This window comes from Schistocerca piceifrons, chromosome 2 (genome assembly GCF_021461385.2).
Source record: "Schistocerca piceifrons isolate TAMUIC-IGC-003096 chromosome 2, iqSchPice1.1, whole genome shotgun sequence".
Lineage (NCBI taxonomy): Eukaryota > Metazoa > Arthropoda > Insecta > Orthoptera > Acrididae > Schistocerca > Schistocerca piceifrons.
Window position 1 is genome coordinate 880,509,134 of NC_060139.1, and position 72,089 is coordinate 880,581,222.

At 41.3% G+C, this 72,089-nt stretch overlaps 1 protein-coding gene across 2 annotated transcripts; it reads left to right on the forward strand.

The window, feature by feature from the left end:
* Positions 1–1,641: 1,641 nt before the first annotated feature.
* LOC124777076 (glutathione S-transferase D5-like) lies at positions 1,642–49,724 on the forward strand. 2 transcript variants are annotated; one of them, XM_047252352.1, is made up of 6 exons: positions 1,642–1,715; positions 26,042–26,193; positions 38,373–38,431; positions 39,285–39,423; positions 47,978–48,139; positions 49,497–49,724. In XM_047252352.1, the coding sequence occupies exons 2-6, from the start codon at positions 26,050–26,052 to the stop codon at positions 49,635–49,637; spliced, it is 645 nt and encodes a 214-aa protein (XP_047108308.1). In that variant the 5' UTR covers positions 1,642–1,715; positions 26,042–26,049; the 3' UTR covers positions 49,638–49,724. The 2 variants fall into 2 exon arrangements, with proteins under 2 accessions (XP_047108308.1, XP_047108307.1); XM_047252351.1 differs by lacking the exon at positions 1,642–1,715 and adding an exon at positions 14,394–14,448.
* Positions 49,725–72,089: the final 22,365 nt, after the last annotated feature.

Sequence of the window (72,089 nt, forward strand, 5' to 3'; positions counted from 1 at the left end):
AGTTTCTGATCCTTTCTGGCGGATATTCGTGGATCATGTTAAGAACCGTTCGTCTTGCGATAGTGTATCTTCTTTCGTTCCTGTAGTTCGTCAGTTACGGCTTGGGTAAGATATCCCTGAGATAATAAATATATCTGGATCACAGCACTGTGTATAACTGTGACGTGACTCAGAAAACTGATGAAGTATGAAATGGATCATCTGAATTATGCTGCTGCAGATATATGGTAACGTTGGATAAAGGTAAGTAAAAGGTGAAATGGAGAAGTACAAGGAGCTTGTGAAGGTCCACAGTAATGGCGGTGGTAAGGAATGAAAACATTAAATGAACGTTGGAAATACATTTCCTACAGGCATATTCATACATGTGGATGGTGAAAGAATACCTCCAAAAATCGTAGTGCGTGATGTGGTGCTGTGGTTAACACACTGGACTCGCATTCGGGATGACGACGCTTCAAATCCGCCTCCGGCCAACTGAATTCAGACATTCCGTGATTTCCTTAAATCGTTTTCGGAAAATTCTGACATACATCCTCCGACAGGGCATGACCGAGCTTCTTCTCCGTCTCTAATGACCTCGTTGTCAACGGGACGTTTAACTCAAATATCTTTCCCTTTTTTTTTTTTTTTTTTTTTTTTTTTTTTGAAAACGTTGGGATGTGGGTACTTCCAGGAAGGGGAAGAGAGATGGATGCAGGAAGGACTGAACTGAAGGAATTTCAGAGGCTGCGCAGGAAAGACAGCTGGCGAATCTGCATACGACGACATCTAGGAGCAAATTGTGTGTTTCTTTACAGTAACGAAACAGTCTCTTGTGTGCTGCAACAAAGTTATTTGTAATTAGAAACATTTAGCCCTTTATTATTCAGTTGATGAGTTGATAGAGTACAGTTTTACTTTTACAAAACATTAATAACAGATTTAAAGCAGATCACATCTTAATTTGTATGTAAAGTGCTATGGTACTTTTCAAAATTTACATTCACATATCCTGACGAAGTTCGCTGGTTTTTCTCCATGTGACCACACGTCTATACTATGCAGGAAGGTCGTAAGAATGAACACAGAATATTTTAAAAGGTATAATTAGTTTAATGTGATGAAAAAGGCGCATTGCTTAAAAGAACGCTGAAAATCTATTTAGAAAAAAGCTGAAACGCGTCTGCATTAAAATTATCTGCTTTGCAGGTAGAAAAGTCAGTTCTACTAATTGTAAACCGACATCTAGTATATAAATCAGCTGCAGATAATGGCTACGCCAGTACATAGTAATCTGCAGGAATAGTGAAACTGGTAGTGAAAGTAAGTATAGAAGCAAAGTTATATAGCGCCAGGCATTACAAAATCTAAAACAATGATCAGTGTTGCATGGTGTGAGTGTCGTAGTTGAATAGATGAAATCAGCATCAAAAAAGTTGAAAGCCTGATGAGTGATAAACGGCAGACTAAATGATCCACTGTCTCACATCCTTCTTTGCAGTTAAAATGATCCAGTTAGTGGGGAGACAATGTAGGAACTAAAGTGAAGCGAATCGGTACGATTCGCCAGTATCTGTCTTCTTATCGCGTCAGTGTGCTGGCAACTGCAGTCACCGTGACGCAGCACTTTCAGCGCTATTAAGGCAGGAGGTTGCCTCCCATCCCGATATAGACGCCGAGGCATCCGGCAAACAGCTCTACGCCCAGCTCATCGCAGCCAGACGCCAAGCCTGGTATGTACTGCACCGACACTAACTCTCCTAACTGTATCACATAAATAATTACGTGTTTCTAGAGCAGTAACTAGTCACAAAGTCAATTAAATCTTTTATATAAGAAACTTCCAGCACCCGTAATTGCCCGGTTACGTAGACTGTCGCAACACGAAAAACTAATTAACACGTCGGCACTCCACAGATCATTTTGGGTTATAATAGCTATACGTGGGAGAGCGTTATCCTGTTGGAGAACACCCCCTGGAATGTTGTTCATGAACAGCAGCACAACAAGGCCAATGACCATATGGACGTAAAAACTTCCAGTCAGAGTGCGTGGGATAACCGCGAGAGTGCTCCTGCCGCATACGATATCGCTACCCAGAACGTAACACCATGTGCAAGTGCAGTGTGTGTAGCACGCATGCAGATTGGTTGCAGGCCCTCTACTGTCATTTTTCTGGCCAACCCACAGCCATCACTGGCACCGAGGCAGAACCATCTTTCACCGGAAAACGCAACATACCTCCACCCTGCCAGCCAACGAGCTCTCGCTTGACGCAAGTCGCAAATGGCGGTGATTTGGGTTCAAGTGGAATGCACACTACAGAGCTGTCACTGAAGTACCCGTTTGCAACTGTCCGTTGTGTCACTATGATGCGAACTGCTGCTGAAATTGGTGCTGCAGATGCCCCGTGGCCGTCTGGAGCCCTGTCTTCTTGCGAGCATAGTTTTGTATCAACGGCTGCCGGCAATCATGTACATTGACTACATTCCTGTCAAGCCTTTCTGCAGTATCGCAGAAGAAACATTCATCTTCTCGTAGCCCTATTGTGAGACCTCGTTTAAACTCAGTGAGGTGTTGATAACTGCTTCTTTGTCGCGCTAAAGGCATTCTCGACTAATATCAACTCACCACGTACAACAGCATGTATTTAAAACATCCCTGATTTGCATCCTTACCTGATCTGCACTACTAGCGCCATTCTTATACCACCAGCGCGAAATTTTAATAGATACAACCTTTCAAATGTAGAAACACGCCTACCGACTTTTGAATATGTCCCACAACTCCTTGATGTTGTGATTTTTTGTCGTCAGTGTATTTATTCCAAACATCTATTTATTAGTCTATTTTCCTTCCCACTCCCCCGCCCTATAATCTCCTCCTGCTCTCTCTCTGTCCATCTGCTCTTCCCGTCACCAATAATCTGCTCCTTCCCCCTCTGTCCATCTCCTCATCCAACACTCTTAGTCAATCTCATTCACACCTCTATCCTCTCCTCATCTCATATAAATCTTTCTCCTCTTTTTCACTCTCTCTATCCATCTCCCCCTCTCTCTGCTTATCTCTTCCAGCTCCCTCAGTGTCAGTCCATCTTCTCCCACTCCTTCTCTCTCCACCTTAACCCCCCCCCCCCTCCAGTGAAATTATTAAATAATATTACACTGAAAATTGAAATAAAGATAAATGTTACTCTATTAAATGATTTTGCTCGTAATAAGGATTTAAATTCACTGTATGGAGTTAAATTTAATTTATTTCAAATAATATTAATATTACAAGGTTGCTGATTCTTTCGCGCACTGTATTTCTTTCTAGATAGTAAATGCTAAGTAGTATATGTACCAAGTTTGTCTGAAATAGATCCAGGGGTTCAGCCAGAACTTTATGACCACCAACCTTACAGCTGCTATGTCCACGTTTGGCGAGGAAAATAGCGGCAACGCGTCGTGTCATCAAGTAATGACGCCTCGGTAGGTCGCTGGAGCGGGTTGGCACCACATCTAGGCATGCAATCACCTTATTCCCGTAAATACCGCGGAGGGGTCGAGGAGCTCTGACGTCACTTTCAGTCACTTCCCAGAAGTGTTCGATTGGATTCAGACCCAGAGATTTGGGGGGTGGGGGTGGGGGGGGGAGGAGGGGAGCACGTCAATTGGAACTCTCCACTGTGTTCCTCGAACCACTCCATCACACTCCTGGCCTTGTGACACGACGCATTATCTTCTTGAAAAAAGCCACTTCTGACGGGAAACATGATCTTCATGAAGGGGTGCATGTGGTCTGCAATCAGTTCCTTGCATGAGCTCCACTGGATGTTCACTCGGATGTTTCCCAGAGCATAAGGGAGCCGTCAGCTCAAATGCTTCGATTCTCTTTTGTTCCTATTTTCTCACAGTCCAAGTGTTACTGCCACAAAATGCTGTGTTCCTAACGTACATCCTGAGAACTTACTTCCTGAAATTAAGACCTATGTTAGATACTACTAGACTTCTGTTGGCCAGGATTGACCTTTCTGCCAGTGCTAGTTTGATTTTTATGTCCTCCTTGCTCTGTCCGCCATGGGTTTTTCTGCTGCCTAGGTAGCAGAATTCCTTAACTTCGTCTACTTCCTCATCGCCAGTTATGATGTTAGGTTTCTCGCTGTTCTCATTTCTGCTGCTCCTCTTTACTTTCGTCGTTTCTGATTTCCTTACTATTCATATTCCGCAATCATTAGACTGTTCATTCCATTCAGCAGAACCTGTAATTCTTCTTCAATTTCGCTGAGGATAGCAGTGTCATCAGCGGGTCTCACCACTGATGTCTTTTCACCTTTAACATTAATTCCATTCTTGAACCTTTCTTTTATGTCTGTCATTGCTTCTTCGATGTATAGACTGAAGAGCCGACGCGAAGACTACAATCCTGTAGTACGTCCCCATTCTTATTGTTCTCTCTCGGTGCTCGTATATATCATACTTGTATATTACCCATCTTTTCCTGCATCGTACCCCTATTTTTCTCAGAATTTCGAATATCTTACACAATTTTACATTATTGAATGCTTTTCCAGATCGACAAGTCCTATGAACATATCTTGATTTTTCTTCAGTCTTGCTTCCGTTACCTGACGCAACGTCAGAACCGTCCCTCTGCTGCCTTCACTTTTCCTGAAGCCAAAGTGATCGTCATCTAACAGAGCCTCAGTTTTCATTTCCAGTCTTCTGTATATTTTTCTTGTCAGCAACTGGGATGTATGTGCTAATAAGCCGCAAATTCTTGCAGGTTACGGCTTTTTCTATCTTCGGGATTTTCGCGGTAATGTTTTTTTGAATGTCTGTTATATCGCCCGTCTCATACATTCTATACACGAGCATGAACAGTTGTTTCGTTGCCACTTCTCCGAATGATTTTAGAAATTCCGATGCAATGTTATCTATCCCTTCTGTTTCAGTCTTATTTGATCTTAAATCTTCCAAATCTCTTTTAAATTCTCGTTGATCCTATTATTGGATCCTTTATCTCTTCCCTGTCGACTCCTGTTTCTTCCTCACCTTTGATATTTGTTGTCTAGTGACTTTGGTCTGGAGTCCACAACCACAGAAACTAACGTAGACTCGGCTTATTCACGTATAGGTCTTCGTCTCTATAGTGTGTGGCAGTGGTTACATTTAAAGCATGTAAAGAGTCTTAACACGAGGATTTACTTTCATGTTATCAACCATGTCGTATGTATCGTGGACGGTAATGGTCCTATAACACTCCATAGGGATGCTCCCTAAGCCGCTTCATCACTGAAGACGTCACCTTCCTCTTAACGGACAAATTTTGCTGTTTTTATTAAATACGCAACATTCTCAGCGTAATAAATTTTAAGAAAAACTTGATAATTGAAAAGTGATCCAATAGTCTGACTTAAAAAAACTTTTCAGTCGTCGCTGGTGTTGATTAGAATTCAAAGACGGCGGTATCAGCAACCTACTTCTGCAAACGGTCTTTGTACTTCTTCACAGTACTTGCCGCTATACTGCGAAAAAATGTGCCTTTCACAAGCACTCGGGTCTGTGAGGTTCAAGGAACGTTATTAGTTTTCCTCTTTAGATACGCGGTTAAATACTTTCCTTGATCTACTAACTTCTTTAAACGTGAGTGGCTGAGCTCTCCGTTCCTCCACTGCAGCCTGTACTGAAATAATACAGCTTCCAGCTGAAAAACTGTAATTAATGCTCAGTGAAATGAGTTTTATCATTGTGGAATTGATACGAGTACTTATGTTGTCTATGGAATGCACAATGGGTAAACTACACAGGAAAAATTAAGTAAATTTATTGCTGAATTTTCCATGTCTACGTATGGAGGATTACAAAGATAGAACTGGACCGAAAGGTATTTAGTCAATGTACAGGTCGACTGATGGATGTAAAGATGTTTTCAGGAAGATGTTGGTTGGTTGGTTGGTTTTGGGGAAGGATACCAGACAGCGTGGTCATCGGTCTCATCGGATTAGGGAAGGATGGGGAAGGAAGTCGGCCGTGCCCTTCCAGAGGAACCACCCCGGCATTTGCCTGGAGTGATTTAGGGAAATCACGGAAAACCTAAATCAGGATGGCCGGACGCGGGATTGAACCTTCGTCCTCCCGAATGGAAGATGTTGAAACAGTATGTTCTTCACATGCATTCTTGGCACTAGTTCACGAGGTATTCGCCGAGGCAGGGAGACTCAAGAAAGGCAGTGAAATCTCCTGGCCTGCAAAATCACCTAATGTTTCTTCCTATGATTTCTTCTTTTGTGGCAAGATGGAAGTATCAGCTGTTCTTAGATAATCCCAACAAACTATAGGAGCTACAGACAAACATTGAAAAAATTATTGTTGCCATTCCTCAGGCAAAGGTTCGACGTGTCTGTCACAGTTCGGTAAATCGAGCACAACACCTCATCGAAGTGAAAAGTGAACATTTCCAACGTCTTTTGTAAAAAGACAGTTCTCGAGTTCACTAAATGTGTTAGCTTACTTCTTGTCAGGCTTACTGAACTGTCAGGCGAATAAACATTTCACGAGGGTTTTTCATTTTGGTTGCCTTGCATCTTATACACTAGAAACCAACCTGAGTTATGTTGTAGTGAATGCTACGCGCCATACATCTACATCCATACCGTAGAGTTGAACTGCATTTGTTTTCCATTCGCTGACAGAAAATGGAAAGAACGGATTGCTCATACATGCGTCAGATATTGTCAGCGTAGGCTTGCCGGATGAACGTCAGGACATTTTGATTATTAAGTCGCATCTGCTTCACACAGGAAAATACCGAGAGCTTCGCCGCTGTTAGGAGATGAGCATAGCTGTCTGCTTCTACAGTGCCGTCGTTTTCGTAATCCCCTCCTCCACTCCCCTCCCGGATAAATTTCTGTGGACACCGCTGTTGACGAGGAATGCAAGGCAACCGTCTAGTAGGCAATGTCACACGGCAACAAATACGTTATTGTCTCTTCAGTGATGTTTGTTGCTAGTTTCTAACTGTAGGCGTTATTACTGAGATAATGCTGATCTCTTTCCCATATTTTTCTAATAATCCAACATTTCTGAGCATTCTCCGTCCTCTTATTCCCAAACAATGTGAAGGCGGCACTTGATTCCAGACCGCAGTGTTCAGTTGCTGTCCTAGTGTGCTCTTGTTCCATGCTAGTACATTGCTGTCTGTCCTCTTGCCATCGTGGAATGCACAGGCGAAATATGTCTGAAAAAAAAAAAGAAACTTTCGGACATGTCTTCTCGAATCAGAAAAGCATAAGGAAGGAAAATTAATTGCAGGATAATGGTGAGACAGCTCAAAGAATTTGGAAGTTTTGTTGCGTCGCCTTTTACTAGCAGCGATAAATCTTTTGAAGACGTTATTACTGCAAACAGAATTACTGTGAACGTAGGTAGTAACCTCCCCACATGTACAATTGTCTCTTCAATAAATGAACCATTCATGGTTCAGATAATAACTTGCTTTTATTTATTTGTTTCTACGAATCAGAATTACAATAAACCATATTATTGCGATATTCTTCAACAAAACCTCCGTTCAATGCAACAGCCTTACGACACCTTCCTGACAGGGCATGTATGACTGCATGGTACTAGTCTACTGATCGACGTCGGACCCAACGTCCTGGTGCATCAGCACTCCATCATCCATGTACTGCGTCCCGCAGAGTGCATCCTTCATTGGGCCAAACAGTGGAAGTCGGAAGGTGCAAGATCCTGGCTATAGGAGGAAGAACAGGCACACAAGTTTGAGTACCCTAACTAGCAGAAATGTGTGTGAATTACTAAGGGACCAAACTGCTGAGGTCATCGGTCCCTAGACTTACACACTACATAAACTAACATGCTAATAACAAAACACACATCCATGCCCGAAGGAGGACTCGAACCTCCAGCTAGAGGGGACGCGCAGTTCATGCCATGGCTCCTCTAACAGCGCGCCCACTCCGCGCGGCTCTGCTGGTTATAAAAAATTGTATATCTGAGTTTGATGAATCCCGGAGAATGTTATTGTCATCATGTGTGGTGCCAACAGTGAGGTACGGAGGAGGTGATGTTACAAAATGAAGGTATGGTTAGGGTGTGCTCCACTTATTGCAGTTAAGAAAGCACAGAATTCAGAATCCGTGACATCGCGCCAGTTAGTAGACTAGTGCCATAACTACCAACACAGGCGTCTAGTTGGGCAGCGAGGTGTTTGATTTTGATCCATCGACCACCTCGAATGAGACAGCCCACACGTTACAACACTGCAGGAGTCACGTCTGTGTGCAGCCGGTCAGAACACGGGAGATCGGGCAAGTTTGCGTGACCTTGATTTGATGACGGCAGACACCTCGCCGAGCTTTTGTTCACTGCCAGCTCTCTGCAGACATTCTGCTAGCGCGTATGATTATCTGCGATGCTCTGGTTTTCCGCCAAAAGAAACTCAATGAGAGCTCTCTGATTGGAACGTACCTGCTTTGCAGATGCAATTTTGAAGTCTACGTATAGCCCGACCACATGTCGTAACTTCATGAAACTATAAGAGCCGAAGGGGAAATATTCCTTGAAGCCTCAAGACAAATTCCGAACTATTTCCACCGAAACTGGCCGAGTAAAAAGTGTTGCATTACTTACTGAACGCCCTCGTAAAATCATCTTAAAAAAAAGACGAATACAACAGTGTCGACTGCATAGTTCGCGACTAACCAGCTCCCCATACAGTACAGCCTTCACAAAAGTATAGCTTTGTCCTCGCATTGTAAGTGAGCGTCTGCATCTGTCCCCCTAAGTACTGTATGCATCATTTCACGTTTCGTATAATTCAGTTAAACATTATGCAATTTACCTTAAGATGGTCTTACCAAGAACGCAAAAAAAGGCAACTAATACCGGCAACGGAGGGTTTTGGGCGCCAAGTGTTAAGCGTACATCGCTTGTAGCGAAAAAAGTCCTCAAACCGGCTCTAGGAATACACTCATTTGCCTCAAGCCTTAGTGACACGGCAAACGTTTGGTTTTGGAGAGGTAGGGATGAGATAGAGTTGGACAGATTCCGTGTGCTATGTTTCACAGAATTTATGTCGAACATATTTCCAAAACACATACTAAATATCAGGCGCCACCAAGAATAAAACATTTGCTCAAATTGCAACATATTAACATAAAGTCTTGAGAATAGTGTTAACAAATTTTCAGTTTGCTCTCAGCAGTAGTTATCGTTTTAACAGAACTGCATAATAACTCCATCAACCGGAGCGTTTCTAGTAGCTACACTACAACTAGTGCTGTGGTGGAATCTTCACACATTCGTCAATGCTTCCACATTGACCGTGAAGTACGTTGAGGCGACAGAAGTCATGGGATAGCGAAATGTACGTATACAGATGATGGTAGTATCCCGGACATAAGATATAAAAGGTCGGTGCGCCTGCAGAGCTGTCACTTGATCCCTTTGAAAAAGTTTCTGACGTGATTATGGGAAATGACAGAGTTTGAACGTGGAATGGTAGTTGGAGCTAGACACATGAGACATTCCAATTTTGTAAATCGTTAGGCAATTCAGTACTCCGATGAACAGTGTCCAGAGTATGCCTAGAATATCATATTTCAGGCGTTACCTCTCACCACCGACAACGCAGTGGCCGAAGGTCTTCACTTAATGACCGAGAGAAGCGGCTTTTGCGTAGAGTATAAGACCGACGCGAATACCTTGGATTACACCACGACAACGCCTGCAGAGCCTCTCCTGGGCTCGTGACCATATCGGTTGGACTTTATTTTACAGGTTCATCTTGATCATACAAACTTTTACACTTCACTATTACCGGTTTCGGCTACTGCCATCTTCAGATCATAAAATATTATGATGTAGTACCAACGTCAAACTAAACGTGTAGGTACATAATGAACACTTACTGTGTGCGTACATGTTTAGTTTGATACCACATCCAAATATTTTATAACCTGAAGATGGCAGTAGCCGAAACCGGTAATACTTAAGTGTAAAAGTTTGTATGATTAAGACGAAGCTGTACAGTAAAGTGCCAAAAATATGATCACGGACTCATTTTCAGAATTTATGTCTTCAGTTGTGTCCTATACGACTGTAATACCGTGGACTGGTCTTATGAGTTCACGTATGGCGCACACCCCATGAAGCCGTGGGCCAAAGTTGTCAATAATGTACTGTGCAAGCTGGTGGTGGCTACATAATGGCGTGTGCTGTGGTGTGGGCTGTTTTTACATGGAATGGACTGGGTCCTCTGGTGAAATTGAACCGATCTTTGACTGGAAATGTTTATATTCGGCTACTTTGAGACCATCTACAGCCATGCATGGACTTCATGATCCCAAACAACGACGGAATTTTTATGGGTGACAATGTGCGATATCACTGGCCCACAACTGTTCGCGATTGGTTTGAAGAACATTCTGGACAATTCGAGCGAATGATTCGGCCACGCATATCGCTCGACGGGAATCACGCCAAGAATTTATGCGACGTAATCCAGAGGTCAGTTCGTGCTCAAAATCCGTACCAGCAACACATGCGCAGTTGTGTACGGCTATAGAGGCAGCATGGCTCATTATTTCTGTAGGTGACTTCCAGCAACTTATTGATTCGATACCGCGTCGAGTTTCTGAACCACGCTGGGCAGAAGGCGTTTGGTACAATATTAGGAGCAGTCACTTGACATTTGTCACCTCACCCAAATTCACCACGGGCAAGCCGGCCTGGCGTTTACCGTTGCGTACATCTTGGTCCCAGAACTCGGCACTTATCTTTCCGCCTCGGGCGGTGCAGGGACAGCCCCGCCCCCTGTATATCCCAGCAGCGTTGCTTGACACACAACTACGAAATTCAAATGCTACGCCGCTACCATTGAAATGGTGCCGTTTCCATAATGGCACGCATTTCATAACAATATCGTTCTGTTTTTCAGCTGGCCTGTACACTTCCGTTTCTTACATGAAGGTTACGTTTGAAACAGATGAGGAGTCCCTTACATTGGGTCCCTAAAATGCAGGAAGCCATCAGCGTCTGCAGTGACCACTTGGATTCTTTGAAGTTATAACATGATAACTGAGAAATGTAACAACTATTGCTGTAAGACTGAGGTGTACAAAAACAATATGTAAATAATAGTTAACACACAAAACTAAGTGGAACAGTAAAGCAAATCATCAAAAAACTGCGTTACAGTGAGACACAGGTGTAATAACAGGCTGGCATTAAAACTGCGGCACATGGATCTTGTTGGTGTTCAGTTCGAAAGCAACCATTGTTTCTCAAACTTTACATAAAAGCCCAAGAGAAATTCTGCAACAACTTGTAAACTAATTCGTGTCCACTTTTCAGTCATAACTCTTTGATAACTCTGATGCAGAAGATATATTGACACATGCCTAAAATTTCGCAAGCGTAACGTAAGTTTCACACACGTGCTTCTGAAGAAAAGTGACTGATTAATCTTAGCTTGGAATTCTGCATGGATAATGATTTTTTTTTGTGCAACGATTGTCATGTTATAGACGACGACTGATCTGCACTGTGACTGCCAGCCGAACTACAACAGCAGTGCATAATGTGGACCTGAAAACACTATGTAAAATAAAGCATAGTGCATGCTGGTGCAAAGCATGTGCATTACTCTTTGCAAAGGATCCGTTAAATGGGACAACGAGTCATGTGAAAACCATTGCTAGGTCTAAAGTAAAGCCACTCGGATTCATGATCAAACAAACAGAAATTTTAATGTAGTGCAAAAGACAAGTGCTGGTAATTTTAATAATGGCGATATAATATTCGAGTACTTTGCTTACGTGATAGGTTGCCGAGAACGGACAACCGCAACCATCTCAAATGTCGTCGAAAAATCCACTGAACTCCTAATTTTACCATAAGTAACGAAAGAACGTGATCAGCATAACGTGCTTTTTAATACAAGTGATAGCGGGACTGATTTGTATGTGTGCTTACAGATGTCTATGTCCACGTGCGTCCATGCTTCTGAACGTACCAGGAAGGAATAATAAGTACCATTAGTATTTAAATAAACATACAACACGAGAAATTTCTCTGAAATAAAAGTGATTCAAAAGTAATATGCGCTTAAAGGAACGTAGGTGAAGTACACATGGAATATGCAGTGTAAGCTAGGAGCATGTAGCAATCTCATTTATGTTATTGCAGCATCGGAGGTTACCGACTGTTTGGTGCCAAAACTGAAACCAGACAGAATGGTGACTCTTCCAGCAGGACATGTACTCTTTAACTGAAATTCGCATTAAGGTCACTGGCTGGCTTGCGCAAGTCAAAGTCCTTGAGCCCCATGATGATTTCACTGATGTCTATACAGAGATAATGTCGCATGTGAGCCGGCCGAAGTGGCAGTGCGGTTCTAGGCGCTGCAGTCTGAAACCGCGAGACTGCTACGTTCGCAGGTTCGAATCCTGCCTCGGGCATGGATGTGTGTGATGTCCTTAGGTTCTAAGTTCTAGGGGACTAATGACCTCAGAAGTTGAGTCCCATAGTGCTCAGAGCCATTTTGTCGCATGTGAGCTAGGTGGAGCAAACTGCATGTGCGTATAAAATGGGGAGTTGTCTTGACGTCACAAACATTAGCTCCTGGTGGAAGTGTTTTGATAAAAATGGAAGTTTTTTGATAAAAAATGCCAGCTTGCATCATTTATGGCTGCACTAATGTTCAGTCGAAAATCCATGGCAGACCTCTACTCAGTAGAGAGCAAAGTAACTTTAAATTTCAGAGCGAAACCCATGGCAACTGAGAGCTTCTTAATGCAAGTGCCATGTTCCCAATGACTCCCCATCCCCCTCCCCCCACCCCACCCCCACCACCGCCCGTTGTATCAATAGTCTTTAGTTTAGAGATGAGTGAAAACAACTTGAAGGTCAAAAATCGACTTATGAAAGAGGTAGTGCACTGACAAAGAAAGTTTAACATTTAATGATTCCTGGGGCCGCATACGTGCCAGCGAGCGCTGTTATTGGTCGACAAAGCTCGCTCCGCGCATGCATAAAAGGTTTCAGCGCATCTAGTGCAGTGAGCTGGCGCACAAACGACCCCCGTATTGTTGCGAAACAGTCGATCAGAGCAGCCGCATTCTCTGGCACTAAACTGTGTATGCGTTCTCACTTAGGAACCGCAAAGGCTGCTTGGGAATACGACCTGAAGTAGAAGTACCCATGTCTTTCAAACGAAAAAAAAAATGTGATGAATTTGATTTTCGCATTTTTATTCAATAATTTTACTCATTATTTTACACGATTTGGTGAAAGGTGGCCGCGGACCCCCTAGAAAGAGCCGGCGGACCCCTAAGGGGTCCTCGGACCACATGTTGGGAAGCCCTGGTCTAAAGTATAAGGGAATCACATCCCATTCGTAAGCGAACTCGTTCAAGCTCTAATTTCTTTTGTGTAAATGAATTTTTGTTGCTCTGTTCACTTGTATTATAGCGCTTTTATTTCTGCCGTTTGACTTTAGACTTTCTGTCAGTCCAACTCATAAAGGTGGCTAGGATGATGTGAAGGAAAGATTGGAAACCAACAGAACACTGCAAAATACGCTTTTAAAAATTTCGGGAAGAGGGCGTATATCAAACATCAGTTTCGTCAGTCCATATTAAGGAAAATGCTGGATTACGAAAGCAGTGTGTGCACATCACACACTCTCTTCTTGGTTATTAGAAATATGTAAACCAAAATTCATTAACGAGACGAAATGTCAAAAATGCGTTTAACACCAAAGGAGTGTCTAAAAATGCCTTCCTGCTGTCGTGTTATTCGCGAAACCATTGTAATATTTTCCTCTTAAAACAACGGTTGCGTACATACGACAAAAATGAAGAGGGATAAGCAATCGTAAACAGCAGTCTGACAATCTCTCGGAGCATCTAAAACGGCATCGCCGGCTAAAATAATACACTTGGGAAGGAAACGGAAGACATGCGAGTGGCGCATTTGTTCGCTTATGAAATAAGTAGGCGGAGATAGCAGACAAGTTTCAATTTATCTCTTGACGTAACAGTTGCAACATTTCTTGGCGCCACAAAGATAACAAGGGATTTGAGTTTGCACCTGAATCATGCAGCTCTAAATTGGCGGAAGAATACACGCCTGTTGTGTAGTTTTGGCAGGTTTGTTAAGTAACTATTCCTTTCGCCAAATGACCTTCAAACAACGGAGTGAACGTTTAACAAAATAATCGTTGTTTCTTTACAATCGAAATAATACAGTAGTTGTTGCAATCTAAGGTTCGTGGAGCCGGTGAATATAGTTCGCTACTTCGGTTTATCTTGTTGCGTCATTTTGTCTGAGTCAGCGGCGACCGTGACGCAGCATCTTCAACGGTATAAAACAAGCTGCTGCCTCGAAGCCTAATAACAGGGGACAGGCGCCGGAAATTCCACAACGCACAACACTCCACAGCCAGACGCCACATCTGGTACGTTATGCACAAACAGTCTCTCTCTTACCTATTGACACGAATTCTCCATATTGAGTGACAAGAATAATTAGGGTCTTCAAGAGCTGTAACCTGTCACAAATTTGCTTCATTTCAATTCATTTCATCCACCGGGACTACAGTATTCCTGTTCTCCTATGTATTCCTCTCTCTGCGTAATATTTTTTCTGCCCAGATAATCTGTTCACCTGGAAAAAATTCCTTGTGTCCAGATCACTAGATGATATCAGGAAACAGAAATAACTCACGAGTCGAAACTGGAAGATCAGGATGGAGCTCGATCTCCTGACATCAGGTCACGTCTGAACAGGCACAATGTTCTCATCTCAGACGTGCCTTCTGCTCCTTTTTGTATGTGTCCAGTAACGTTGCCTAATGACAGCAGCTTAGCTTTTATGTGTTTCCAAATATTTAGTTGAGATGTCTTCTGTGCCTCCCTCCCAAAAACAACGGTATCTTTATTTTCCACAGCGACAAAACGATTTTCACATTAGTTTCTTAAATTTTCACGATCGCCAACCCCTTCGAAATTCTTCTGCAAGTAATTGTGTATCCACGTTTCATCATAAGTCAAAGAATATAGACATAATTCATACGAATTATAGTTCAGCTTTAACAAAAATTCTTGAATGAAGTCAACAACCTTGGCAATAGTTGCAAATTCTAGTTCCTCTCATAGCGACTTTTACTAATGATAATGTGTGCCTGTGCATATGAGATGACTACAACTTCACCATACGAACAAACCTGCTACAAGGAATTCCTGATATGAAACGGTGATTTTTATGGAGTCAGTTCTTCAGAAACAATCATAACAGAGGATCTACAACAGTGTTCCTATATCCACATTTGTATTCATTTATACTATCACACAGACATCAGGACGTTTGCTTAGTGATGTTTGTATCAAGTGCAGATACCACTTTTGTAACTAAAACGTATTCATCATTCATTAGATTTGTACGGAACGTGCCTTCCCGATGTACTAAGGCAGGCACTAACTAATAAATGCACGTTGCACCTCTTTCAAAGGAATCACACTTATTAAGTGGGATATAACTTCATTTACCATATGTATGGCTATCATCTTATTTAAGTTTCCGTTTATTTTAATGACGAATTTTATAATGACTGAGCTTCGCATAGTATGTATGACAGCAGTCTGACGCGTTTTCTTGTCCCTATCTTTGCAACTATTTGAATGGCATTTCGTTTTAGAGCAACGCAGTGCGTTTTATTTGCATTTAACCGTCCTCGGTGCCTCGAATATGTGGCATGAATGAAAGTGTACAAATAGTTATATGAAACTCAGTTCTGAAGCTGTTATGTGGTGTATTTTGGAGTTTGTATCAATGTTAAGTTTCAAACAAATTTTTCCTTAAGTTAATGCAAATTTCTCATTCGTAGTGATAAGTGATCTGTGCTACACTTGTGCTGTGCTATGCTGGATCTGTTTGCTACAATATTTTGTGAAACAGAACCTAGAGATCAGGATTAGGATTCGTACAACTGTTATAGCAGCTGATGTTAGGAAATGAGGAAGAAACAACGAGTATTACAATCATTTCCCTACAGATTCTGTGTAAACGGGTGCAATGTGTTTTGACTATCTGATGTCAGAATAACGAGCAGATTTTCATTGACGTTTACACATCCTGTAACAGGTCTTGACTGTTAATTTTACTTTTCCCCTGCAACCGAAACAAAAACCATTTGTTACGTAGTTTTATCACTTGCCGTGACCGTACCATTTCTCTAGAAAGCAGATATCAGTGATGCCAGCACTCGTAGAATACTTTCAGTTTAAATAACACACAGTGACATTTTCCATCCAGCAGGATTCGAAGATAGGTAAGTAGCCCCTGGAATGTCACTGAGAGCGATTTAGAACTACGTTTTTATCTGACTGTGGAAGAACTTTTTTGGATGTACGTTCTTTTAAAATTATCGAACTTGTCTTTAGAAAGCTTATAGTGACATGATACGCAGCATACGCTCCTGGAAAGTTTTACGTGACAAACAGCACTACTTCTCTTCCAGCTCCTGTCACTACAATTGCATGAGCATCCCCGTGACGCTCTCCCGTTTACTAAGTGATCCCGTGATGGAACGCGCTGCTCTTCTTCGGATAATGTCTGTCTCCTCTATCAGTCTTGTTTTGTACGGTCTCAGACCGCCGATAACATTAATGGAAGAGTTGAAAAAAAATTTTGTTAGTTACCTCGTTCGTAGGTAAATTATATTTTCTCCACTGGCACCCGCGTTTTATGTTGCCGTTCCGCTTCAGGCCGTTCCGTGCATAAATATGTAGGCACTTTGAGGCCGCTGCTGTTTCCAGCAATGATTCAATTGGGTAATCGGAGTCAAATGGATTTTTCCATCTATTTTGGTCCATACTTTACATTTTTATATTGGCTTTCAAGTGCCAGCCCGAGCACCGAACCTTGATCCTCAGCTGGTCTTCCTAGTTTTTCCTGCCATTTTCTGACATTGCGACTTCCTTACATGTAAGAGCACCATCTGTCAACAGCGGCCGGCCGATGTGGCCGAGCGGTTCTAGGCGCTTCAGTCTGGAGCCGCGTGACCGCTACGATCGCAGGTTCAAATCTTGCCTCGTGCATGGAAGTGTGTGATGTCGTTAGGTTAGTTAGGTTTACATAGTTCCAAGTTCTAGGGGACTGATGACCTCAGATGTTAAGTCCCATAGCGCTCAGAGCCATTTGAACCATTTGTTAACAGCGACATGGAACTTGCAATGTATGTCTTGTACAGAAAGGGTGCTATAACAGAACCATGGGGCACACCCAAAGCTGTTTTCACGTCTGTGGATTTATTTTCGTTTAGACAGACTTGTCTACCCCCATGTGGAAAAATTATGATGGTTTTGTTAACTTCGTAAAAGCCTCAGTGTAATCATTTTTAGGGAACAAGTAAAAGTACAAAAGAGGAGCTATACTGGGAACGCTGTAGAGATTTCAGTTGCAGTGGTGTCAATTTGCATCCATATACTCATAAAGCAGGTTGTAACAAAAGTTTGTTCGCTTAACTGCATGACCTGTTTCAGAGCGTTAGAGATCAAGCGAAACACGAGGCCAACAAGCAACTTTCGGCTTGTTGACCACTGTGAAGCGCTCCGCAGGCTGCTCGTAGCTCCCTTTCAAGTGGGACGGAGTAATCTTGACGTTCCATACTGACTGGCCGACCGCTATGCAAGTATGATTGGTTTTAATTAACTGTTAGTACCTGAGGATGGGGCTCTAATGATCTGAAAGCGGTCTCCCCATTAAACGAATAAATTTGTATTACAACCGAAGCGGATTCTTACTTTTCAAATGTGTTAAATCAGTTGTGGATGACCTCCACATCAAATCCTTCATGTACAAATAATTTTTTTGTCACTTCGTAACACTTTTGTAGTTAGAATTTCATCTGCTGCATTTAACTCGGGCATGGTCCAAGTTTTATTCGAAGTGAACGAAGCATTATGTTGGAAGTTACATAGGGCTTGTAGTTTATGTCACTTGCGAAGAAAGTGAGTTATATATAAAGCCATATTTCTTTTCCTGAAACACTTAACATGTTCACTGTGTAAAGGAAATACTTTGCGAACATTGATTTAAAACTGGTAACATGTTCAGTATAACGCTTTCATACTGCAGCTGAGCGTGCCCTGACAGTAAACATCCTGACAGATTAAAACTGGGTGCCGGACCGAGACTTGACGTCGGGACCTTTTCCTTTCGCGAACACGTGCTCTACTGACTGAGCTATGGAAGTTCGACTCATTCACTATTTTCTTTCAAATATTTAAATTAGTAACTGTAATATATTCCTATTCTTCTCTATAATCAAATGCTTCACGACAAAGAAAACTCGTAAAAAACTATTTACATTAATAAATATATAGTTTAAATCTGGTTTCGCAGGATAGAGCAGATCAGGTTATGGTTGTGGAGGGGGTCATAATCAGTTACTGTCAGTTGCTCAAAACACACAAACTTTTATTTTCCTAAGAACCACTTAATTATACATTGCCTTAAAAGGATCAAAATAAAACAATATTGCTGAAGGCCTAGTTAAGAAAACTTGAGATACCTCCTGTGCTGAAGGTCCAAAACCACACCAAAAACAAGAACGGCTGAAGGTCTGAACACAAGTTATAAAAAATTGCTTTAAAGAATACACACGCCTGAAGGCCTTACTTAAAAAAATATTTCACATAAGAGCTCGGCTGAAGGCCACACACTGGACACTGAACAACTCAGGACTTAAGGCCTGGACAACAGAATTTCAGATAGAACAAACTTTCAAAATTTAGTTTTTAAACAAATCAATCTTCAAATTTTTTTTTTGAGTCAGCTGAAGGCCTTATTTTAAAATTAAAACAAACCTAATGGACGACTGAAGGCCTCGCACAGTACTTCAGACTAAAATGAAAATCACAATCTAAAACTAACAAGACAGTGGTGCTCAGAAGTGTTCCAAGGGTCGGCCTGAGGAGGTAGCTCAACCTATGGTGAGGTGAGACAGGTAGCCAAGTTAAATAATTGGATGGCAACCCGAATGGCTGAAGGACCGACCTACAACCTAATCAATTCCCTTCTGCCTGACCAATGGCATGACAACGAAAAGTATCAGCCGAGGTCGAAGATACCAGCAGCACTACATCTTCAAAATTGGCGCCTAACTACGGCCAAGGCACAATAACCACTCTAAGAAAAAAATAAGAACCAACAACTAAAGGCTGCACACCCTGCCGAACAGCATCAACACGGCGAGGAAAAACACACTGCTGGAAAACTACACTAACGACCAGGGCAAGTAACTGCGGCGTTAATGGCCACAAGGCAGAAAATACTGCTGATGCATTTCACTGATCAGTAGTAACTAATTTAATAGTTAAAGACCATACAGTAAGATGGCTGCACAATTTCCCCGACTGCAACACACCATACATTGCCACTAACCGGAACGGCCCAGGAAGCAGCAACTGGCGATGAACGAAGAGATGTCACAGCAGTTGAGGTTTCATAACAGGTTAAGTGATCACTAAACTTCAGTGCCCAGGTTTGGTGGGCAACGAACTTTGTAGCTTTCGCAGCTAGTGCCTCCCAATCTGACTACTCGTGCACGCCACCAGCGGTCCAGGGCTGACCGCGCGTCACGGAGACTTCCTCACTGCTCTGTCCCAACTGATTGACTGCCACACGCACCACCACACAGAAATACAGTGGGCACACCAAAGATGGTACAGCAGTAGTAGTATTGACAAGAGCTGCTGCTGCCACTGACCAAGACAAGTCAGCAACTCATTATGGTAGTAACTGAGGGAAAAATAAGACGCCACTCGATGTGACAAAATGCCCATTCGTCTCTCTACAGACCGTACTACTTTACATAAAATTCCACCACGATACTGTCTAAACATATGGACACAGCCACTATAAAAATTCCTACAACCAGTTCTTTAGCAATTGGTGTGCTAAAATATGCTATGAGGTGCTCGTGGCATAAAATGTGTGAAATGTAAAGGAAACTCCCAGGCTGTCTTAATGAATTACTCTTGCTTTCATGCCAACCGGAGTGGTCAAGTGGTTCTTGGCGCTACAGTCTGGAACCGCGCGACCGCTACGGTCACAGGTTCGAATCCTGCCTCGGACATGGATGTGTGTGATGTCCTTAGGTTACTTAGGTTTAAGTAGTTCTAAGTTCTAGGGGCCTGATGACCTCAGAATTTAAGTCCCATAGTGCTCAGAGCCATTTGATTTTTTTCTTGATTTAGTGAACATGAGAAACTTTTATTTGTGTAAAAATGCCTCTTAGCTCACACATCAGTCTTGTTACGTTACTAACGGAAAAAAATCGCAACACAAAAAAAGAAAGTCGGTAGGCGTGTTTCTAAAGGTACATCTGAGAGATATGATGTCTATTCAAATTTCACACCACCACGTAAGAGTGGCGCTGGTAGTGTCGCTATGAGGACGTAAATCAGGTTTGCTTTAAATACACGCTGTAACGATCGTGACCGTTAGTTACCTTTAGATTAGACTTCGTTAGTTAATGTTAGTCAAGACTGCCTGTAAGGCGAAAAAGACCCTTTTCTCAACACTACGCTGAATTTGAATGAGGTCGTGTAATAGGGCTAGGAGATGCTGGATGTTCCCTCTGTGATATTGCAGAAAGACTTGGCTGGAATGTAGCCACTCTATATGATTGCTGCCAGCGGTGGTGACCAGAATTTACAGGTACAAGAAGACCGTGCTCCGCACGGTCGCATGGCTACCGAGAGGAACGACTATCATGTTCGGCGTAAGGCGCATCGTACTGTATCTGCAGCAGCAATTTGAGCAGTAGCTGACGACAGCACTGTGACATAACGAGCTGTTATAAATCGGTTACTTTAAGGACATCTCCGAGCCAGACGTCCTGAAGTGTGTATTATACCGACCCCATACCATCGCCATACGTGTCTTCATTGGGGTCATGCGAGATCTTTGGGAGACAGGGTGGATGTCTGTTGTGTTTTCTGATGAAAGCTGGTTCTGCCTCGGTGCCAGTGATGGCAGTGTGTTAGTTAGAAGGAGCGTAGTTGAGGGCCTGCAATCAATGTGTCTGCGTCCTAAGACATTGGACCTACACCTGGAGTTATCGTCTGGGGGTGCGATTTCGTATGACAGCAGAAGCACTCTCGTGCTTTTCCAACCCACTCTGATTTCAAATTTGTGCGTCGGTCTGGTGACTCGGCCTGTTTTGGTGGTATTCATGAACAACTTTCAAGGGGGTGTTCTCCAATAGGATACCGCTCGTCCATATATCGCAGCTGTAGCACATTATTCTCTCCAGAATGTCGACGTGTTACCATGGCCTGTTCGGTCACCACATCTGTACGAATCGAGCACATATGGGACATCATCGGACGAAAACACCAGCGTCATCCACAAACAGTATTAACCTTCCCTGTATTGATCAATCAATTGCTACAGATATGGAACTCCATCCCACAAACTGACATCCGGCGCCTGTATAACACAATTCATGCACGTCTTCATGCTTGCATGCAAAAATCTGGCATTTAAAGTTAATCACTTAAATATGTTACCCAGACTTAGGTATTCCAAAAATTTCATTATTCGAAATTAACATTTCTTTGGCGTTGCGATTTTTCTTCCGTCAGTGTGCTTTTTACCATACGAATTCATATTAACTGTAGGGAATGTCGCAAGGTTTGTAATAGTTATCAGTTTTATTTATTTAGGAAATTATGCTGGCCAGATTGGGGCCATCAGGCCTTATGTTAGAGCAAATACCGCAAACATTTCTGAGCAAACGTATATGTTTTTGCGTAAGTATTATTCTAAGTTCCAACTTATCCTAACATCAGTTCAGTAGCCGAATCACGAACATCGATGTTGCTCTTTCCATTTCGTTACTGCCATCATGTTCGGCCGTCGTCTCGATCTCTGTAAGAACAAATTACGTAATTTCGTACTATACTATATTAAAAAATATCCTCCTGTTTACCAATGAATGAATAAGTTATTATTTAACTGGATTCTTATTTCATTTACAGTTATAACCAGGAGTGTGTGTTACGAATGATATTATGTAATATTGTAAGGAACACAGCTGCAATTAAAAGTTTTTCTCTACACTACACCATAGAGTATAAAATCCATGTGAACGTTAAGGTACACCGGATGGAACTGATGTCTTCATCATACGTGTACAATTTCTCCTGAAGTCACGCGTCCAGTACTGTGGATTTGTACACGCATTTCATAGACATCTTAATAATGCTTTGCTTGAGACTTTGAAGAAGTAAGTGCAATGGCATTTCGATTGTTGGCGTCAGTGTCACAACTTTGATGCTGCTAATTCTTTTATTATAGGAATGGATAGCCCCCTTCTTTTTCGGTTTTGTACCGCACTTCATCTAGTAGCTGAGCCTCCTTTGTAATAAATTACGCTGCGCCGGTATTGCGAAGTGGCTTCATAGTAAGCCAAAGTGAAACTGCCCCGAAAAACATTGAATTTGTAGCTATGGCACGCAGCAAATTAGCAATTAATCTAACATTAAATATTTTTAGGAATAACGTTCTTCAGATTTTACTTTCTTCTGTACTATGTTTAGATTTAGTTTATGCTTAAGAAAAGCGTAATATTGTTCGCACATATCAAATTTCCACATTTTAGCTTCTGTTGCCATAGTTTCCAATTGTAACTACATCAAAATAAACAAAATGGTTTTAGAAATCTGAGCAATCCATAACTAATGACTCATACTCACGCATATAATTTGTACAGAAAATTGTTTGGAATTTGTACTAATTCAACGGACTGACTGGCAGGACAGTCCCATAAATATAAAATATATGATAAATGTACGCTATAATATGTGACTCGATATTTTTGAATACACAAAGAGCCTCCTACTGCCATGGTAACTATAGGCAGGCCTTTGTGATACTTACTTACAAAAAGTAATTTTCCATTCTCTGGTTCTGTCGATTTGCGTCGGCAGAAGCAGCGGTTTCCCACCATTGCTGTTACCAATAAATAAATGTGTGGAAATAGAGCAAATAAATTCAATACTACTGTTTTATCCACAGCGCAAAAATTTAAACAAATAACGTAATAATGATGTCACGAAACAATGAGGGCATGATGTGGCCAACGTACAGTACACAGTATTCAATGCTCAGTTTCTACTGACTGCACACCACGAAAGAGCATCGTATATCGTAGACAAGAGCATCAAATAAAGCTTTGTTTTTATCCGTTCTCGCAAGCGGGCTTTGTCAGCTTTATGGAAAAGTTATTCATTTCCATTCAGCTTCGCTTTCAGTAAAGTGCAGTATGGTAAGACGCTTGATTGTTTTCCTGTCTGCTTGCCAGTTCAACGTGAAATATGTCAAAACAGAGAAAAATTGCAGCTTAATCACTTCACAGTGACAAGATGAGGAACTATATTTCTCAAAATGTTCTAGGCGCTTCAGTCTGGAACCACGCGACCGCTACGGTCGCAGGTTCGAATCCTGCCTCGGACATGGGCGTGTGTGATGATCTTAGGTTAGTTAGGTTTAAGTAGTTCTAAGTTCTAGGGGACTGATGACCTCACATTTTAAGTCCCATAGTACTCAAAGCCATTTGAACCATTTGAACCAGCACCAGAAAAACACGTTGTCCAGTGGGATGTCCGATTTCAACCTACATTCACGTTTCGATGGTGAACCGGTAGCTCTGAGCTGCGGCGCAGCACTTACAGTCACTACGTATTGTGATCACAGCGTCATTTGTTAGCAGGTTTCAAACTATTTCGAAACGTTTGTGTAAAATTATTACACCTTTCATAATACCCATACCGTTTGTTGCGCTCGCCTATCGATCACATTTTTCGGTCTATTTAATTTTGAAATCAGGGATTCCTTCGCTGGGCACCCTGTACACATACAGTATTCTTTCAACATCAAAGTTATATCATACATCCTCTAATGCTTACATGCTGGTAATATACTGCAACCAGTTAGGGCACAACAGTACTCAGTCATCTCACTTTACGCAGCCTATTCCATTTCTTGTTGACATTAGCAGGTCCATTACGTTAAAAAGTTGTATGCACAGCGCTCATTAAAATTTGCTACAATAGTTTTAAGAATTAAAGTAGGTAAATACTTCGACATATATGACTAACTGCTGACAGCATGAGGGCTGATGCTGAACTCAAATATTAAATCACATTGGCTAGGTACAGTACCTGTTACCATTATGGCGTAAAATACCATATAGTTTTTCGGCAGAGCCCCTCTAGCACCTACTGCGTGACCCCACATCTGCATACCACAGAGACGGTGACAATTGTCTACTACAGATGAAAGTATATGGTGGTGCAGATTAACTTCTGATTATACACTGATGCTCCAAAACATTGAGACCACCTGGTTAATAACGTGTTGATTCGCCTACGGAGCCGGAGCACAATATGGATTCGAGAGGTCCTGGGTAGGGTTTCGGAGGAATATGGCACCAGATGCTTACGCACAGGTCAAGGAGTACTCAGAAAGTACGGTTCGGTGGTCTGTGAGCATGGAGCTGACGCCTGTTAGCCTCCCTGATGTGTCCCATCGGGTTTAGGGCAGGAGAATTTGGTGTCCAAGGTATCAACAAGAGTTCACTGTCATGCTTCTCAAACCAATGTAGCACGCTTCTGGCCTTGTGACACGAAGTTACCCAGCTGGCGGATGCCATCGCCTTCGGAGAAGACAACAAGCTTGAGGGTACGCAGGTGGTCCACAACAGAGTTGATGTAATTTACAGCTGTCATGGTACCTTCTATTACTACCACATGGAACCCAGATGAATGTCACCCCGCAGCTAATGCTTTTCCTACCGGCCTGTGTCAATGGCGCTGTGTATGTGCGGAATCGCTGTTCACGTGCATTAAGGCGTATCCAGATACAACCATAGACCTTCCGTAACAAAAAACGTAACTCATCTCTTCAAACGATATGTTTTCAGTGATGCACGGTCGAATCTCTATTATCCCGTGACCACGAAAATCGTAACTGACCATGTTTTTGGGTCAACATGAGAAAACGTATAGGCTGTCTGCTGCTGACTCCACTGTTCAAAAATGTGCATTCTACTCCAAGCACTTTTTCCTCCACCATGATTGATTTCTCTTGTCTTATCTGCTACAGATCACGTATCTGTCCTGCTTTTCATGATGGGGAAGTTTATGACCTTCACGTTCTGTGACGAGGTATGTATGCTCAATGCCTTTTCGCCTACTCCAGTTTCATGGACCTTCATCCACTTTCCATAGACGCTCACGACAGTAGCACACAAACAGTTGACCAGTTTCTCCGTTTCCAAGATGCTTGTTTTCAGTCGCCGGGTCATAACAGTTTGCCGTTTGTCAAAGTCCCTTAACTCGATTTCCCCGTTCGCAGCCCGTATTGTCGTTGTAAAGAATCCCAGTTCATATCAGCTCCGCTTGCATACGTACCGTAGTTTCCTTACCGAGTTAAGTGTCCGCAGGACCAGACACGCGGTGGCCAGTCGTCATAACGTTTCAGCTCATGTGTGTTTTTAGAAAATCACTGTGCATCGCGTTTTCACATCATGAAAGTAAATTGTGCACGCTTCAGAGTCTACTCTCATTAGCCACAAACACTAAAAAGAACGTCAATGAGGTATGAACTTATAACAATATTTTCATTTTGTATTCTCCTGGAGGGCAAAAGCTTCTTAACACAGGTGTGTGAGAGAAAGAAACTGCTCCCTTACAAAGTGATGTTAGTATCTAAGTAACCTTCAGTGTCATTGTCTTTTTACAGAATTTAAGACAGGTGATACTGTGACGTAAATCGAACTGAAAATGTCCGGCTGATTATAACGCTAGTTCAAAATAAGCTGCACCACTTCTACTCTTATATTTCGTATTTTCTCAACAAAGTCAGAAAACTTACTTGTGTTTTCCTGTTTGTTGAACAATGCGTCAAGTCCCAAACTGGTGTGAAAAAAAGGCTACTTTTGCGAAAGTTAATCATTTAATGTTCAATTTATTTTTCAGAAATCAAAATGGCTCCGCTGATTCTTTACAACCATCCCTTGAGCCCTCCATGCCGTCTGGTACGACTGGTCGCCGGTATCATCGGTGTTGATCTCAAAATAGAGGATGTAAAGGACGTCTATAAGGACTTGAAGACGCCTGAAATGTTGAAGGTAATATGTGTGTTACTGTTTACCTAAACTACCTTATTCATTGCCGGCCGCTGTGACCGAGCAGCTCTAGGCGCTTCAGTCTGGAACCGCGTGACCCCTACGGTCCCAGGTTCGAATCCTGCATCGTGCATGGATGTGTGTGATGTCCTTCGGTTATTTAGGTTTAAGTAGTTCAATGTTCTAGGGGACTGATGACCTCCGATGTTAAGTCCCATTGTGCTCAGAGCCATTTGAACCATTTGAACCGAATTCATTACTTATAGGACGCACATAAATGCTTCTACAAATTTTGATGGATGAAAGTTCATATAGATGGACACTATTTAAATTACTTCGGATGACAAAAGGAAATTTCATAGAAAACATCCAGAAATTCGCTTTAAGTTGCTTACAGAATTAATGGAAAACCATCTATCTCTATGGTCTCCCAAATAGGACGCCAACGCCTCACCGCTACGCCACATCGATCGGATGCTTTACATGAGACAGTGCTCAAAAAACTAAATTATCATTCTAGGGTGCCGTAAACGCCACCATTAGCTTTGACATCAGTGGACTTCTTTTCGTGGGGCAATCAGAGGAATTTGATTTTGGTATATTCTAACCGCGTGCAGATGATGGTGGAAGATCACGTGGTTTGCCAAAAAGCAGAAATCAGTAGATGTACTTACTGACTGGGTGCTGAAAGTGGATATGTCATGCCTTCACCACTGTAACAGTGAGCACTAACAGAGACTCTCGGTATCTAAGGGGGCAATAGTTATATAACACTGCAACAGCATTTACGTAGCTTATGAAATCAAATAGCAAATACGGTTTATTGCGTACTATGCCCCAACAGAACAAATAGTCCTATCACGGAAAAGCCACGTATAACACTTCTTTCTTAAAGTTGAAGGCAGGTAGTGAAATAAAACTATCTTGTTAAAGCAATTATGGTATAAAGTAACAGAGCAGTGTTACTCTCTGAGAGGCATTTTGTTATGTTGGCCGTATTGTACCCAACAGAGGTGGCTTATCGGAAGTGAAAGTCAGAATTACGTGAATATTTGAACAGTAACAAACAATATTTATGCCTAGCTATACTGTTTAAAGAATAAGGAAAACGGTCACCAGCCTAATTAGGCAAGAGAAAGATTAACGTTCTCGTTTAAGAAAGTAGGTATGAGTAACTTTAACGGACAAACACAACCTAGACTTGGCCACACGCAAGTGCAATGACCTCTGACACATACATATGTTTACGGTAAGATTGAAGCTAACAGCTAGAGCAGCACAAACTATTTGCAAAAATATAACAGATACCGAAACACACTACTACTTTCAGGGCTTGTTCAAACTGAATGGTCTTTATAACATTACTATTAACATTCACTGCAGAATCATTAATTGGACATGGGTTCAGTACCATTGTTCAAACATTTTCCTATCTGGCATGAAATAATAAATGTAGTTTACTGCAAAATTATGAACTGGTCACAGGTTAAGTATCTCTCAACTAAATACTATTCTGTTTAGAATGAAAGTTAAATGGAATTCACTAACAGGTTACTTCTCACTATCTTTTGAATAAAGAAATTATGATTTTCATAAATAGTGGTCTTCCCGTTACTTTTTACCTAGCATTAGCACAATAGACAAACTGTGGATCCTGTTATACTATTAATATGCACTTCCAATACACAAGAGAGACAAACATTTAGCAATCATGAACATATAATTTTCCACTGTTGCAGTTTTCCACTTTTACTACAGTGAAACACAATGTTGACAAAATTGCAAGAAACTGACTCACCTTTTAGAATTTATTACAGGTAGCACTATGATCGTTAACTAAGCAGAACTTTATAAGCCTCAGTTTTAAGAGCTTTTAATCTTTAAAAGAAACTGCAAATTGTCTTTATTACCATAGTCTTCTATTTGCAAGTAAATGATTAAATAGGAGGCTTTGAAACTCCACAAAACTTTAAATTAGACTAGTATGAAAGCTTTCACGACCGGATGACATATCTTCTGGTAAACCTTCCGGGATGTAAGGTCGTGGTCCATGAAACTCTTCAGCTCCTAACGTTTCGTCCAGAGCTGCGCTGGACATCTTCAGAGGGGTGTTTCTCCTCCGGTGAGTCTCACCGGAGGAGAAACACCCCTCTGAAGATGTCCAGCGCAGCTCTGGACGAAACGTTAGGAGCTGAAGAGTTTCATGGACCACGACCTTACATCCCGGAAGGTTTACCAGAAGATATTTAAATTAGACTGTTTCCATCCCTGGGAGGTTTTCACAAGACTACATTTACTACCTCCCACAATTTCATTAAATCCACGGTAAATCTGAATACTCCCTTCTTACCAAAGATCAAACAACATTATTTAATGTTCTGAGGCTTTCATTTTTTCCACTAACTAAGACACTCAGTAATCATAGTTTAAATGGAGAGGAACCTGAGAGGTGTTGTGATAGGGAAAAAATCAAGGTAGGTACATGAATTCAGTTATAAGTTACCTTATATTTGTGCACACTAAAACATCCAATAAGCTGATCCTTCACTGTACATTATTGTAGCATTCCGATACAGTGATTGCGCAATGTGGTGGCAACTGCATGTTGGTAGGTTGATTTGTAGGCAGAATTGCTGGACTCTGTCCCTGCTTGGTGGCGATGATGGATACCAATTCCAGAATCGTTCCAGCTATTTATCCATCCATCCAAGGCATTGGAAAGTGGCAGAAGAAGCCTCTCTCGGAACCAGCACAATACACAATTTTAACATGGCAGTGCACAGTTTGGTAGCTCGTCCCCGACTGACTCTTGTTCCACCTTTTCTACCTAGCCCAACCACAATTTGCGCGCGCTATCCAGTTCCGTTCCCGAGGGGAACCACACTATCTCTTACAAACAAGATAACTAAGAATTCTGAGTGAAGGTCAGCAGTTTACATTACAGCAAACAAACACATTAAATAAAACAGAACATTTTCACATATTGACATTTCTACAAAAAATTATTCACACAGAAATTACAATTATACACAGTAAGTTTTGTTCCCTCCAAATGGGACAAAGAATTTAAATGACAGATATACTACATTGCATAGAATCAAACCACGACATCAAAGTTTTAACAAAGAAAGGAGTATACAATTTTATGTTATCGATTCAAACACATTTACAGATACTCAATGTTATAACACTAAACCAAAGCAAAAGGCAAAATAAATCGGTACAACATCAGAGCCATGGTGTTACAGTTAGACTTGATCTCCATACCTGTGTGTTTCAATGCTGAAATAGAACAAGGACATTTTTTCTCTTATTTCTCCCTTCTTTCTTCTCTGACAACGATTTGTATATTTTGTAAACGTTTGTTTGGTTCTTGTGTACCAACGTGCACAGTTTTTATTTAGTCACAATTTAAACAACCACAGAACAAAGGACAAATTCAGAAAACCTGAACGCGCTATCTGGGCGGCAGCGAGCAAACTTTATTGTGGAAGTATAATACCAGGAAGGCCGTTAGTCCTGGAGAAGTAGTTACCAGCATAGCAAGTAAAAGTCCGTGTAGCAATCCGAAGACCAATCCAGTAGCGAGCAGCCAGGATCCAGTGCTTGACGAGGACGACGTCAACAGTATTCACTTGGCAAACACCATGTAAGTTGAGCTCTTGCCCGCTGCTTACAAAGGCATTTTGACCTCTAAGTAGCAGAACCAAGTGAGTCACTGCAAGAGCCCCTATAGTCACTTGCCGTGCACTGCAGTCTGTTTGACTAGAAAAATCGGTATCTTCTGTGGCGGAATCGACGTCGTTATCCGAACGAGATACAAGGGTATATGTGAAAAATGGAAAACTGCGCCATGCTTCGCAGTCAAATCAGAACGTACACCCCTATTTAAATCTATGGGCAAGTCGAGTCAAAGGTTGGAAGATTACAACGACATACCGCCTTCAACAAGACCACATCTAAAAAGGCACAGGGGATTTTGAAGCCAACCTTCAGGAAAAGAAACAGCAGTAATTACTTGTTTGAAATGTAACTGCTACAACTTCACTTCACTTTTTCCTACAGCATCACCATATGCAAGGTGTTCCGAAATTCCCGTTCGCAAACTTTTAGGACTTGTAGAGGGGAGTGAGTACAAAATACGAGGGTTATTCAATAATTAAAGAGACAAATTGGTTTGGAGAAAAAAGAGTTTATTTTTACAAAACAATACTTTTCCTACATTACCACATAATCCCCTTGAACATTTATGCACACGTTCCAAAGGGCTACAAGCTTTTTTATTCCGGATGCAAAAAAACTCTTTATCTTGATGTTTGAAACAATTTCCTACAAACTTTTTCACGTCCTCGTTGTCCTGGAACCTCTTCTCACATGCCTCCTTCAGTGCACCAAAGAAATGGAAATCACTAGGTGCTAAATCAGGACTGTAAGGGGGATGTGGCAGTACTTCCCAGCCCATTTTGTCGATTGTTTCACGGGTTAGTTGAGCAATGTGAGGACGTGCGTTGTCTTGCTGGAGAATCACACACCTCCCCTGAGATCCACAACGTCTCTCTCTCAGGGCGAGCGCCACCTTGTTTAAAAGTAAATCCGAGTAGTATTGGCTGTTCACTGTAAGCTGCTGTTCGAAATAATTACAAAAAAATTGGACCTTCAGCATCCCAAAACATCGTCAACATGACTTTTCCTGCTGATGCTTGGGTTTTGAATTTTTTCTTGACAGCTGAGTTGGTGTGCTTACACCTCAAGCTTTATCTTTTTGATTCTGGCTCATAATAGTGAACCCAAGTTTCATAACAAGTTAATATTGTGTTGAGGAAATTCTCAACTTCTCTTTCATAACGTTCGTTTAGGTCTGTGCACACTCTCAATCTTGTTTCTTTGTGTAGCCGCGTCAACTCCTTTGGGATCCACCTTGCACTTGTTTTTCGGTACTTCAGCTTGTTACAGATAATGTTATGAAGTGTACCATTACTAACTTGAAGCATATTAACTATCATTTCCACAGTCACATGGCGGTCAGCACGAATAATGCCATCAATTTGACTTTCAAGTGAGGGAGTTGAAGCTGCTGCTGGTCGGCCAGAACGGTGTTCGGCAGTCACTGAGTCGCGACAATTTTTGATATGCATGATTCATACAACCTTCACCATAACCTTTAGACATTCAACAGTATATATTCACTGGTTTCTCGCCTTCAAGAAATAAAAAAAACGAATAACAGAACGTTGTTCAACTAATGTGGACGTTTCAAGCGGACTCGCCATCTTGAAATGTACTTTTGAGGTTATAAACAAAACAGTGTTGCTACATCAGCTGATCAGGGCTCATCCCAGTGATACCAACTTAAAGCCATAAAAGTATCAAACTTGCCCTACAAACAATTTTTCCCCCAGACAATTTGTCTCTTTAATTATTGAATGGCCCTCGTATTTTCAACAGGAACCCATGTTGGGAAACGTACCGTTTCCGTTCTGCGACGGTTTCAGTTCGATGTGTAATGCGTCCACGTCTGCTGAGGGAAAGAAAAAACTTTCAGAGGCTTGTGCTGGTATACAATAGGGTAGACCCGATGACGTGTACTACTTCTTGTGGGTCGAAAGCAAAGTTTACTATATGAGACTCCTGTAGAGACAGAGAAAGATCTGCTTGAACGAGTTCTGGCCGTTGCGCTGGAAACTGAAGGATGGTTTAGAGAGTGTGTACCAGAACATGCTTCGTAGGTACAGTGTCTGTAACAACGTAGGTGGTCGCCATATCGTGTCGCTGTTGTAATACATCAGTACTATTCTGTACGTACAAGATGTTGGGTTCTTTTTTGATTTCGAATAGTGTAAACACGTAATGTTTATATGTTAATACAATTGTGCTTAGGTGATAGATGTTTTGTTATGTTTCTTTTCGAATTATTACCTAATAATTGTAAAGCATCACGCCTAATTCAGATCCTAAAGCAGAAGTGGATGAGTTAGGCATCTAACTGAAAACGTTGTAGAACAGAAACGGTACGTTTGCGGACATGGGTTCCTATTCAAAATATTATGTACTGACTCCCCTCAGAAGGTACTAGAAATTTGTAACGGAAATTTCCGAACACCCTGTAGGTTCACAGAGAAAAATCTCGTAATGAGTGACCTTTACTTCCTGATCAAAAGGAATACGTTTTCATATACTTGTCACTGACAGAAGTTCTCCGATCTCTGTGAAGAATTAATAACAACTATAACAATCGTAACTAAGGTGACTTAAGATCGTCAGGTTACAGAACCACTGTTACTGTCTGCTTGTTAATCGAGTAGACTGCATGAATCCAAACTCCATAGATACAATCCTAGAGTTGTTCAGGAATATTTGCTGAATATTTTAATACGATTCAGAAGTGGACTTCGGTAGCTCATTACAGAGTAATTGCACCGCGTTTGATTTCTTACCTCCATGTGTATGAGTATCTAATTGGCGCTTAATATATCTAACCTACAGTGAAAATATCTACGGTAGTCTGTCTGTGTCTTGTCTATAGAGTAACTTGTTCCGTTCGCTCACGACACTTTACTCTTTGCCCTCAGGTTTGCATTCAGACTGCTTGGTTCTGTCTCTGCGTTTTTTCCGACTGTTATAGTTGTACGTTAACAGTGATATACAGGAGTATGTGTAGATTTACTGATGAAAAATTGGCCATTGTGTAGCTCGTGTGTGGTTTCACTGAATGCAGTGGAAGAGCAGCAGAATGATATTGTGCTGAGCTCTTGTCAAAGCGGCGGCAACTTCAACACAAAACTGACAGTTGCACGTTACAGTAATTTTGCTTATTCTGATAGTTGTTGGTTTACTCTGTGTTTTCTGTTGAACATTTTGGTGATTGCTGTCAGAAACTTTTGAACGTACGAGGGACGTTCAATAAGTAATGTAACACATCTTTTTTTTTCTGAAAGCATGTCGATGGTTTTTGTTCAGGATCATAGCACACCATTTATTCCCCACTCTTTTTGCTACAAAACCCTATTTCCAACATAATCTTCGTTCAGTGCGAGGGCCTTAAGTCACCTTACCGGGAGGTCATGTATGCTCGCATGGTACCACGCTATTGGTCGACGCCGGAGCCAAAGTCTCGCTGCATCAATAGCCTTCACATCACCAACGTCCTGCTTCCCGCGCAGTGCATCCTTCAATGGACCAAACAGATGGGAGTCGGAAGGTGCGAGATCCGGACCACAGGGTGGATGAGGAAGAACAGTCGAATGAAGTTTTGTGAGCTCCTCTCGGGTACACAGACTTGTGTGAGGCCTTGCGTTGTTGTGGAGAAAGAGAAGTTGGTCTACATTTTTGTGGCGACACACGCACTGAAGTCGTTTCTTCAAATTCCTGAGGGTAACACAATACACTTCAGAGTTGATCGTTGCACCATGAGCGAGGACATCAGACAGAAGACCGTCGCCATGACTGCCGGCTGAGAGTGCGACTTTGAACTTTTTTTCGGACGAGAGGTGGTGTGGCGCTACTCCATGGCTTGCCGTTTTATTTCCGGTTCAAAGTTATGAACCCATGTTTCATCACCTGTGACAATGTCCGACAAAAAAATTGTTGCGATTGGCCTAGTATCGGGCCAGCGATTCCGCAAAGATTGTGCTCTTTAAGGTCTTCTGTTTGGCAGCGAGGAACCCAGCGGGCACACACCGTTAAGTACCCCAACTTGTGGACGAGTGTGTCAGGACTACCAACGGATACGTCCAATTTTTCAGCGAGGTGTTTGATTGTGATCCGTTGATCATCCCGAATTAAAGTGTCCGCACGTGCCGGCCGAAGTGGCCGTGCGGTTAAAGGCGCTGCAGTCTGGAACCGCAAGACCGCTACGGTCGCAGGTTCGAATCCTGCCTCGGGCATGGATGTTTGTGATGTTCTTAGGTTAGTTAGGTTTAACTAGTTCTAAGTTCTAGGGGACTAATGACCTCAGCAGTTGAGTCCCATAGTGCTCAGAGCCATTTGAACCATTTTGTCCGCACGTTCCAACATTACAGCAGTTGCAGCTGTGTGCGGCAGGCCGGCAAGCGAGAGATCGGACAGGATTGCACGACCTTGTTGTGATGACGACAGTCGCTCCGCCCAACGACTCACCGTGCTTTTGTTCACTGCCAGGTCCTTGTAGACATTCTGCAATCATCGATGAATATCTGTGATGCCCTGGTTTTTCACCAAAAGAAACTCAGTGACAGCTCTCTGCTGGGAACGCACCTCCTTTACAGATGCTATTTTGTAGTCTAAATATAGCGCGACCAAATATTGTAACTTCATGAAGGTATAGGGCCCGAAGCGAAAATATTTCTCGATGTCCCATAACAAATTCCGAATTCTTTCAACCGAAACCGGCCGAGAAAAAAGTTTTGCATTACTTACTAAACCCCCTCGTAATATCATATTAAAAACGAAAGGCGTATACAGCAATGTCAACGACCTCGTTCGCGACTAACCAGCACCCCATACAATATAGCCTTCACAAAAGTATAGCTTTGTGCATGCATTGCAAGTGAGCGTCTGCATCGGTCCCCCTAAGTACTGTGTGCTCCTTTCACGTTTCGTGTAGTTAGTTAAGCATAGTACAATATAACTCAGGGACAGCTGTCTGCTTGGAAAGCACCCTCGTTACAGACTCCATTCTCAAGGCCATGTATAGCGCCGCCACTGTCGGAACGTCTTGAACCTCTAGTGGCTGAAGCGGGAATATTCCACGGTGTCCCACAATAAATTCTGACTTTACCAACTGAAATTAGTCGGGGAAAAAATGTGTTGCGTTACTTAATGAACGCCTCTCGCGTTTCCACAGAGACAAAGGATATTTGGGTAACAAACCGTACAAATAATAGTTAAATTAGTGCTCTATAACGATCTACCGGATACCACAGGGTCCTCATAGCAAAGTACTCAGAGAACGTCCCTGAATCATTACCAAGATTTTGCGAGTGTTGCTCGTATTCAGACTGCATTACTGCCAGTTTTGGTTAGTCACACCCATCTTGTGAATAATGACATTCCCTCCCCAATTTGTGCAGGGAACGTAGTAAGTACTAGCTATCTGGTAAGCTGGTGTGTCAACACTTATTTCACCCGGCCGCTGTGTCGGAGCAGTTCTAGGCGCTTCAGTCCGGAACCGCGCTGCTGCTACTGTCGCAGGTTCCAATCCTGCCTCGGGCATCGATGTGTGTGATGTCCTTAGGTTAGTTAGGTTTAAGTAGTTCCAAGTCTAGGGGACTGATGACTTCCCATAGTGCTTAGAGCCATTTGAACCAATACGTATTTTGACCTTGATGGGGTAGTTGCAGTGTTAATGTAAATAGTGAGACATTTGTAACGATAGATCTGAATATCACTGAAACTCTCCAAATTATAGTACTGCCATCCATACGGCAAAAAGATTACTCAAAATATTAAAACTTTTTCGTCAGAGAAATCATCTAAAACTCAGTCTCTCTCTGTCACTAGTTACGGTTAACAATATAACAGTATTAATGCTATTCAACATTCCTGGTTCAAATAAATGATATCGATTTCATCTCTACAAGCGTATTGTCCATCTGGAATTTACTCTATCGAAGTTTATTACCCGAAAATAGGTTTGTTTTCATTGTAAGAAATTTGGCCTGAGTCACTGTTAGCTCTCCATGGATATGGACAAAAGAAAGAACTTCTGAAAAAAATGTAATTGAATTCAAGAAATAATACAAGCTCATTTTAAATAATCAAGAAGAGTTTATGTAAATACTCATCTGTCTTAACTGCCGCAAACTATCGTTCTCAAAAATTTAAAATATATACTTGTTTAGTAAATAAAACCGCCTGTCCCTGTTGCCACTTAATTTATTTTTCCCAGATGTGTTTCCCTTTTTCTTGTTCTTTGTTATTTGAGATATATGTTCATTATTCTAGCATCGTTCTTTATAAAGCTACTTATTTCTCCATAAAATGCTCGCTTTGCGGACTAACATGTAAGTGGGATCAGTTGAAAGTATTATCTGGCCTCACCAGCACTACCCGAGCATATAGGAAGGCCTGTCCAGATAGAGTGGTAATAATCGTCCCTCTCGTTCAATATCACTGACTGCATTTCTGCAGAGTTGGCACCGTACATTACCGTTTCAAATATAACACAAGAAAAAAGAAGTAATAAATAACAATTTGAAATGTATAACACATAATTGCCTTAATCCACAACTGAAACATCTCGCTTCAAATTTGATCCTATACAAACAGTCCTCTATCTACGACGCTCGAGAGGTCGGTCATCCTGACTTAACTTCTAACTCACCATCACCATGTACCAACAACTAATTCCTTTTTCTAGCAGACCTTTCTCACGTTATAACGTCCAATGATGATGATTCTACGACTATGTTGATTACTGCGCGCACTAATTAGCAGGTACACAATGTATGAAGTGAATAAATCATAGCCGGGATGTGGCTCTTGCTTGAATTTTTGTTGTTCACTGGCAGTGAATTCCTGAGGGAATTGTTGCTCAGTAACACATATATTTGAGTTGGCAGTTGATGGTTACAGTGCTGACACCTACGTATTCACATTATCTGCGTATCCAGTTATGCTGGCTACTGATACGTTATATATAGGGGTCGTAACAACACCTTCTACATCAACTACAGCCTGAAGATGGCGCATTGAAGTGCCGAAACTGGTTTCAACAAAATAAATAAAATCATAAGAACATCTGCGCAAAGGACTTGGAAGAGCAGTTGAACGGAATGAACAGTGTCTTGAAAGGAGAATATAAGATGAACATTAACAAAAGCAAAACGAGGATAATGGAATGTAGTCGAATTAAGTCGGGTGATGTTGAGGGAATTAGATTAGGAAATGAGACACTGAAAGTAGTAAAGGAGTTTCGCTATTTGGGGAGCAAAATAACTGATGATGGTCGAAGTAGAGAAGATATAAAGTGTAGACTGGCAATGGCAAGGAAAGCGTTTCTGAAGAAGAGAAATTTGTTAACATCGAGTATTGATTTAAGTGTCAGGAGTGTAGCTATGTATGGAAGTGAAACATGGACGATAAGTAGTTTAGACAAGAAGAGTATAGAAGCTTTCGAAATGTGGTGCTACGGAAGAATGCTGAAGATTAGATGGGTAGATCACGTAACTATTGAGGAGGTATTGAATAGAATTGGGGAGAAGAGAAGTTTGTGGCACAACTTGACAAGAAGAAGGTACCGGTTGGTAGGACATGTTCTGAGGCATCAAGGGATCACAAATTTAGCATTAGAGGGCAGCGTGGAGGGTAAAAATCGTAGAGGGAGACCAAGAGATGAATACACTAAGCAGATTCAGAAGGACACAGGTTGCAGTAAGTACTGGGAGATGAAGAAGCTCGTCCAGGATAGGGTAGCATGGAGAGCTCCATCAGACCAGTCACAGGACTGAAGACCACAACAACAACAACAAGAACATCTGCAGACGTTTTATTTTCTCACATTAGTAAACGACCGTAGTCCCAAAGACCTCCTGCCAAAAGAATGGACATACAAAAACATATACTGTATTTCCTGTAACATTTCGAGTCAGCCGATGAGAACCGAGGCATTCACGTTATTAACCGCACCATATGATCCTGACAGTGGTGACTTCATTCATATTTATATATTCACAGCGTGCCAGTCATCCGCTGCCCGTGAAAGACTCGACGCGTGAGGGCATATGGAGCTCCGATGACAAGGACGTCATAAAATGTGATAGAAGATAGCATTTAGTCCAACCGCACTGCGGGTTTCACACAAATGACTTCATGTTCGACTGCTGCATCGTAGTACTACTTTCTCCTTAACAAGACTGTTACCTCTAATTCTGTTCGTGTTTGATGTAAGTATTGTAGCGAACGATGGAAATACGAGCAAAGAAGTCCATGTGTGTGATAGCGTATGTATGTCAAAATAACGTTCTAATCATTAACGAAAGTCACGCTTTTTGTAATGTATAGGAAAATAGGAGGCTGTTATTTTTTTACTGAAACATCTGACATGTTTTTATATTTTGAAATAATGAGTAACATGAATATTACATGATAGCTTAACTGACAGCAACTTTCTCAGTTTAAATTTTGGTCTATTTATTGTTTTAGATAATACAAACACTAACAGTTAACAACATTTTTGATGTGTTATGTTTTCTCGATCTTTTCAGAAAAGTCCCCAACATACAGTTCCTATACTGGAAGACAATGGCCTGTACATTAGTGAAAGGTAAGCATTAGATCTCTACTCACCATTATCTAGTGGAAACGAAACAGGCATTGACGAAAAGTAATGCTGAATTCTAAAGTATGCTGAGATATTATTTAACTCTCCAATAACTATGTTGGAGACAGAGTCTTTGTTTAGTCTGGTAACTACATTGCAATAAATCATCTACGGCTGTTAGAGATTGCGACATCTATCTATTTTCTGACGAGCAGAGAGTAAATTGCATTCACAGACTAGAATATGACAAAATGAAAACACTACATAACATGTGTACACTTGTGCAATTGTCTACATGACGGTAGCCTCACTGTTCTGATGACAATGAATTCTAAGTGCTAATTTCAGAGCTGAAACAAGCTGCAGAAACGTGGTTATAATGTTATGATTGTAGTTTTAGGCATTAACTAAATTACTACAGTGTCGCTAGTTAAGTCTTAGATATCGGGAATAACTCAGGAAGTAAAGTGGCGCAACCAGTAGATCAATTACCGGAAACTCAGTAAATGTAACGTTGAAATAATTTCATTGTGTGACACTACTACTGGTTTCCAACCGAGGCAGGTAATGATCAAATGGCCGCAGTACATTTATCTGCATTAGCTGGTTGGAATATCGTTAACTGTCGTGATGCCATTGTAACTGTTGCAGTGTTTTCTGTAGTCGAACGCTACTATTAAGCCAAAGTTTTCTGCAGAAACAAGTTTCAATACAGTCTGGACTTTCAGATATCGCATCAGCAAACGTTTCACTTCAAGCTCTCAGTAGGTATCCACAAACCATAGTAAACGATTTCACATGTACAGTGATATGTCTAAGCTTGTATGACACTAGTATTTTGGTGCCTTGTTGACAGCCGCGCCATTGCCATGTACCTCGTCTCCAAGTATGCGAAGGATGATTCTCTCTACCCGAAGGATATAAACAAACGTGTTCTCGTCGACCAGAGGTTATTTTTTGATCAAGACTTGTTCCACAGAATTGTGAATGTTTTCGTAAGTATTATATATTATACTTATTAAAATGGGTTCTCTTTTCTTTATTAACTTAATACACACACACACACACACACACACACACACACACACACACATATATATATATATATATATATATATATATATATATATATGCCCTGAAGACAGTGGCTGAGCTTGAATATTACATGATTATTCAGTTTTCCCGTTTTTTATGTTTTCTTATTCTTTTTCTCTTCCAAAAACTTCTTCATTCTTTGACTGTGTTCGTGTTTCCTTTGTTCTGTCCATGTTTTCCCCGGTCTCTTCCTTTCTTTTACTTCAGATTTCGTGTTCATAATTTCGTTTCTGCATTTGTCTCGTTCATCTATCATTTCTTTATTGGCTCCTACTTGGTTTACGTCTTCTTCTATTTCATGAAAACATTTGCCTCTTTTTTTTTTTTTGATTGAGCTGTTGACTATATCAAAAATCCTCTTTGTGAGTCTGGTGTTGTTCATTCTGTGTATGTGTCCAAAGAATGTTAACCAACGTTGTCTAATTATGTCTGTGAGTTTGTCTGTATGTTCGTACAGTTCTTTGGTGGGGCTATTCATCCACACACCACCTCAATGTGCTCCTCCAAAAAATTTTCGAAGGATATTACGTTCTACCTTTTCTGTCTCTGTGATTCCAGATGTCCCGACTGAGGTCGTTTCTCGTGCAAAGAAGGCTTCTGGCAATACAACTGTATTGTAGTGCCTGAGTTTCGCCTGTCTTGAGATGCTTCTTTTACTGTAGTGCGTCCACGTAAGTTTGTAAACTCTGAAGCTTTTCTGTTTGTTCTGTATTGTATCCCTTGTTTGATCCTCCTATTTGTATGTGTTCTACAAAATACTTGAATTTTTGCACTCTATTAACCAATCTGTATATGGTGTGCATGACTTGCGCATTGCTGTTCTTTCTTTCTATTTATTGTGTTTTCTCATATGATATCTGTAACCCCGTGTTAGCCGAGCCTTCTTGTAAATATTCCAGGGCTTCTTGCGCTTCTTCTCTGTTGTTGCTGACTATTGCCAAGTCATCTCAAATGCTAGGCATTTTATAATTGTCTAGTTCGCTCGTGTTCTTCCTAGATGAATTCCTTTTGCTTTTTCTTCCCACTGCTTGATAATTTTGTCCAGAACTATGTTGAATAGAAGTGGTGAGAGACCATCTCCTTGTCTGACCCCTGTATGTATCTCAAATGGCTCTGAGATTTCTGCCATAAATTCTATTTCGCATGTGGTGTCTGTGAGCGTCTGTTCTATCAGTGCCCTACTTTTTCTATCTATTAAGTATTCTTCTAGTGTGTCAAAGAGTGCCTGCCTGTCAGTGGAGTCATAGGCCTTCTTAAAGTCCACAAATGTAACTGCAGTGTTGTTTGCTAGTCTGACCTTCAAGAGTGTTCACTGGTTCCAAATTTATTCAATACAGGATCTTTCCTTTCTGAACCCTGCCTGGAATTCATCCATCTTTGTATCCACTTGTGGTTCCAGTCTGTTCAGTAACACCTTGGACAGAATTTTATAAGTAACCGGTAACAATGAGATCCCTCTGTAATTAGTAGCCTTTGTCTCCCTTTTTGTGGAGTCGATGAATCAGTGCGCATTTCCATTCCCGTGGAATTTTCACTTTACTCCATATTTCCAAGAGATTTTTATGAATTTTCTTTGTAATATTTTGGTCTGCGAGTTGCCAGATCTCAGCGATAATGCCATCTGTCCCTGGGGCTCTGTTGTTCTTTAGTTGTCTTATAAACACCTCTACCTCTGTGATTGTAGGCGGCTTCGAGTATGGGTTTGGAAGTATTTTCGTGAAGCGTAATTTTTCTTTGAGCTTTTCACAGTTGAGGAGTGTATCAAGGTATCTTTTAAGAATATAGCGATTTTCTTTAGTGTTTGTTTCTAGAGATCCATTTGTTCTTCTGAAGGAGATATTTGGAGGCTGGTAATCCATTATATTTTCCCTGAATATTCTGTACAAATTTATCGTATTATTTTTCTTGAAGTCTTCCTCGATTTCATTTAGTCTATTTTTGTCGTGTGCCCTTTTCACTACTCTAATATCTTTCGAGGATCGCTTTTGGACTTTGTGGAAATCCTGCCATGTTTCTGTTGTTCTGTTGCTGCTAAGCTTCTTCCATGCTTTTCGTTCAAATGCCTGATCACAAGTTGCATTCCACCATCTATGTTTGTGTTTCCTGTGAGGCTGACTCCAACGTATTTCCTTCTGAATTGTCTTCGCCAGGTCTGTCCAATTCTCTGTTGTATTCTGATTAATTTCTTCAATAATTTCGTCTTTGTTTATTTTTATTTGTTCTGGATATGGTCTTATAATTTTGTTCTGTGTTGTCCTTCTATTCCTTAGAATTGGCCTAATCTTTACTTGTAGCAAGTGTTGGTCAGATTCGAAGACTGCTTTGCGAGTTCTCACATTTGCAATTTCATTTGTAATTTTACTTGTTATGGCTATATGGTCTATTTGAAATTCTCCCCACATGTTTTTGGGCGTTTTCCATGTTATGAGTTTTCATCTTGGTTTCTGAAATTGTGTCGACATAATTTTTAAGTTAAAATTTTGACAGAACTTTATGAAATGCTTCCCATTCTTGTTTGTGCCTTTGTGTGCTGTATGTGGGCCTGTGATTTGCTTGTACTTCTTCTCTTTGCCCATTTGTGCATTGAAATCTCCTAGCACAATTTTGACGTGTCTTTCTGGTATTTTCTTTGTCATTTTTTCCATGTCTTCCCAAAAGCCGTTGACTTCTTGGGTCTCTTCCTGTTTGATCATTTGTAGGTGCATGTGCTTTGATGATTGTGTATCTTTTGTTTCCCGATTTGGAGGTTATTGGTGGAGATTTTTTCTGATACTGAATTGAAATTTATGATGTTGTCTACGGCAGATTTGTATACTGCAAATCCTGTGCTAAACATTGTTGGTTTTCCCGCCTGAGAGCAGGTTTTCCTTTCTATATCCTGTAGTTTTCCGTGTTGAAACGGTACTCGTCAGTGTAACGCGTCTCTTCTATTGTGAGGATTTTGATGTGAAAATTTTCTAGTACATCAGTAAGCTGTTTAAGTCTGCCTATCTTAACCAGTGTGTTGGTGTTGAGTGTGCCAATAAAATGTTTGCAAAGAGGTTTCGAGAAGCTCCGACTCTGCTCTATTTCATGATGTTCCTGGTACCCCAGAATCCGATGACCAGGAAAAACCAGTAAATTCACTGGGGCCTGCGGTAGTGGGTCTCTTTCCAGTTGTTCTATCGTGATTTTTTCAAGTTGAAGGTTACCTCTGTTGGAGGTCACAATTCTTAAAGACTTGATTGGTAAGATCAAGACTTATTTGTAGCAGCCTCGCCAATTAGGTGTACAGACGCTGACCATTTGCCGCTGGATTCCAGAACAGGCTTAGGTCTGTGTTAGTTTTTGGTCTGCCCTGGGTGTTTCATTTCCGCAGTACTACCTATATCTGGGAGGCTTTTCCCTATCTGCCACCTGGGGAGGCGCCCGATGGGGGATCTAACAACCACACACGGTATATATATGAATCTTACTGTCTAGAGATTAGTAACGTCTGTGAACAAATTTTCAAATCATAGCCTTAAAATATCAGCCCCTAATAATGAACAATCCCAGACACCCCATATCTGTCAAAAGTCTACGAATAACTGGGACACAAGTTCGGAGAACTTCCCCCCCCCCCCCCCCCCCCCAACTTGCTGTGCGGGATAGCCACGCAGTCTTAGGCGCCCTGTCACGGCTCGTGTGGCTCCCCCCGTCGGAGGTTCGAGTCCTCCCTCGGACATGGGTCTGTGTGTTTTCTTTAGCGTTAGTTAGTTTAAATTAGATTAAGTAATTTGTATGCTTAGGGACCGATGATTTCAGCAGTTTGGTCCCATTACATCTTACCACATTTTTTTTTCACTCGCACTTCGGCATTGGCTACAAACATCAGAACTGCATGTTATGACATAGTTTAGGTAACATTACCAACAGCTGAAAGTAAATTTAAACTAAAGCTGATGGAGAGGCAATTTCGTAACCCGTGTAAACTTTTCCCACAAATTTTTTGTGGAGAATCTACAGGAGGTGGGCGAAAACATGGCACCCCCAAACACACATTAACCTGCCTAATATGGTGAGGGAAACAGTTGGCATTCAAAACAGCTGATTTCAATGGAATCGTATACCATTCTCCCAGCCAAGTTGTGGCAAGCTTAGGTAACAATGACGGAGATTGATAGCGATCACACACGCTTCTCTCTAATGTACATCACAAAGACCCAACAACATTCGGATCTGGTGACTGCAGTGGCCAGAGACGATGCAACAGTTCATCTCCATGCTAACACAATCAGTCCTGGGACACAGCATCACTATTAGAGAACAAACACTATACCGTAGGATAGACCTGATTAGCCAAAACTGTCACATAATCCTTGGCGGTAATGCGATCTTGCAGAGAACCCGTGGGGCTCATGGAATGCCGCGATATGGCTTCCCACATCATCAACGAAGCCCCATCGTGCTTCACTCTTGGGACGTAAAAGCCAGAAGTTGGAAACAGTGTCCAACGGGACCCATCCAACCAAATGACATTCTTCCACTGCTCAATATTTATGACTTCGGGCATTTGTATCACTGATGAGCGGTTTTGGAATTCCAGCTCGTCCTTCATCTCTCTGCTTTGGAGGAGACCTTCGAGTTTGTTTGGTGACGAGAGGGTTCGTGAGTGCGACATTCAGCTCTGCAGTGACTTTTGCAGCTGTCGTCTTCTTATTTTTCCTCACAATCCTCTTCAACGACCGTCCGTCATGGTCACGTAACTCACACTTTCGTCCGAATTGTGACTTAGCGAATAATGTTTTGCCGTTTTCCCTGTACGCGATACAAATCGTCGATGTGATCCCTTTTAGAAACACAGAACACTTGGCCCATCTCGGTTACGGGAGCACCCACCGTATGAGCACCAACAATTTGCTTGGCTCGAATTCACTTGGCTTCGACGTAAAGCACTCACTAGTACACAGAACACTACTACACAGAACACTGTTCTGAGCATGGCTGACACTTGCAAAGTGTTGAGGACATTGCATAAGTGCCGTTCGAGGTCAAATACAACAGCCAAACTTGCACGCTTGGGTAGCATACGCATTTATGTTAAAGCATAAATTTCTTGCTGTGTTTCCATATTTTTGTCCAACGTTTTTATACGCATTTTAAGTTGTGTAAGGAAAACATTCTTAAGACCTTCCCGGCGTAGTGAATATCCCATAAGGTTTCGGGCTTGCAAATGGATGACGTCGACGTCTGGTCACATAATTCTATGCGAAATTTTGGTATAAAATCAGGGACGTGCAGTGGCAGTATCCAGTGGAAAACTCACCTGAAGATGACTGAATACTTGTCAGCCGGAATATCGTGGCAAGATGCCAACATCGTTAGAATGTAAGCCCCAAACCTCTAGGAATGATGAAGGAACTGGCAATGACAGCAAGGGCGACTCCCTTCAACAGACTAGGATCACGACCCTGCTACGAATAGATTGGCAGTTAGGTATATCGAAGCCCAGAACATCAAGATGTAGTTGGTTGGTCGGGTTCTGCCTCTACTACACGTTGAATATAATACACCCTTTTAAGCAGGACTACCAGGGCTAGCTCTTTCAGAACCCTGGAATCCGAAATGTTGGCTGCATAACGAATATTATGTCACCTTTAAAAATTATCTGCCAATAGCACTGGCAGAGGAATAATAGAGACCGCACATAAAATTTCTCACAATAATTTCTTAACCTTCCATCACAGAAGAGAACCCATCAACGAGGATTTTAATTTTATTTTTGTAACTCCTCTTTCTTTTCCTTACTCATTTTGTGTGATGTTTCTTTTCCATCACGCACTGATCCATATTTGCACTCTTATCTGGGGACGAAGAAGACAACTACAGCACGTTTGCGGCAGAGTTCATTTTTAAATGCTCTATGTTACGGTCGATATAAAGGAAGAGCATTTCAGTTACGGTTTACAACACGGAAATATTCTCTAGAAGACAGGAGGAGAATGTCGAAGAAGCCGACAATGGCAAGCGTGGGGCAAGGCTTTATTTGTCTGCTAATCGAAACATCCTGGCTCACGGTATCGATCCTAGTTCGAGCTAGCTTAGATACTGAATAGAAACTATCGGCAATGGTGGCCGAAGAAACATGGTGTATAATGTCAATGAGGGCGGAAGAGTGATAGATACAACGCATTTTGGTTTTCTTGGTGTGGGTGACTGCCGCTAAAGGAGGAAGAATCAACATGGTCAACGAAACGAGAATCTACAAAGCAATCAAAATGTTTTCATTAAAGATATACTGGGTGATCAAAAAGTCAGTATAAATTTGAAAACTGAATAAATCACGGAATAATGTAGATAGAGAGGTACAAATTGACACACATGCTTGGAATGACATGGGGTTATATTAGAGCAAAAAAAAAAAAATACAAAATTTCACAAAATGTCCGACAGATGGCGCTTCATCTGATCAGAATAGCAATAATGAGCATAACAAAGTAAGACAAAGCAAAGATGATGTTCTTTACAGGAAATGCTCAATATGACCACCGTCATTCCTCAACAATAGCTGTAGTCGAGGAATAATGTTGTGAACAGCACTGTAAAGCATGTCTGGGGTTAGGGTGAGGCATTGGCGTCGGATGTTGTCTTTCAGCATCCCTAGAGATGTCGGTCGATCACAATAGACTTGCGACTTCAGGTAACCCCAAAGCCAATAATCGCACGAACTGAGGTCTGGGGACCTGGGAGGCCAAGCATGACGAAAGTGGCGGCTGAGCACACGTTTATCACCAAACGACGCGCGCAAGAGATCTTTCATGCGTCTAGCAACCTTTTTTTTTTTGGTTCTAATAAAACCCCATGTCATTCCAAGCATGTGTGTCAATTTTTACCTCTCTATCTACATTATTCCGTGGTTTATTAAGTTTTCAAATTTATACTGACTTGTTGATCCCCGGTAAATGTCTTCTTTAAATTATTTTCTACAACTTGAATAAATAATATTGTTAGGTATGAAACACCACAATGCGGCCAAAATTTTGTGAAGCTAATTTCGACTGTAAACCCTCATTTGCTTGACTTCAGGATTTTAAAGTGATGTGAATACCATGAAACCTTCCCGTCTCGTCTATATCTCTTTTGTTACGCAACCTTCCCTTCTACAATAACCTATGAAACTTTCTCTTAGGATTTCTATCTCTTGCTTAATAATAACAAATGAAATCTTCCTTTTGAAATTTATTCTCTTTCTCAATCTTCTCATACAAATTTAATTGCTGCTTATTAAAAGTGATTTTCTGACTATTTCGACGAAACATAAAATGTGTCGTCGTCGTGGTCCTCAGTCGTTATCTGCAATAACCCAAAACTGTTCCATGACTTTTTTATTGTTACTGGATCGCCATCTGACTGCTACATCGAACTGCGACATGAATATACTTACTCTGTTTTACTATACTTTACTAGCTGCTGGTGGGCTGTCATAATAAGTGGCTGTATGTATTACCAAAGCTGACGTTATTCTTTAATCAATTTGACTGACGTTACGTAATTCATAGTTAAACTTTTTCTTGACAACAATAAAATTTTTGCATAGTATTACGTTGATGGTTTTTGGGATGTATTATAATCAGTAATGCAATATTGCTGGCAAAAATTAATTATATTCTGAATGAAATGATTTTACAAACCTTCAAATGGGACTTAATTTTCACAATAATCTTAAACTAGCATTGCGCAAACATACCTTCAGTAGTTTTGAGTTTCTCAAAAAAATAATTCAATAATATTAGTTCCTCTTATGATAATAGCTAGCTGACGTCTCTGTACATCCGTTTATAATCTCTTGCAAATCATAGCTGGTGGCTGGCAGGCACACCGCTCCTCTCAACCTCTCGCCTCAGACCTACTACCGACTCGCTTCACTTCTCGCTTACTACTGACTTCCTACGAACGCTGAAGTGCGGTCTCTCCCGCCAACAATGCTTTCTGGTGCAGACAATCCCTGCTAGCATTACAATATGTATCAATGCGCGGTCTTTCCCGCTCTTTTCTTAAAATGTATCGATACGCGGTCTTTCCCGCCCATTTTTAAAATTGTATTAATGTGCGGTCTCTCCTGCCAACAATACTTTGGTGCAGACATTCCCTGCTACCACAATTACTTCCAACATGACAAATATTAATTATTCCTACTTTATCCTATTAATAAAATACAAACATCTTTCATAAATTGTGGTTTGTCAATAGACAATAGAAATATACACGTCTTACAACCATAACTATAATTTTCAAATGTGTCGTATGTTTATTTAATGCTGTGAAAATATGTGGGCCTTGAGCATAACATGACATCATTTATCCCACGACACAACTTTGTGATCTGGGCTATATAGAGTTGTGCCTTTGATGGCTTGCGTGTTTGTATTCCATCTTCCTACTATTTCGTAGCAGTTGTTTACCTTTGCATTGATTTTAATTTCCTGTCTACAGACGCCAGTATTTCAAGGCAAACAAGCGGAACCCAGTCACATCGAGAAAGCGAACGACAGTTTGGAAACTTTGAACCGAATGCTGGATGGCAAACAGTGGCTGGCCGGAGATCAGGTCACTATTGCTGATTACGCAGTCGCTAATAGCCTGTCAGCATTGGAGGTAACGTGAAGTTGTCAAACTTACTATTAGAAAGTTAAGAAAATATGAACGAGTCATAAAATTGTGATGTAGAAAAGCTTATTTTGGCGACTTACTGGAGACAGCTACTCAGCTTTTGTTTTCCATGTAACACCACTCTCTATACGTAAAAGGAAAATGACCTGATTGACTGACTCATCATCGCCCAGTCCAAACGGCTAGTGATAGTAACTTCAAATTTGGAGAGGGTGTTGATCTTATACTGTAGGCATCATTTAAGAAGGGATTTGTCGAATTTCCGTTCCTAAGAGGTTGAAATAGGGAACGAAAGGATTTTGAAAATACGACTCTATTAAGGAAATTTTTAATCTCGAACAACGAAAATTGGTATTTGGTTTCTCGATTAGACATAAAGAAATACATTTTTCAGCACTTTTGTAAATTTAGCCTCTTTCGGGATGAAATAATGGGTGAAAGTGTTTTTTAAATAAGTCATTACTAAAAAACGACTAAATTCTTTTTAAAGCTACATCCATTAAAACTGGTTTTCGACTTCTCGATTAGAAACAAAAAATATGTGTTTCAATGTTTTTGGAATTACTACCCCTAAGGGGAGATATTTCAGTATGAAAGATTTCTGAAAATTTGTATTTAGCGTCTCGGTTGGAAATAAAAAGTACGTGTTTCGTTTTAGTGGAAATTCAGTCTCTAAAGCGGTTGAAATAGAGGATGAAACTGTTTATGAAATTATTTCGTTACCAGTATATTTATAATATTTTTAAAGTTAAATTTACCAAAATTTGTGTTTGACTTCTTAGGAAATATGTGACAGGAATGAAAGTTTCTATGGAAATATCACTATAGGAAATCAAAAGGCTGCATTAACAAAGACCTTCGACTCCAGCTACCAGAATCTCGTTTTGGTCGGAAGTGCATTAGAAAAGACACTGCTTCTATGGCCTTAATTAGCGTGAAATGTTTAGAAGATGTTGCAATTAGTACACAGCATGTAAAATCGATTAAAGAAAAGCAAAAAAAAAAAAAAAAGTCTGTGCAGACCATACAGTGTAATCGAGCGAAGCAGAGTGCGTTATGCTCGTAAAAGATGATTTATGTTCCATCAGGCAATGTATTACATCATTTGTAGCTCTTCTTACCGTTACCAGTTAAAAAAGATTAACTTTCCGAACACTGTAAATTTTACAGAGGCTCTCAAGTATTATGTTGAAATTTGTTGAGCTAAATCATCTGCGTAGGTTGACTGACCCCATCAGATACAACGCGTTAAAACGCACAAAGAAAAATTAGCTTATTTATATGACCCATAAGATTATAGTCACAAATTATTTAATTTCCGATGTTCGTATCTCTTTTTCAGTTTAACCCGAATAGTGGAGTTGATCCTACGAAGCAGCCTAACGTTAAGCAATGGCTTCCACGGGTTGAAAGTTCTCACACAAAATACGGAGAAGTCGCCAGAGAATATCGAGAAGCCTTGAAGAAAGTGTTGCAGAAGTAAATATGTATAATATGTACGAATACTCTATATGTCTGCAAATAATAAACATGTAAGATTTCTAATCAAATAAAGTCATTATTCTATGAACATGCGTCGTTACGTCCAGATTGTTACCTTCATCCTGTCCTTGTGTCAGTCAATTAAGGGAGCGTCCAAAATGCAGTGTGACGAGTTCTTTGTACCATTAAAGACAGATAGATTCACACAGGACCGGGTTCTCTCTCCTCCTTGCAATAATTCCACATATTTACTACAACGATGGTCTGAAGTGTTCGTGTCTAATTGATATTCGATACTGGTCTCTGTTTCCTGTTGCATTCCTGTTAGCCTTTGCCAGAATGTTTTTCACGATGTTGAACGTGTGGATAACACAAAGATATATATTCGAAACTACGAACAGTAGACAGTAAAAGGCATGTTATTCCATGTGTTCCTGTGATCGAATTAAGTCACATAACTCTTTCTGTTACATATTCACTACTGTTCGGTGATATGTCATAGCCTAGCCCCTTCAAAGCGTTCTCCGACAACACAAAGCGTACCCATGATGTAATACTTTGCATACAGCCAGAAACACTAAGAGCGAAGATTTATCTGTGTTTCCTCGTAAAACATTGCGTAATCTGCTCGAAAGAAAAGCATTAGCTTCCAATACACTAAAAGTTAATTAGGCTTGAAACAACTCTCTCTCTCTCTGCTGATCTAACGAATATCGCTCTGCCCACGATATCAGCCACCAGGACAGAAACAGTGCACTGTAGATTCTCCTGCAACTGATAGGTAACATGCTATAAGTTGAAATATTCGAACACAAGAAAGAACGTTTATTGACTCATAGAACCATAAATTGTAGTACTGCTCCCACTGTATTACGGCCCTATGTGAAGTTACAAAACAAAATCCAAGTTTCATTTGTGAGGGATTGATTTCTACTACAGAAATGTATAAATCAAAAGAAACGAATGTGCCACTCGTAAAACTAGTTCCTATCTTTAACAGTGTTTAGAAATCACAGATCATCTGTACGAAACAGCTGCTTGTATTGTACGCGTAACAGCACTATGCGTCTGACTGGGTGAATATGCCAATAATGTTGAAGGCTTGTTTGTGAGCAGTTGGTTCAAGCCAGCCCCAAGTGGCTCAGTTGCAGACACGTAGTGTTCATGACTAGAAATAGAAGCCAGGAAGATCGAAGCTACAGTGACATTGTGTTATACGTGTAAGTAGGCTGTTTAGGTTCTTATATTGGTAACGCCACCGCCACGTAGCGCTCTGTATGAAAATCATTGGCTGTGCTGTGTGCAGTCTGTGGCAGGTTGGAATATTCGCCATTGTAGTGTTAGGCAGTTGGCTGTTAACAGCGCGTAGCGTTGCGCAGTTGGAGGTGAGCCACCAGCAGTGGTGGATGTGGGGAGAGAAATGGCGGAGTTTTGAGAGCGGATGATCTGGACGTGTGTCCATCAGAGACAGTAAATTCGTAAGACTGGATGTCATGAACTGCTATATATAGTATGACTTTTGAACACTATTATGGTAAATACATTGTTTGTTCTCTATCAAAATCTTTCATTTGCTGACTATGCCTATCATTAGTTAGTGCCTTCAGTAGTTTGAATCTTTTATTTAGCTGGCAGTAGTGGCGCTCGCTGTATTGCAGTAGTTCGAGTAACGAAGATTTTTGTGAGGTAAGTGATTTGTGAAACGTATAGGTTAATGTTAGTCAGGGCCATTCTTTTGTAGGGATTATTGAAAGTCAGATTGCGTTGCGCTGAAAATATTGTGTGTCAGAATTGGTAAAAAGTGGCTCTGAGCACTATGGGACTTAACATCTATGGTCATCAGTCCCCTAGAACTTAGAACTACTTAAACCTAACTAACCTAAGGACATCACACAACACCCAGCCATCACGAGGCAGAGAAAATCCCTGACCCCGCCGGGAATCGAACCCGGGCGCGGGAAGCGAGAACGCTACCACACGACTACGAGCTGCGGGCATCAGAATAGGTAAAGAGCGAAATGTCTGAGTACGTTCAGTTCTGCTCAGCTGTTTGAAAATCAAATAATGTAAGAGGTTTATCAGCACAGTAATTCAATAATTTTTCTAAGGGGACGTTTCATACGGCTTATTGTTGATGCGATAATATTACAGCTTCTTTCCGAAGTAAGACATATACCAGCCGATTCCCTAATGGCAAAGACAGTGCTAATTTTCCAAGTGCGTTCGTAACCACGAGAGTATTCCTGTTGCATACGAAATCGCACCCCAGGCCATAATTGTAGGTCCTGTATGTTTAGCACGCTGATAGGGTGGCTGCAATCCCTCAACTGGCCTACTTCTAACCAACACACGGCCATCACTGACATCACAGAACCAGCTTTCATCACAAAACACAACAGACCTCCACCCTGCCCTCCAATGAGCTCTCGCTAGACACTTCTGAAGCCGCAAATATAGGCGGTTTGGAATCAGTGGAATGCAAGCTACAGGGCGTCTAGCTCGCATCTGTCCTTGAAGTAACCTATTTGTAACATTTCGTTGTGTCACTGTGGTGCTCATATTGCTGCTGCAGATGCAGCACGATGCGCCTGAGCCATACCCCAAGAATGGTGGGTCTTCCCTTTCGGCAGTGACACGTGACACTCTAGAGGCCTTGCGACTGTATATTCTCGTGAACACCAGTGCCGCTAATCATGCACAGTGGCTACATTCCTGCGAAGTCCTTCTACAGTATCGCAGAAGGAAGTCCTATCACATTATCTCGCTCAAACAAAGTGAGTTGTTAATAATAGTGTCCTTCTTGCCTTAAAGAGCTCTTGACTAACGTATCTCACCACGTCCATTCCCCACAGGCAACTAACGCTAGCGTCAGTTACAGCGTGTATAAGAAGCGAAACCTGATTTTCATCCTATTGGTGCTACTAGCGCCACTCTTAGATTGAAATTTGAATAGACGTCATCTTTCAGATGCAGACTCACACGAGTGCCAACATTTGTTTATGTCGCATAACTCCTTCCTCGTGTTGCGATTTTTTCCATCAGAGTATTGAAAACGGAACCTTGAAACTTGTAAAGGAGACCGACTGCAATCTTTATTTCAGTTTAGTGCTGATTCAGACACATTGATTTTGCAGAGAGTAGTTGTTACTTGTTTAATAATTTGCGCGGTAATTTAATAAAAAATCAATTATGCTTTTGTCTCTGAAGCAAAAGTAGTCATCTTACAAAGAAATATGTGACTCTGTCGGTTCATTGCTAGTATAGAAAAACTCAAGATATTGTAATATATTTCTGATGCATACTTCAGGAAATAATGGTACATGTAGAACGAAAAAATTGCCTCGATAACTGAGAGGTCAGCATGTCTGACTGCCATGTGAAAGACCCGAGTTCATGTCCGGAATACTGCCAGGGATTTATCGTGACTGGATGACTGGGACGTGATACCAGCTGCAGAGCTCCTTGAGTGAACAGTAGTGGTTCCAAGACCTCGAAAGTTGACAACGGCCGAGAGACTTGGTTGCTCACGTCGTTGTCTGTCCTTAAACTATTATCTTTGTTCCAATTTCCCGAACTGTCTCGTTCATAGATAAGTCACACACAAACTGGTAACTAAATAAGTGACATTATAAACTCAAAAATGTGTGGGTGGTTGAGGAAAATCTAATACAGTACAGTGTTTCCTACGCTCAGACCTTTGTCTATTGAGCTGAGTCCTTATACAAGACGTACGTTAATGTCATCTAAGTTTATTGAGCCTATATTAAAAGTCGTAGGCGTTCAGAACAATGTCATTCAGAACTTTCTATAACTAACTCACCTCACTACCCATTCCAATTCCTCAGTTTTCAGTATAAGAAATAGCACCATGATACTCCTTACGACGCGTCTGACCTCAGTATTTTCAAACCGATTATATAGATTCCAAACTATTCCCATTCTCAATACTCTGAAGATAACCAACTTTAAATTTCAGCTTCTTCTTGACGAATGTATGTGTTCTTGTTTTAACCATTAGGTGCATATGTAGCTCGTTCGTCTTCGTATCACTGGTATTGTTAATACCCTAGCTAGTACCTTCTTTCATAATTCTTAAACCATTAGTTACGAATGATTAAATTGACCTCTATGCAAAATTGTACAAAGTGACTTATCTCTTGCCACTCACCTTTTTCTCCTACTATTTTTCCTTCTCTTCCTTTTTCCTAATACAGAATTCCATTTCCCCATTACAGTTATATAGGATGTCCCAAATAGAACTGGTACGCTTCACGCTCGAGAACCAAGTGACATTGAAGTAACTAAAAAGAATAGATAATACTATTGTTAAAGACCTGCAGTTGCCTCTTTATAACAGATACTGGAAGTGGTGGCCATGGGCATACGGGCATCGCTGACTTCCGCGTGATGACGTTATACCAGCAACACGCTGAAATTCTACAGGCGTGATGTTTTTAGTTTCTCTAATAATGTCTCGTTTAAGGTCGTCTGCTGTGCGGGGATTGTCAGCATACACTTTGCTTTCTAGTGTGCCTCATAAATAAAAATTACGTGATGTTAACTGCGTGGTGGTTGGGGGCCAGTGTCGTGTGCTGACAAGTCAGTCTTCTGGGAAGACGTTGGAGAGGTGGGCCATACTTTGGTCAGATGTGTGAGCCGTTGCCCCATCTTGTTATATAAGGGGCGTTCAAAAAGAAACGAGCGGGAGGCATAGTTACAGAAACCAGTACCAGTATGTTAGAAGTATTGACCCTGGCTATTGAGACAATGGTCCCCCTGTGACACAAGGCGGTGAATGGCTGCCTCATAAAATTCCTGGAGCTGCGATGTGAACCAGTTCTGCACGTACAGCTGGACGTCGTCGTCCGAGGTGAATCGTTTGACCCTCAGAGCCTTTTTAAGGGGACCGAAAATGTCGTAATCACAGGGAGAGAGGTACGGACTGTATGGAGGGTGACCGAGAACCTCCCATTTGAATTTCTTTAGGAGTGCCGCGACTGTGCTGACCGTATGAAACTTTGCATTGTCGTGGAGCAGAATGATCCCACGGATGAGACTGCCTGGTCTTTTGATTTGATCGCTTGACGAAGTGTGGTCGAGGTTTGCTGGTAACGCTGGGCATTCACTGTTGTCCCATGCTGCAGGAAGTGAATAACAAGGGGCCATCTTGGTCAAAGAAGAACGTCAGCACAACCTTTCCAGCACACGTGTAGACGACGACGTCCAGCTGTACGTGCGGAACTGGTTAACGTCACAGCCCTGGGAATTTTATGAGACAGCCATTCACCGCCTTGTGTCACATTGGGGAAAGTGTCTCAATAGCCAGGGTCAATACTTTTAACATACAGGTTCTGGTTTCCGTAATTATGCCTCCGACTTGTTTCTTTTTGAACGCCCCTTATAATACTGCGTACAGCTTCTCTGCAACTGTCAATTGTGCATAGAAAGACTTCTAGATAGTCGACACTATTTATGTTGTAATTGAAAAATATGGGGCCAATAATGCTCATACCGGAAAAGCAAACCAAACACTTATCTTCTCTGAATGGAGAGGTTCTTCATGCAGAATATGTTGATTGTCCTGTGGCCGCCATCTGCAATTCTGGGGCTATCCATAACCTGAAAAATGAAACCAGACCTCACCTGATATGAGGTAAAGGAAGGCGTCCAAGTAACCATTAGCGATTGATGTTAACAGCCATTTACAATAAAACTCTATTATCCTGATCCTCAAATTCCAACAGTTGCACCACACTCACACGACAAGTTTTTCATTTCATAACTTTTAGTACACCATATAGACAAACGCCAACCTGCTGCGATAATCTCCTTACCAAACTGCGGGGACTTCTAGTAACGTCCATTTGGATTCTGTCTATAGTTTCAGGTGTCCTCACTCTCGGTCGCCTATTCCTCTGCAGATTCTGAACGGTTCCTATAGCCCTCCATTTTTTGTATCTTGAACACTGCTGGTCGTGGGGAGTTTAATACCAGGATACTTCGCTTAAAACAGTTGTTTACGTTCCTTAATAGAGCCCGTCTTTAAGTAACGCTTCACAATGTCGTTCGCTGTTCTAATGCAAAGTGCCCCATTTCCATAACAACTAAACAATGCGAGCTTTTCAAAAGTGACACACCAACACAAAGCTGCCTGCACTCAGCTTCCGGATGAAATGGGAGTGCAACCAACTTTTGAAGCTCCTTTGACAGGCTCGGCTTAACACTTCTTCAAGTCTGACTAAAACCATCCGTGAAATCGTCATGTGGATATCTTTCCTGTTTTACTAGACTGAGATGAGCAAGGCAACACGGGAAGCTCGACTAAAGATGATTAATCGGTAGGTGAGATGTTCAGGTTTTATGTGGGACACCCGGTACTTGTGTCTCTATTATCTATCTTGGCTGCGATAAATTGGTCACTATGCTGTTCATTGCAGTTTCCTGTTTTCATATTAATTTATTTATGGATGTACTCCCGCACTACCCCTATTTGATTTTTTGCTGACCAGGAGTACTATTCTGCTTCCGCCGCTTTTCGCTGTTTCCCACTATAACTTCTTACTAACCATTTCTCTTTTCGATTCTCTAACCTACCCCTTCCTATTAAGAGGTCTAACATTCCATACTGCGACTTGTAGGACATTAGTTACGATTTTCGTGGTGGCAATATCCTCCGTAGTAGTCCCAGATGGAGATCCGAAAGAGGGCCTATTTTATCCCGGGAAATTTTACTCAGCAGGATGCCATCATCATTAAGCCATACAGTAGAGCTGCATATTTTGGGGAAGTATAAGGCTGTAGTTTTCCTTTGCTTTCATCTGTTGGAGTACCGACAGAGCAAGACTGTGCTGGTTAATATTACAATGCCAGGTAAGTCTGTTAACCAGACTCTGCATCTATTCAAAAGGCTGCTGCCTGTGTTCAGGAGGCTGATGTTATCCTGGTCTCTCCACACGACAGCCCTCCAACGTGACTGCACCTATGGTGCGACTATTTGCGTCGTTGAGGCACGACAGCCACTTCACCGAAGAACTGGATGCTTACCATGGCCAGATTCTGCATCTGGATACTAATTAATGCAGCCCTTAGCTACTCGATATGTTTTCTTCTCCACAGCTGTGCAACTGTAATCACCAGTACTAGCTCTTTCTCTACAAAAGTTACACTTCACACACAAGAACTTAAATCGGTCCTAATTGACTTCTCTGTGATTCTTCCGACCAACCCAACCTATCACTACTAATATGGCTACTTTTCAAGCTAAGAGAGTTGTACAACTTTTAATTAAGTATCAATTCACTGACGTAAAGCACAGTGCCTCTTGCTATAAGTGGTAAGAATGAGGGAATCCAGTGCTCTCGCCCCATCTTATTTGTAATGCTCTGATAGGAAGCGTTCACCACGCTGTCACAAATACTTAACACTTTAGTACACAGAGTGGTCACAACAACACCTTTCTGACCAAATTTAGCGTGAAGTACCAAGCTTCTTTGACAGGCTCGACTTAACACTTCTTCAAATATGACTAAAACCATCCCTGAAATCATATGGATAGCTTTCCTGTTTTACTAGACTGAGATGAGCAAGGCAACACACACACACACACACACACACACACACACACACACACACACACACACACACACACACACTTGCAGTCACTCCTGTAAAGCAAATATATACATACGTAGATGAACAGATACGTATACCAGAAGGTCTATTGTAATGTTGATTACTGAGACTTTAACTGCTTGCTATTGGAAGTGGAACATGTATCTCAGTTACGTTTGACGCAATTGTTGTGAAAAGGACAAGTGAACGGAAATGCTCTATAGACTTGTATTAGCTGTTCGGTGTTGCGCGATATTCAGACTGTACGTAATAGCAGAATGTTGACTATCGTAAACATCGATCACGTATAGATGTGTAAAGTCAAAGAAGTCACGTTATTGTGGTACCAGAGAGGCACTTGGTGTGGTGAATGGCTACAGCAGATCTGTATGAGCTCTGAAATCAAGGTTTCTGTAATCTTCTGATACCTTTCACACTAAGGCCTATGGAGAACGGCTACGGTGCATCTGCATGACATCTGAAATCAAGTCTGCTATTTAATTCATTCATATTAAATCGCGCATTTTATCTCCGTTTAGTAACTAACGCTGACGATAAACATTTCGTTGAGTTTATGCAGCTTATAACAATTGTGACACTGCATACAGCTAATGAGGTTTACTTACACATTATTATAGTGCATTACTGAGAATTCAAACTGCGAGAGAGAGAATTCCAGCGACGCTAATGTGTTTTACGTGCTGTGGAATACTGTTAATTATTTTATTAAGTCTACACTTAAAACTTCCGGGCTGACAGACCGTGGTCGATGTATAAAACTCTCCCGTGACGTTTCGTCTCCGACTGCGGGAGACATCCTCAGAGGTAAGGTGGCGAACTACAAAGAGAACTCGAGGAAGCGCTGATTATGTAGACAGTGCAGAGGGCGCCACTGCCCATCACGTAGCGTCGGCTAAGAGACTGTCTCTGGTAATGCCAACATTCTCGACTGAAAGTTCAAATGGTTCAAAGGGCTCTGAGCACTATGCGACTTAACTTCTAAGGTCATCAGTCGCCTAGAACTTAGAACTAATTAAACCGAACTAACCTAAGGACATCACACACATCCATGCCCGAGGCAGGATTCGAACCTGCGACCGTAGCGGTCGCTCGGCTCCCGACTGTAGCGCCTAGAACCGCACGGCTGACTGAAAGTAATCGATCGCCACACTTCCGGTGCAATGCTGACATCCAAATATTATCCAATTTAACACCGTCTTTCCTGTTAAAATTATTACGGTGTTTATCAATCTTGATCGCCTCTCTATACATGCGCGCATAATAATGCGGGGTTTTAGGTATAACGCTCGTCTCGCAGAATATTATTTCACGATTACCTTCCTGGTAAACACGTTCTGCTACGGCCGATTTATCCGTGTGACCCAGGCGGTAATTCCTCCTATGTTCAACCTGACAGGTGTGTTCACACTTCTATTAGTGGTACCGATATAAACCTGTCTACAAGGAAGTTTATTTACCCCTGGTATAGCCAAAGGATGTCTTTTGCCGATCTTAAATATTCTTTTATTTTCCTGGTGGGTCTGAAATTGGTTTCCACCCCATACTTGTTTAACACTTTCCCAATTACCTTACTAATGAAGGGAAGAAAAACCTTGTGGTTGGGCGGCTGTTGTTCGTCGTTGCTCCTGATTCTGTGCCTAGAGCGAAGTGTACGGTCTGTCTTCTTACTGGAATAGCCATTCTTCACGAAAGTCGACCGTAGATGTTCATTCTCATCTTTTAAATAAACAGGTTCACAAATTCTGTACGCCATGGCTACCAAGGTTTTTATTACACCTCTTTTTTTGTCTGGGGTGGTGGTGAATCTTCGTGCAAATAGCGATCAGTATATGTGGTTTTCCTATACACCGTATGGCCCAACGTTCCGTTCCGTCGTTTAATCACAGACACATCCTGAAAATTCCATTGCCCATTACTCTCTGTCTCCATAGTAAATTGGATTTCGGATTAATGCTGTTTAGATGTATCCAACTCCTCTGCTCCGTGTGTCCATACTACGAAAGTGTCATCGACATAGCGATACCATCTGGCTGGTCTCTTACTAGCAATCTGCGACGCCCGTTGTTCAAACGTCTCCATAAACAAGTTAGCCACAGCAGGACTAACAAGGGAACCACCCCATCGCACCCCCCTCAGATTTAGTTATAACTTGGCACAGTGGATAGGCCTTGAAAAACTGAACACAGATCAATCGAGAAAACAGGAAGAAGTTGTGTGGAACTATGAAAAAATAAGCAAAATAATCAAACTCAGCAGTCCATGCGCAAGATATGCAACATGGAGTGTAATGTGAGCTCAGGAGCGCCGTGGTCCCGCGGTTAGCGTTAGCAGTTGCGGAACCAGAGGTCCTTAGTTCAAGTCTTCCCTCGAGTGAAAAGTTTACTTTCTTTACTTTAGCAAAGTTCTGATCTGTCCGTTCGTTCATTGACGTCTCTGATCACTATAATAAGCTTAGTGCCTGTGTTTTGCGACCGCACCGCAAAACCGTGCGATTAGTAGACGAAAGGACGTGCCTCTCCAATGGGAGCCGAAAAAATTTGTCGCAAGGTCATAGGTCAATCGACTCCTCCTCAGGATAACACGTCTGATATATTCTATACGACACTGGTGACGGCATGTGCGTAACATGACAGGAATATGTTGTCGACCCACCTAACTTGTACACTTAGCGAATGGCTAAAAAGATTCTTCTACCTTCCCCGATTTAGGTTTTCTTGTGGATGTGATAATCACTCCAAAAAAGTAATGAAAAAATAAGAGTTTGTAACATAAACTGAAAATAAAAGATTAAACTTTTCACTCGAGGGTAGACTTGAACGAAGGACCTCTCGTTCCGTAGCTGCTCACGCTAATGACGGGACCACGGCGCTCCTGATTTAAGATTATCTTTGATGTTGCCTATGATTGCGTGGACTACTCAGTTAGTATATTTTGCTTATTTTTTTGATAGTTCCACACAACTTCTTCCTGTTTTCTCGATGGATCTGTGTTCAGTTTTTCAAGGCCTATCCACTGTGCCAACTTGTAACGAAATCCGAGGGGGGTGCGATGGGGAGGTTCCCTTGTAAGAGGACTGCCCATAGTCACCCCATCAATCTGTTCATAAAAGTCATTATTGTATTGAACGTAGCTTGTGGTGAGGCAGTGTTGGAATAATGCCACAATATCGGTAGAAAAAATATCCGCTATGCATGAGACAGCTTCGTCTACCGGAATCATGGTAAATAACGACACAGTATCAAAACTGACAAAGATATCATCCGGGCCCATGCTCATTTCCTTTAACTTGTCAATGAAATGGGCTGAATTTTTAATACGACTGTCACTCCTATTGACATGAGGTTGTAGCAATGAGGTAAGGTGTCTAGCTAACTCGTGGGTGGGACCGCCTGTAGCGCTGACAATTAGCCTCAGCGGAACCTCAGGGATATGTACTTTGGGTAAACCATAAAGTCTAGGTGGGTACGCTTCTGTTTTACAAAGCAGCTTCTTATCGTCGGAGGGGAATGAAGCTTCCACCAGTCGATTGGTCATTTGAAGTGTAGACAATATCGGCAGTGAAAACCTACATTGTATGATATTTTATTAAGAAAAACTGACAGTGCTACCCTTTCTTTGTTCACTTTCTTCTGACAGTTTGTCTAAATTCTGGTTTTCACACTACATAACAACGACGATTGCGGCTGAATGATAATTGCCGAATCGCAGATATGGCTCACCTGCAGTGAAGGATGTTCTTTGCTGCTGTTGCGATGGCTACTGGACCACAGCAGAATAGTGGCGGCAAGCTGGTTGATCAGAAAATTAATTACCAAAATTTCAAATCAATTTCCAGCTGCTGCTCCGAAACGTACTCTGGTATCGGATATACTCTGCAAAAACTTTCGTCTCCGAGTGGGATATGGGACGGGATATTTTAACCTGATCAGTTAAGGGGCTTCAGTTTCTCTCTTACATCGGTCCAGGGTTTCACACATAAAGTATTTTTCATGCTGTAACCGCTATAGAAATAATAAGAATTTTAATATGAAAAGCAGTAATAAAAATAGCGGTCACAGAATTGAAAACAATTTTTAATGTATGAAGAGACAAAGGGAATAAATAGTACTGACTGAGAAATAAAAAAATTAATACCAGCAGTACTACTACTAGCTGCTAGTACTACGACAACTACTGCTGCCCGTAAGATGATAATAATAATAATAGTAACGATAATAATGATGATAACGGTAATAATACTAGTGCAAGTGCAGGTACAAAAAACATTTATTGGGATACAAAAGCGATATTTTCTTGTATATCAAGTTCTGAGCAAATAAAATTTAAGTAGACTGCAAAGAGGAAGATCTGGATGCAAAGAAGGACGTAATAGGGTAATGAGTGCGTACAGAGGTAAAGGTTGACATGATTGTTGCCTCAGTAGATAAGGCATTAACTGTCTTTTGATACTGGAGGTGTTATTCTCGCTTAGCTGCCTTCAGAGTCACAGTGTATTTGGTTTTATTAACGCCACTGCTACTGGTTCTAGGCTGTTCGATGTATCTTTGCTTTCGTCGTCTTCCCAGCGTCTTCTACGCTGGTCTTGAAATATATCTTCTCGCTTGCGCCTGCCTCTTCTGCTTCTATCTTCGAAGAAAATAAACTTCTTTCCGAAATATTGATAAATTATTGCAACAATAATGAAGCAAGGGTTTCCAGAAGGTCCTAAGTTCCACTCGTCTCTGCTTGTAAATTACAGTGTTCTGCATCTCAGTACACTATCATAGAGATCTTCCAATCTTATCCACCTTCCACCGCTGATAAAACCGTTATCTTCCCATAAACTGTTTGATCTTCCACGTTTCAACTCTTAATTCAAACACACTCGAATCCCACCACGAACTATCCGCTAATCGACTGCCACTACCGCACTCATAATATTTTTTTATATAGATACAAATAATATGTTTCCTACTAGACTAAAACTTCAAAACCACACAGAGGTTACATTCAGTAACATTGAAAATTGTATTGCGACTCAAACAGCATTTTCTTTTCGTGTCCAAAGACTTAAATTCGTGGAATAAATAAACGGAACAAAAAATGAGGCTATATAAAATTTTACAAAAGGTACATAGGAAATATTAAATTGGTGGCGTTGTTGTTGCGTAATCATTGAAGAGACCGAAATATGCCCGTTAAAGAATCCAATAAATTCTCTACATTACGTGATTAAAAGGAAAAATGGTTGAAATTCTGTATATCTGAAATTTGTGGATACTTCGTTACTGCCACTATCAATATTATGTTTACGTCTATTGTAGCTTACGAGTACGTTTAGTTTTTTTCTGCTACCGTCTATCCCCGCCATAAATACAGAGTATCCCAGGAGGTTCAAATGGTTCAAATGGCTCTGAGCACTATGGGACTTAACATCTCAGGTCATCAGTCCCCTAAAACTTAGAACTACTTAAACCTAACTAACCTAAGGACACCACACACATCCATGCCCGAGGCAGGATTCGAACCTGCGACCGTAGCGGTCACGCGGTTCCAGACTGAAGCGCCTAGAACCACTCGGTCACTTGCGGCCGGCTATCCCAGGAGGAATGATCAGTCTTCATGGATATGACAGGAATGACTATTCAAAGCAAATAAGTCTAGTAAACATGGGATCTAAAATGCATTCGTTAAGAGCTGTCAGGTCTTCTTCAACGTCGATAATGTGATACAGATCTTTTCTGCGGTAAGTATTTTACTATCAATATTTTGGGAAGCGATACTGTGGACCAAAATACCGAAGAAATATCCAGGAAACATGGCCTCTAACGAGCATACCTCAAGAGCTATAAGCACTTGCTCAGTGAAAGAGATGTGTTTCACAGTGGCGAAGATGAATCTGTGCTTATAGCTCTTAAGGTAAGGTATGATTTTTAGACTCCATGTCTACTAGACTTTTTTGCTTCGAAGGATAGGTTGTGACAGGTCCCTGAATATTGTCCAATTCTCCTGGGTAGCCCTGTATCCGTGTGTTAACTGATATCTGGAAACTTTTGGAAAATCGATAGAGGACTTAAAAAGATGAAAAAAGTTCAACTATATATACAGAAAACTTTTTTTATTTTCTTGGTTACAGAAGCTTTTTTTTTTGTTGTACTGTTTTCAGATTTCTAGCTTGGGTCTAGTCTTCTAATGCCTAAATGAAATGCTCCAAATATCTACCATTAGCTCAAACAGAAGCTTCTAAACACCGCATTATGGACTGTGGAGCTCGCTTCCATATTACACGTGTCTGCTGTATGTGCTGAAACCCTTCTAGAACGTAACGGTGAAGAATATCAACATTCTAAGCAGATCTTGAAAACTCTGTCTCCTTTAAGTGCCCGGAAAAAAAAAATCTAGTAGACAGATTAGGAGATGGAGCAGGCCGAGATACTGCTGCCCCGCGATCTAACTGTTCTTGTTTGGAGAACAAAATGAAGTAGTGCCTCACCGTGCAAGAGTCACACCTTCTGACGTAAGTGTAGTGGAACGTTTTCCATCAATACAATTAAATGTTCCGTTAAAAATTCTCTGTATGATGCTCCAGTTAATGTTCCATTGAAAATGAAAGGTCCCGTTAATCTGTCTTATATTATACCAGGCCATACATTAATGCTAAACTGTTGTTGATGTCTTGTTTCCAAAACAGCAAAACGAATGTCATCCGCCTATACAAGAGCGTTGTCAAAATCTTGGACTTAATTCTTGATAAACTTTGCTTCATCAGAGAACAATATGGTAAATAGAAAGCGTGGGTCCGGACGGTACATCGTCAGCAACCAAGTACAAAGTGTAATTGCTGAATTGAAAATCTTTCCAAAAGACCTTGCACACTCTTACAACCATATGCATGAAGGAATTGACCTCGTAACGCTTTCCACACTGTCACATGACTCACATTCTCAGTTTCTGCTATTTCTCTGATACTGCTGCCAGTGTCCTCAATATGATGAAGTACCGGACCTTCTAAACCAAGTGTTCTAATAATATATCCTCTTCCAGAATGAAAGGACCTTTTGTCAAAAGAGCCTGTCTCCATAATACGTTCATCTATTCTTTGAAACGATTTATTATTCGTAAATGTCTATTAGGAGATGTTTCAGCATACAAACGTCTGGCTTCAGACGTATTCAGATTCGTGTCCGCCATATGCTAATTATAATACATTTTAGCCAGAAGCGTAGAGTCGATAATGGCGGGGGAGAATGTTCAGTACACAGTAAACACTAGTCGAATAACAGTAAACTTCCATTACTGATTGTGCGCAGAATATTAAAGCATTTGTTTCTGTACTAATACCATGACAACTAAAATAAACATAAGAAGGCTCGGACCTAACACTTTCCAAAACAAACAACTTGAGTAACAAATAAAATTGTCTGTAGCTAAGAAATTAAAAAAATTACCATATTGTACATGAACTTTTTTGTTTCTTTTTAAGTCCTCTCTGTCCATTCCAGAGTGTTGTCTCACAAGTTATTTAATACACTGTATAATAAATACAGCGTGATATCTGCAACACAATTATGCTGAGACAGTTAAATTTATGGAAAATTAAGTTCAATCTGTGATGCGCTACAAGCATATATTGAGGCAAGAAACGTTACACATGCAAACTTTGACACTTCTACCGTCGTAGCGATCCTGTACTGAATCTTGTGAGATGGATTTTGATTTGTCTGATTGTGCCTTTTTAATTTTGGCGTTAACTGCCACTTTTAGCTCATTATGAAAAACATTTCAACGTAATGTGTCAGTTATTTATTATGTTGTGTAACTGGACAAGATAAAAAGACTTCTAAGATATCGGCCTACTGGTAAGCTAGGCGACTGCAATTTAAGAACTTAGAAAGACACCTTATTTCCCTGCAAAACACAACAACTTACGTTTTATGTACTCTATCCAGGATGTCATTTTGTGGGGAATAGGGATCTTGGAACGCCCCCCCTTCCCCCCCCCTCCCCCCCCGAAAAAAATATCGTTACGCAGTAGCATGAGAACGTTCAGAAAAGGTGGATACCAATCGTAAGAAGACAATTCTTTTAATTTTTTGATGTTGCTCTAGCCGCTGCCCATGTGTCAGGTACAGTAAGTGAGGAAATTCGCGTGATCTATCTCTCTGGGATGTGTATAAAGTTTGATGTGTGTACATTCGATGTGTAACTCTATGGACACTACAGAAATGGGTAATGAGCACACCATGTTCCAAGACAACTGTAGAAAATCTTCCCTAATGTAGGCAACAGCTGCTCTGCTCACTGTGGGAGACTCAGTGCCATTACAATCCATCTGGTCTATTTAATCTGAATTGGTCTTATCATCCTGTGTTAGAGCGTTGTGAATTAATCTGTACGAACTAGATATTTGTACTTCACAGAACGTTTACAAAATTAGGTCATCTTCAGAGCAGTACCCAACGGATTTAACGCCCTTGATCCATAGATCTTGTCTCGAAGTACCCACAGATATTATGCTTCACCTTTTAGGTGCCTTACGGAAGAGGAAAATATCACATGGGGCAAGATGTGGTGAATTGGACAGGTGTAGGTCACTAGGTTTTTACTCGTAAGCTGCCTAACACTCGACATTGTTATCACCTCAACGATGATCAGTTTTTCCACACCGCCTAAAGCAATCGTTTTTGCGCTAGATAGTAACATATCTCGATAGATCTCATACATAGGGAAATAAAATTATGGCAAGCTATTCCATTCATGGCGATGCAAAATGTTTTCCACATGGTTCCATTGTTGCATTGTGCATGGTATATGTTGATACCATTTCTGCAGCAGAAAATATAAGTTTATTTGAGCAATTCCTACACTGCGTTGACATAAAGAACCAATAGCACAGTTTATTTATTATTTATTTAATTCTCCGTCACGTTTACACATTTTAAAGTCACATGCAACTGTGGTGGAAAACTAAATAAAAAATACATCAGTCGATATTTACATTTTATCCTATCTCGTTTCTAGCTGCTAAGTTACCCGTCACCTGAAACATAACAAAAATAAACTGCGCCGTGCTCGTACGGCATCCTTGGTGGTAGGTAATCGATTATGGAGTCTGCGCAGAATACTGGGGCCACTGGATGTGCAGATGACAGGACACATGTAGGGAGAGTGGTAGTAGTGGTGGGGGTTCTGGGAAGGCGCTGTTGGGTAAATGCCGAACGCTGGAGGGGAAGCGCCGTTCTAAACTGAAGCCTACACTCACATTCTTTTGTAAATATTAAGCAGGTCCCCTCCATGCCTATACTTGCTTGGTGATCATTCAAAAATGCCTGTCACCTCTGCTTTGGTTAATATTTAAAGAGAATTCTGCCAAAAATGCAGCGATTTGTTTTCGCCTGGCTTGTTAACCATTTATGCCAACGGCCTTGCCGCATTGGTAACACCGGTTCCCATCAGATTACCGAAGTTAAGAACTGTCGGGCTGGACCAACACTTGGATGCGGGACCACCCGGTCTGCCGAGCGCTGTTGGCAAGCGGGGCGCACTCAGCCCTTGTGAGGCAAACTGAGGAGCTGCTTGATTGAGAAGTAGCGGTCCCGGTCTCTTAAACTGACAAACTGCCGGGAGAGCGGTGTGCTGACCACACGCCCCTCCATATCCGCATCCAGTGACTCCTGTGGGCTGAGAATAACACGGTGGCCGTCGGTACCGTTGGGCCTTCACGGCCTGTTTGGGCAGAGTTTAGTATTCTTAACCATTTGTAACTTTCAGAAGAGTGTTTATGAGTGACAAATTTTGAGTAAAACCTACACATTTCTCTTGTTGCCATGCTAAATTTTCCCTCTGTTACAGAAAAAAAGAGAGTTTATACAGTCTCACCTAACTAAAATGTTGTCCAAATGGAACTGCGAGAGAATTTTGAAACAGTTGTTGGTTAATTCTATTAATCGAGGAACTGTGGGAAAATAAGGTCAGTATCTTATGAAAAAGCACATCCTCAGTACAAAACAAATGTGTAATGCCTTCAGTTGTGTTATTCCACAATCCATAGCATTTCTCGTTTCATCAGATATCGAAGAGCCCCCCCCCCTCCCCCCCCCAAAAAAAAACTTTCATTGAAATTACATTCATTCATTGTTGTTAGTGGGATAACACGACCCATAATGAAGTTATGCATGATAAGCATGTAGTAAAATAACACGGTAGATAATGAAGTTATGCATAATAAACATATGGTAGAATAATCTCCACTTTGCGTGCTATCATTTGCCAAAAACTCATTTCGATATCTCAAACCGCTTATGAAATGCGAGGAATGTTGTAAATATTTCACTCTGGCTTTAACGTTGGCGCGGCGCGGTCCCAAATGAGTGTGCTACGTCAGATCAATTTTCTCGATATTGGTGACAGATAGAGACCTCCATCCAAGTCTAAAGAAAAATTCAGTATGTATATGTCATATACATCAACATATTACGTAACATACAATATACCAAACCCAAACTCGTAGTGGCACCTATTTTTCATTGCATTTCGAATTTCGCGCAGTTTCTTACTTCCATGTAAATATCAAAATTACCATGATTGTTAACGAAATGTTGGGTACATAATAATGAAACAGACATACAGAGCGACAAGTAAGCGTGTAGGCAGCAGAGGACGTGATACAGGGGCGTGTCCGAGTCAGGAGGGAGATGACTGTCCGGGTTTACCGATGACGTGTGAGCACTCTGTTGGGCTGAAAATAGCTGGAAGGTGGCAGCGTGGCCTGATGGAGAGTTGCTGAAACCTTCAGACAGGTCGAACTGTCAGCTACGCTAACGTTGGAGGAAACGAGCCTGCTTGGGGAACCGTTGTGCGCCTATATTGCGTACTATATGGTGAGGCCTTGTGTAACGGGGAGTTATTTTGTGCTTTACTGATTTGTGACCAACTGCATCGAGGTTCCTTTTGGGTCTAGTTTATATCTGTGGCCGTTCCTCCTATTTCTTGTTGTGAGCAAAGCCGCTCTTTTGTGTTTTTCTGAACACGCATTCACAATTTGTGGTAAATGAGGATTATAATTAAGTTTTTGTTGCCTACTCGTCACACAACTGTGTAGCCTGACTATGTTGTTTGTGTACGCAAGAACGCACTTCCTGTCGAGTCCGTCTGGTGTGTTACCTATTCAGTGATCGCTAATTCATTGGTGTTTTATCAATTTATTACTAGAATATTTAACTGATTTACTATGAAGCTACTGTCAGCTACTTGTGTTCAGTGCTTACCAATCATTAATATGTTCAGTATGTTTGTATTTCATTACAATAGTGTTTCAAACTTTCAGTGATTGCCAAAACTGTTTTATCCCTTGGAGTTTCTATAGCCCATTACAAGAACAGTATTTAATTCTCCTTATATGTGTGCGTTACTGGACAGATTAGCCATTATTCAATACCTTATTTAGTGAAACCAGTGGCAAACCCTGAAAGAGGCCTTATTGTATGCTTTGGTTGGTCTTGTGGCATTTTCTTGTGGCATTCGCGAAATCATTCTGTAAATTCCTCGTACATCTGTGGAAGACATCTGGCCAGCTGATTCTAGTAAGTCAAAATTACTTGACATTAACTATTATCTTAACTAGCCGCCAGTGTAATAATTATCTTATGCGTTGTTTATTTGCCGTTTCTGCCTACCGGGTTTAGGTACATTTGATCAGTTATCGCCACTGTTTGTTTCCTTGTAACCTCTGAAATTAAGCGTTTGCCTCGATTTGGTGTTTTATATTTCAGCTGTATATGATTCAATCCAGCTGGGCTCTTCTGAATCCCTCTTAAATAAATCCGAGTAACACCGTCTACAAGTGTCATTTGATATGAATTCAACCTGATGTTTTGGCCGTTTCGCCGTAAAGCTCACTGCCTTTGTAAGTCTGGTACCCTGACTGCCCGTGGATGAGTGCTCAGACGTAAGCATAAGATCCTTCAAAATGGTTGCTAATGGATCCCTTGGATTTTAAACAAATTCGTGTAAATTCTGAAGCACCTTCACCAACTGTAAAATTTGTTCACTTAGCCTCTGGTCATTAATTTAGTCACGCTGTGTCTGTCTTAAATGACATTAAAGTTCCTTGTAGTGAAATTCTGTTCACTTAAGATTGGACACTGTTGCCATAAATTGGTCTTTATGGCCGAGGCACCGTGTTCCTTAATAAAATTTGTGTGTAAAACTGTATTACTTGAAATAGTGTAGCATGGTAAACATATATCATGGGCCTAAACCCGTTTATGTTGTTGTTATATAAAGTCACTTCTATGTTCAGCTTATTTCTTGAGATGTAATTGTCTGTTAATAACTTTTGCTGCTACTACTTCATACTTTAAACTATTTTGGCTTCGCCGTGACAAAGAATTACCATTTGGCCTTAAGCTATTTATGCAGTTGCTAAGTATAGTTATTTGCTTGATCCACTGATCTTTATGACCTATAATTGCCTATTAACGAGTAACGCCGTATGACAGTTAACAATTTGGTTGTAACTGCTTCACACTCTGAATTATTTTGATAATTTTATTTTAGCCCGCCAATGCGCGACGATTTTTGTCTTTTCTTTTTTAATTATCATCTTACTGCCATGCATTTCAAGAATAGTATTTAATTGTATATTTTCTCACTGTAAAGAGTTTGCTTCTGCTAATAAATTGGTGTTCGTGTATACTTTATTTTGTGGTCCCAGTACCTTACCAGTCCTCAAACAGCTTACACATGACAGCTGGTCGACTGAGAGAAAACAGGAAGCTACAGAGGCAACTAAAGGGAGATCCCTCCCTCAGCATTTGCTATGAGCATTTGCTACTGACTACATACCTCCTTCAGTTTCAAGAGATACCTATTTGACGTTGCGTAAACACACAAATTCTGCAGCAGAGCTGCGGAAAATTTTGAGCTAACAGTGACATGTACCTGATAAGATAAATCTGTGGCGGCGATAAGAAAGCTGTTTTGCTGGAACAGCTACTTGACAACACTGCCTCAATGAGTCACGTACCGTTCAGGTACGGAATCCCTTTGATGCGACAAATAACTGAGATAAAGCGATCTACTGTTACAGAACATAGCTCCAAACATCAGAATCTGATACAACCACTTCAGATCCAATCGCGTAACGTCGAACCTATTGATGTTCCACAGTAATTATGAATACCGAAGAAATAATGTGAGTTTTAGGCGTTTTTGGTGTAATACGTTAGTTTTTTCACTTTTTCCTGGAGACAATAATCAAGTTAATAATTTTGAAACAATTATTAAATTTAACAGGAAAAAAAGAGATATGCCTTAGGTCCCCACCAAAGCCACAAGGGTCTATGGCCTGGGAATATACATCGACTTTTACGCCGCACGACAGATTGGATTCTTCCTGAGACTGTTTATAATTCTATGCATTCCTGCCGGTGGATGGCTCTGGTTTTGAAGATCTAAGGCGAGTACTCTCCTCGCAAGATCATTCTTAGCGCTGATGGAGGAACATTATGAGAAGTTATAAAGTTCGCAATCGTGTTTTAGGTTTAATATAACCCGTAGCTGCTGTTTTTGTCACTATAATAGTCGTCTAATGTTAATAGATGCTCTATTCTAAGTGTTACATTTAGTTCAGATATAGGAACAGAGGTTCTTTCTCCGACGATTAGATAGCATTTTTATGTGAGTCTTGCGGAGCATATGAGGGGCGATAAGCGTAAGAGCTACACTCGCATAATGTCGTCGCTGAACATTTCACTTCATTTATCTCACGCTCCCTCTCTACACACACCCATTGCTAGCTCTTCCTCCCTATTCCATGACCGTGAGGTCCAAGGAAGTCCCTGGCGGCCTCTTTTCTTGTACTCCGCTAACAGTCTACTTTAGACATTCTGTTCGCTTCGAGTTGGTTATGCAGCACATTTCGAAGTGTGTTACAACCGCATATAGACTGGGTGTAAAAGGAACGGTTTGCCTAAATTTGTCAAGCAGTGCGTCATGGAAGACAACATGTTCTAGAGTTCCTTCGTCCCCTCAATAGCAAACGACCCTCTGCTTTACCTTGAGATGACTCAAGGTAAAGCAGAGGGTCGGGATGAATGAGATGAGCACGTTGTCCTAGCAAAAGATGTAGCAAGATTCGACTAGAATTGACATGGCACATTTTCAACGTTCCTCGGATTATCAGGAAGAGGACGTAAGTCCTTCGGCTCTTATAAGTATTATCCTAATGATTCCGTGAAGCAACCAACCCCCAGTCTTTTAATTGGAGTTTATTGGTGATCCTGATACCACTTTTCTCCGAGAACTTTCTGGACTTTTGTTCCTTGGCCAGTATGATGCTGCGCTATACCTAAACGGAGATGTGTGTCGGGTGTATTCCGAAAACCACATATGATGAGTTCACTGGATTGGTCTGGAGCTTCTCACATGTACATGTCTCTATACTCGACTCACAGCTACTCTATTTTCCTGGGAGCACAGTCGATGTGCCAATTCTATGGCTCCAAAACTGACTGTCGCTATCAGTATGGCACTGTCATTAGCTTTCACAACGGTAAATATCATCCTTAAATTTGTAGTTGCTGTACTTGTTATGTTATGCGTTGTGTTATACGGTATCTCCACTACAGTTCACAAGTGGGCACTGTAATTAAGTTTCTAATTAATTTGTACCGTAGTGCATGTGTAGCTGTTTCTAGCTATGAAAGTGTTGCCTAATTTCAGATTTAGAATTTGTTTTACCGATGAAGTACTTTTATGCAATAGCTAAACAATTTTGTTCAATGCATTTGTCAATTTCTTTCCTTCACACCACTTCCTAACCCACTCAGGTAAACTAATG

Coding starts and splice junctions, on each gene's coding strand:
- LOC124777076 (XM_047252352.1), top strand. CDS start 26,050: ATGGCTCCGCTGATTCTTTACAACCATCCCTTGAGCCCTCCATGCCGT. Junction 38,432..39,284: donor GGCCTGTACATTAGTGAAAG/GTAAGCATTAGA, acceptor CCTTGTTGACAG/CCGCGCCATTGCCATGTACC. Junction 48,140..49,496: donor ATAGCCTGTCAGCATTGGAG/GTAACGTGAAGT, acceptor TCTCTTTTTCAG/TTTAACCCGAATAGTGGAGT.